Source organism: Drosophila mojavensis, unplaced genomic scaffold (genome assembly GCF_018153725.1).
Source record: "Drosophila mojavensis isolate 15081-1352.22 unplaced genomic scaffold, ASM1815372v1 contig_74, whole genome shotgun sequence".
NCBI classification, from domain to species: Eukaryota; Metazoa; Arthropoda; class Insecta; order Diptera; family Drosophilidae; genus Drosophila; species Drosophila mojavensis.
Genome location: NW_025318899.1, coordinates 9,340,606 through 9,401,553, shown reverse-complemented (window position 1 = coordinate 9,401,553; position 60,948 = coordinate 9,340,606). Strand labels below are relative to the sequence as shown.

General features: G+C 41.2%; 1 long non-coding RNA gene and 1 other non-coding gene across 9 annotated transcripts; one reads left to right on the top strand and one right to left on the bottom strand.

The window, feature by feature from the left end:
- The first annotated feature begins 404 nt into the window (after positions 1-404).
- LOC6581937 lies at positions 405-19,176 on the top strand. 6 transcript variants are annotated; one of them, XR_006357598.1, is made up of 7 exons: positions 405-658; positions 5,743-5,941; positions 6,012-6,483; positions 9,768-10,454; positions 11,174-11,256; positions 18,553-18,596; positions 18,665-19,176. It is a non-coding gene; the product is annotated as an uncharacterized LOC6581937 (transcript). The 6 variants fall into 6 exon arrangements; XR_006357599.1 differs by having other exon boundaries at positions 5,996-6,483; XR_006357596.1 differs by having other exon boundaries at positions 5,743-6,483.
- Positions 19,177-21,848: 2,672 nt separating this feature from the next.
- Positions 21,849-27,426, bottom strand: LOC122757579. 3 transcript variants are annotated; one of them, XR_006357664.1, is made up of 3 exons: positions 25,215-27,426; positions 24,367-24,993; positions 21,849-24,296 (listed from the first exon to the last, which is right to left on the bottom strand). It is a non-coding gene; the product is annotated as an uncharacterized LOC122757579 (long non-coding RNA). The 3 variants fall into 3 exon arrangements; XR_006357663.1 differs by having other exon boundaries at positions 21,849-24,742; positions 24,816-24,993; XR_006357662.1 differs by having other exon boundaries at positions 21,849-24,993; positions 25,215-25,282; positions 26,925-27,426.
- Positions 27,427-60,948: the final 33,522 nt, after the last annotated feature.

Below are 60,948 nucleotides of genomic sequence, written 5' to 3'. Positions count from 1 at the left end.
TACCTACTTTCGGATGGTGTGTGGGTTCATTCCTTTCGTTCGCGTTATATGAATGTACTAATTAAAACCCTACAACTACATGGCAAAGTTGAAAACTTAAAAATACGCCGGCTGATACGAAAATTGGCAGCTTTTCAATGGGCGGAGCAATTTCCCCTCCACGCCTGCAATTCCAATTGGGGGCCCCACACACGTCACACACTTGCAGCAGCAGCAGCAGCAACGGCAACGGCAGCTGGAAAGAGCAGTGCTGCCATCATTTTATCGCATGCATCTGTCCCGCTCGCACTCGGAGAGCAAACCAGTTTCGACAGCGAGTGGCCCGGCGCCGGCAATGCGCATGCGCCGAATGCACAACCCCTCGGCCCGACTCGGAGCGGCCGCCGGCGTCAAGCACAACTTGGAACGCAACTAGTATGCGCTCGAACACGGCATTGCGCACATCATGGGCGAGAGTGGGCGCGCGCAAATCGATGCGAATCGTGTGCGATGTGCCAGGCACGAATCAATCGTGACACGACACAACGCAACTCGGCGCGACGGAGCTGTGCGGCTAACGGTGCCACCGACTCTGGCTGGTCTGGGCTGGGCGGTGCCATCTGACGGTGGGTCAACTCCAACGACGACAACGACGACGACTGCCTCAAGTGATCCGCGGGTAAGTAAATCAAAAAGCGCCGCTGAGCCATGTGAAGGAACAGCGTTTGACTTTCAAAAAGTTTGTCCTTGACGGGGGGGCGGGCGAAAGCGCGCCACAAACTTTCAACTGCTCCGTGTGACATGGCAAACAACACAATTATAATAATTATTATAATAATAATAAGATCTAGGCTATTTGGATATGCACAGAAATTGTGTGCCTGTATTTCGTCTAAAGAGTGTGAAAAGCTTTGCTTTTTTGGCTTTAGTTCAAAAATCAATTTTAAAGCTGTAAAGCTTGAAATGTGAGTAGTCGACTAAGTGATGCCCTGCAGTTGAAGAAGAATTTTGTTGCAATTTTTTTTTTTTTTAATGACTTTTATGGTTATTTTTTTTTAAAACTATTTTAGTTGATAAGCCACTTTTAATTAAATTCAAAATTTATTAGTATTAATTAGTTACTTATTATTAAAGAAATTTAAAGTGTTGTTGGTATTTATATTATTATAAATTATATATGTATATGTATTTCCCAAACTTGGGCATTGCTTAGACTAATTATTAGCATATTTTGATAGATATTTATTGAAATTTATAGGGTATATGTTGTAGGGTATACTACTTTGCACTAAAGGCATGTGCTCAAATGTGACGAATGACTGAAATGTTTATTTGAAAATAGAATTTTACTAAGACTAATTGAACCCATTCTAAGGCAATTGTCTGAATATATAGTATGTATAGCTTGTATAAAAAATATTTTAATTGCAGTCTCAATCGAAATGAGAACTCTGATTACATCTGAGAATATGCCCAATTTGATTCTACAATATCAAAGCAACAAATATAATTACTAAGTAAAATGTATTTCGCTCAGAGTAAATTATCTTGCTAGTATTTGCTTACTAGTTCAATTAGAGACTTTATTCTGAATTATGCCCATTTAAATCCATATAAGTGCTTTAATCCGTATAAAATTCAGATGGCAGTTGACAAAAGCTTTTTAGCTGGCTTTGAGTGAGTTTTGGGTACGGGCGTGAGTGCAATGCTTTGAACTCGATGAAAGAGCGCACGCAGCTAGTGCGAGTGAGTACTTAATATCGCGTGACTCGGGCCATAAACAGAAAATACTTCACAAAACGGCTTCGTCGCTTTGGCAGGCATTAACAGCATGGTAAGAAGCGATTGCAAGGAGCGCAAAGCCGAAACAGAAAATTATCATGCTGTAAATAATATTATTCATAAATGCAGCAGGTTTTTCTTTTTGCCTTTACCTCTACCTCCCTCTCCCCCCACCCTCTCTCTCTCTCTCTCTCTCACACACACACTCTAGCCGGCCCCGTTGAGCATGCGGTCAAATGTTGCAACACCCGCCCCTCGCCGAGGCAGCTATCCATCAGCGCATCATGTTTAGGCGTTTCGTGGCGCCGATAATAAAGGAAAGATAAGAAACCAATTTTGCAATTGCCCCATAGGAATTTTTAATTAGGCCAACTTAGCCGAGTCTCGTACTAGCGCGACTCCACTCAGCGGAAATATTGTTGCATCTTGATATACTTTGTAGCTGTACCCGCTCGCCGCTCGCCGCTCCCCTCTCAGAGAACCAGTTGCCGCTAAAGCGCACACATGTCCAGCATTACCCTATTTGCATGCTATTATATATACATATAGAGGAATATCTATATTCAAGATGGTAATAAAACTTATGGCTAAATATGTGTGAAGCGCATGCCGAACGTCAATTCTCTAGCTTCACGTATATTTGCATTAAACTTAAAAGCAAAAAAAAAAAAAAAAAAAAATAATGGGTTGAAGTTTGAAAGGAGTAGATGAAATATAGGGTATTTGATATCCAGGAGTTTTGAAAGTTCAAGTAGAATACAGGGTATGCAATCGTTGTTTGTTGTTAGCTTAGATTCCAATAAATAATTTATTCTATTTAAGAATTGTTGATCTAGTTGGGGACCTCATGCAGAGTAGTTCCTATCTGAATTATTTTTAAATAGTATACAAATTATAGCTATTAAATATACACACTCACATTTAAGCGTTATTTTCATGAAGAGACATTTTGTCATTTGAAAAGAATTTTGTTTTTAATTTGTATTCTTTATACACAACATATATAGCTATATTCTCGCTAGACTCTGAACTATCGCCAGAAATGTTTGAGGTTATTCAAAGTTCAGCAAGTGTGGAATAGCGAAAACAATTCAATTCGCAATTTGCACCATTATAAAATTTAATTATTCATTTATGCATAATTTAACCGCTAAATTCTGATGGCTTACACGGACGGCTGTGGGGAAATCAGCGAAACGTAACGCTGGCCCTAGTTATAGAGCGAATTTATATATGTATGTATGCATATACATACTTCAGACTAAAGGGTGTTTAAGGAATAATTGTTTTAACATCTGAGTGGTTATAATAAAATATGAAGAGCAAAATGTGGTTTCAAGTGCATTTAAATAGTTTTATGGCCAGAGTTTTGTGCTCTGCGAGGTGTGCTCTAGCAGTTAACAAACAAATGAGCTTTGACAGTGAAATTTGAAAAGCTGACTTTGCTGTGGCTACTATTTGTTGATTTCTTGAGAAATTGCCGGATGAATTATGTATATTTTTTTAATTTAAAAAAAGGCTATTTGGAAGAATTAAAGTAACCTAGTATATGATGGACTTTTAACGGTTAAAATCTGCCTCCCTCCCGTCTCTTAATATCAAGGCCATTCCTCTTCTTCCGTTTCTAAACTTACTTAGCTTTATTATAAATTGCGTATCTATTTTTTAATGGGCTTTCGCAGTCCATCAAAGTCTCGAGTCTTGCAATAAATTTTGATGTATGATTTATTAACATTTGTTTATATTAACAGATTGTATATCTTACATCTATTTAGGCTATGCCTCGTCAGCGGTCTTATTATACATCTTAACATAAATATAATATGTGTATAAATATGATATGTATTCGCATTTTACTTTCTGCACTCATTCAATCCATCGCAGTGCATTTGAAAATGATTTTTAGTTTTTCGCTCTCTCGCAAAAACGCACTCATTGAATATTCATGTGCATATCTGAATATGTTAGTGGCAAAACATGCAACTCCGTTCCGTGATTAGCTGACATTGTGTGTGCTGTATATTTTTCGTATTTTTTTTCTTGCTCGCAGGGTAGCGTTATGTGCTGTGAAATTCTTCAATTAATTTTTGCAGCTAACTAGACTACACGCACATTTCTACGTCTACGAACTTGTTAACTCTGCAAATAATTGTGAAGAAATATATATTAATATATATATTCATACACATATCTCTTCAATCTGAGCTATTGTTAATGGTGGGCGAAATACAACATCGTATTTCCTACTGTTTCAGCGCTCTTGTTACAGTTTGCTAACATGGATATTCATAATTTCCTTCATTTGTTAACTGCACTTGGCTAATTTACATACAAAAACTCAACTGCATTCGAATGTTATTGATTAAGATTGTTATGCTAATTGAGATAGCGTGCAGAATCAAGGATATTTATATTGGTTCATGAAGTTAAAAGGGTATATTGGCTTTAGCTTTGATAAGTTTATTCAACTGTCTATCTGTCTGTTCATGGAGAGTCTTCGAATATCGAGCTTATTGAGATATTAGTAAATCTTAATTAATCATTTATTTAAGATTTAATAAAAAAATTCATTAAAAAATATTTATAACATTTTTTTTATATTAGATAGATAGATTTATGCTGAATGGTCTTTTATACAGATATAGGAAATATGATATATTTAGCTATGTTTTTTTTGAGGTAGGGTAAATCGGAAAACATGATATGCTCTACACTCTAAGAGTCCAAATAACAATTGTCATACAAATTTGTATCGTCCTTTTCATTTATATATATATATTTATTGGCAATATCTCATATAACCAATTTCCATTTATGGCTATAACTCAACTGGGCCGCTTCATTCGACACTTTCTCACCGTTGCCCTTAATAACACTCGATGACATCTAGATATATATGTTGCTGTACATCAACAATGCCACCTGCCTCAGTTGAGCTACTAGAATTACATTTTCTTCTTCAGCCACTGCTGCTGCTGCTGCTTCTGACTGTTTTATATATATATACATGTATATATATGCACCTAGGCCTGTTCAGGCTTTCGTGTTGACCGTGCCATTAAGTTGGTCAGCCACTTGGCACGTCCGTTCAGTTGGCATTTGGATTATTATAAAATACCGCAAGTATGCAGCAACATTGTTTATATTAAATTCCTTTATAATGTCTTCATTTCGTCTGCTCCCATTTGTTTGAGGGAATATAAACAATTATTTCAAGTTTAATTCTTGCACATAAATTAGCGTCAATTTATGCACTAACAAAGCGAGTGCTAAAGAGAACAAGGATATATAGAAATGTTCATATTTAGTCTTTAGTTATATAGTAGATGAACTTAGGATATGCATACTTGTCGAGTAGAGTACATACTATCATCTTCCATAGAGTATTCAAATACATAGGGACTATTTAGTGTGGTATATGCTTAATGAATAGTTTGTAATTATTTTGTAAAAGCCGCAGAACAAGACTCGAGTTTTCTGCTCAGCAGCAGGCCAAGGCGCAATTGCAATAGATTTTACAGCAACCGCTTGGCTGTAACCCTTTGTCTAGCAGCCATTTTAAGTGCCATAAAAACTCGGGGAAAAGTTGTAGGAACAATGTAGACAGCGTGTTTTCATTTTATGCGAATTAAGCTGCCACTTGAACAACTTATTTTGCCTGCCTGCACTGCCGCCTGGACTGGACCGTCGAGACCCAACGACAGTAACTCACCAACGTGTACGTGTGTGCGTGTGTGTGAGTGTGAGTCTGGGCATGTGTGTGTGTGTGTGTGTGCATGCAGACCGACTAACAACCAACAAAAAAGCTCACATGAAAAACAACCCTGTTGACAGAGCGTCACAGTGGCGAATCTTTAAATCTAATATTCTATTATTAAATATTTATAAATGAAAATTGAAATTTACACTAAGCTGAAAGTACACGCCGTAGCGTTAAATATTGCCCATTTCAATTCAATTAAGCACTTGCATGCACTGTAGTCTACTTTTAGGCTGACTCCAGGAGTCAACGCTCATTTCCTACAGGGCATCAGCAATGTCGTCGACTTCGAAAGGGATACAGTTATAGCCGTGTATAGCTGGAAGCGTTGCGGACGAAAACGGTAACATGGCAGCTGAGTGTCGTGACAGACAGAGACGGCGACAGAGGAAGAGACAGAGAGAGAGAGCGAGTGTGTGGGTATGTGTGTGAGTGTGGGTGGTGAGAGCGTTCTCCATTTTATGTACAATAAAGGAATTTGCACACACAGCGACAGACAGCGCCACAGAGAGACAACGGGACAGCGAGACAGCCGGACAGCGGGACAGCGAGACAGACAGACGTGCGCATGAAGTGAACTTGTTAATGCTGTCTATAAGCAGCATTTACATACGAGTTGACCCCACATGTACACATAAATATGTTTATGCTGTTGTGCATATGTGTGTGTGTGTGTGTTTGTGTGTGAGTAAGTACGATGTCCTGCTTGCTTTTAAGAGAATGCCCAGCCGCAAGCCTTCGAATGGACACACTTGACTAAATGTGATTACTATGTATGTGCAGCAGCAGCTATGTATATACACCAACACACACACACACACACATGCACATACTTATGCATGGCAGCATGTATCACTATGCCCACTCCCATTGGACCTACGATGAAGCACCCTGTAAATCTATTGTCTAACATTCTGAAGGCTGCAGCCGACTAACAATTTCCACTCCATTTAAAATGTTCGGTGAGTATCTTTAAATCTAAATTAAAAGTAAGCTAGCCCATAAGGGAATTAATTGAAAAGATTCTAGTTAGACTATAGACATCAGCGAAAGAATGCATGAAGTGACGCTGTTGCCCTTTGCTGCCTTAATATGGCTATAAATGATTCTTTATAGCATTTCATATACCTATCTAATAGACATTCTTGTATAAAGAGTAATCCTAAGTGAAGATTTCATTTGCTCATTTTAAATTTGATTATATTTGTAGTTGTATGCAAGAGTAAATCAATTTCATACATAATATGTATTACATATACCTTTGTATGCAACTTAAGAAAGGATGAGCACTTTAGTACCCAAACAGACAGTCAAATAATTAAAGATATACCTATATATATATATATATAGTTGGAGTTGGTAAAAAGAAATACCTCGAATATTTAATTGAATTAAAAATCGTACAATTTAAGCTAAAATACAAATACTTAATTGCATTTAAAATCCTTTTCCTCTTAGGGTATTCATAGAGTCATCAATGAAATCGTCAATTTCATAAATGATGCTGCCTGATGCACTTTCACATTGATTGACAAGCGCATCTGAAATTCATGTAAATATAGTAGATTATGTGATAGTTAAAGGGCTATATCAGAGGTTAAATATTAAAGCATCAACTGTAAACATTTGCCTATGTACACATACACCCACCACACACACACACCCACACACACAGACGCACACCTATTTATACAGCTTGTATATAAGCACATATGTAAATGTGCGGGATATGCGATTTTGGGCGTATGAGCACATGTGTATTTCCGATTGTAACGCTCCTGGGTAGACTGGCTCATTTACCATCGAAAGTCGTTGATTGTCGAGTCGAGGCGACGCAGCGTCGATATCCTCTCAGTCTTGCAGCCTCGTCGCCTCGCCGCCTCGCAGAACCGACCCTAGGCGCACAACGTGCGCACATTCGTCAGAATTTGCATTTCAATTCGAATGTCAGGATGACGGAGCGTCGAATTCGGGTGGCTGTGGATTTCCAAATGAAAATAAATCACGTTGCGTACTGCCATCCTCCTCTCTCCATCCTCTGGCATTCCGGCGTAATGGCAACTGCTGACTGCTGGCTGCTGGTTGCCTTGGCTGGTGGAACGCACCGCTCGGGCTCGAAACATAGCCACCATTAAGCCAAAAAAGCGCCTGGGGCTGTTGGGCGTGGAGCATGGGTGGCGGGGCGTTCTCTACAGCGTAGTCCCATTTTGAACTCATTTATTTTTGTTTTTTATTTTGCGAAAACGAATGTGAAAAGTTTTCTGCCATCATTTTGAGTGATGTCAATTAGATTGATTTGATCAGCGAAAATATGTGATTTATCAGACGGCAACAGCGAGTGGGCGGCCCCGAGGCAAGCCCACCCAAACCACCCGAGCCAAGCCAACCACCCTGCGCCGCCACATGCAATGTGGATGCTCAATATAGATTCGCATGAATATCTAATGTGGCACACACTCGCACGCATTTGCTTCATCACACCTTTAGCATTTATTCACGTCATCAATCAGTCATCCAATTGGGAGCTTGGATGGAACGCCCACTCCCAATCAGAGTCTGCGTACATTTATAGCCATATGCATATAAGAGCCTGTACATAACTAAATGGGGAGATATGTGAATGAGACTTTGATTAGCATGAAATAATAACGCAAAATGTATTGTAAATCCCAATTGGCAGTCCAATAGGAGAAGCGACTCAAGTGAATCAATTGGAATGTCAGCTAAGCTGGTCAGATTAGATAATACTCAAATATAGCTGCTTAAGTAGCATTCCAATAAGAATTAAAACACTTGTTAAGATAAACATATAGACATATATTATATGCAGCTAATGGCACTCATTAAATCAAATCCCTGAGTCAACTAAGATAATGGCCACTTGTGTTGGCCAACACACACACACAAACACACACACAGAGATACAAAGGAAAAGGAAAGCGTAAAGGAAAAGCGCAGTAATTTTCCCACTGTTATATGTTATTAGGTCTATTTGATTAACCACACCCCGTTGTCCGTGATGTGGGAATATAAATATTATGTCTCAAGTTAACATTTCTATATGCCTGTGTGTGTGTGTTTGTGTTTGTGGAAGCAGTTAAACGCTTCTGGCTGCCAGCCACGCCTACAAAATCAAAATTAATATACCGCTGGGGCAGCAGCACTTGCGGGTGTCATACAAAACAAATAAAATAAATCAAATCGGAGAAGCGAATGAAAGGAAATCGCAATTCGAATGAACGAACGCATGTCTGTATGTGTGTGTGGGGGGGCTGGGGGTGCTTGCTGCGAACAAAAGGGGAGCAGCACTTGGCACCCAAAATTTATGCGCACAGCCGCGCCCACGCCCACTCGCCCACGCGCCCTGAGTTCCTGCTCTCTGCTCTGCGTGTTTGTCTGAGGATATATATACATATAGATTGGGTAAGGGGTTCGGGTTGAGGGGTGCTGATTTTAGGGGTTGTTACCAGCGCCAATAACTCATTTTCAAATGGAAATAACATCAAATAAAATTCGCGCTACTGTGTCGCCCAACATTTTCCGGCCTTGACGGCCATATGTGTCTGTGCCTGTGTGTGTGCGTGTGCGTGTGTGTGAGCGCCTGTGTGTGTGCCTGTATATTTGTGCCCGCTGCTGTTGACGCTGGTCGTGGTCCCGTGGTCTGGTGGTCGTGGCGTTCGGATCGTGTGGTCGTTTGACTGATGAAATATCGTGACAGGCAGTATAAAAGCTATTAAAGCCGAGCGTAGATGGCGCTACTTGAATTTGTCAAAATGTCTTTTTACGCGCTTTCCAACGCAGGCGGCGCGCACCAACAACAATAACAAAAGGGGCCCAAGCCCAGCTCACATATGCCTAACAACACACATACACACACACACTCACACACACACGCACTGAGAGTAAACGGGTGAAACTTTGATTGATGCCAATGTGTCACGCAGGCGCGCATGTGGCTAATGGGCGGTTACGTGGCTGCCCCCACCCCACCCCAACGCACCGCACCGCACCAGAGCTAGCCCCGCGCCCTAGTCGACCCAATCGTAGCTCGAACTCATGCATTGTCACATCGAAATGCCACAAGCTTTTCAGCCTTTGACAAGCGTTTGACAAATGTTTCGGTTTTCGGTTTTTGTTTAGCTACAAGTGAGTGAGTGTGTGTGTGTGTGTGTCCGTGTGTGTGTGCATGTGTGTTTGTTTGTAAGCTAATAGGTAATCGAAACTCAATTATTTGTTTGTCTTGTAGCTCGATATGACAGCGTCTTAGATGTGTAAACAGCGCTTGGCTTAGATTTATTTATGAACTGGCTGTTGGTATGTCCGAAATGTGCGGATCGGATCACACATCAAATGGTGTCCCGCTGCTGCAGCAGACGCGTCCACAAATAAACGCGCGCGCCACAAAGCATCTCGAATACATCAAAGTAACAAGCTCCAGCTGTGCACCACAGCCAACCACAGCGAAAACCACTGACCAAGCACGCCCAGAGAGCAGCAGCAGCGGCAGCAGCAGCGAGCAGGAGCGAGGGAGACAGAGCTAGCCAGCCAGGATACCGGCGCCCACTGTCGCACAAAATATGACATTGACTTAATAAAGAAATGAAATATCGCAGGCCAAGTGGAGCCCACTCGCCGTCGCAGAAGTCGCTGCAGAGGGGGGATTTAAGCCGAAGCTGGCGCTAGTTGCCATGCTGCGATTTCGCAAATTGTGGCACTTTCAGCTGCAATGCCCCCCGCCTGAGGTGGCTCTCGCCGCACTCCGCACTCCGCCCTCCCCAATCTCCACTCCACCGTCGGGTGTGACTGCGAGCGCAGTTGTACGAGCTGACCCATTGATCTTGTCGTGGCGTTTCATTATTTACATTTTCTCTAACTACGGCAGAGCAGTTAGTGAGCAGCAAAAGAATCTTAATTGGATTAGCTTCAGGTGAAGGTGAGATATGCTTATCAAGTGAGAAGGTCTCGTATACCAGAGCTTTTCTTTGTAGTGAAGTTTTCTATATGTATGTATATATTATATTTAAATAGTTTTAATGACCGCCTGCATATTTGTTTATTTTTTATTTCAACTTTTCATGCAGCATTTCATCTAATATATAGTAATGCAAAGAATATGCATATTCCGGTTTATGTATTCTTTTCTCTTGATCGATTTTTGCATGCCTAACACTTTATTGAATATGTTCATAGTAATCTTCATTAATTTGAACAATTAACTCACCCTGTGAAACTTTACAATTTCATCAGTTGACAGAAATCTAATTGGAAACGCTGAACCAATTAGAAGAACGGAACTCATTGATGAAGTGTGGCTGAAAAGCTCGAGGTTTATTCTCCGTAAAACCTAAGCTCTCTGCATGCATTTCTTTTCATTTGACAAGTCTTTATATAGAATTGCATTTAGATATACATTATAAAGTAAATATATAAATAATTAAATTAGATTTGTATTTGATTAAAAATAATATATCCATATATGTATATATATATATATTATATGTATTCATTGACCTATTTAATCCATCAATTTAACATAAGCTTAATGTAAAGCCTATTAACAATATTAGAGTATATACAGAAATATTATTGCTCTTCTCCCCTCATTCTCCCGCACTTAATCAAACCCAATAATTTGCTCTCTTATGCTTGCAGCGCCTTCTGCATGGCCAGCCAGCCTCGTTTTAACTAGTCGCAGACTCTAACTAACAGCAGCCTCTCTCTAACAGTTAATTAACGTACGTATATTCATTTCAGCTTAAGCACTTGTATTTACATGCATATTCACGCTTTATCTCCTCGTCGCAACATAAACTCCGAGCTACAGCAATTTTCTAGACTTGAACTAAATGATATAGGCACTGCGACTAAATTAGCTACTTATTAGATCTTATGCATTAGCAATTAGAGTAATTTGTATAAGAATACAGTTTTAAGTGGCTTAAAGCGTTGCTCTATGAATTACTATTGGCAACTATAACTGCTATTCAGCTCTTTGGCTAACTACACTCGATTAAGTTAAATTGTGAATAAGTCTGCACTATTCACAATAGACAAAGGCTTTTGGTTAATGCGCAATGATTTAACTGTGTTGCAGGTCAGCTGCTTGATTTAAAGCTGAAGTCTAGATGTCAACGTGCCTAGACTCCTTGCTCCCGCCTCCTTCGCTTGCTCCCCACCGCCCACCTCCTGCTTCAGTTGACTCAGCCATTGTTCGCTGCGCAGCTATTGTCTGATGTAAATGAAGCGAATTTTCGTATGAGTACCTGGCATAGTTGCTTCTCTCTGCAAATCAATTGAACTTCAAGTCTGCCTCTCTGTGTGTGTGTGTATGTGTGTGTGTGTGTGTGTGTGTGTGTGTGTGGTTGGGTTAAGTAGAGGATTTAAATTTCTGCCTAGCTCGTACGGTATTAACTTTTCACTCTAAGCCAGCAGAGCAGGCAGCGTGCAATAAATTACGTTAAAGACGCCAAACTCAGGCAAATTTGCATTTCCCCTTTTACCCATCAGAGAGGGGGAAAGAGACGGAGAGAGAGGGGTGAGAGAGGACGATAGCGTGAGTTAGAGTGCGGCACACGCATCATCATAATTAATAAGAGACAATTTGACAATGGCCCTGTTAGCGATATCATTTTCAACTGCACAAACTGTGCAGCCAAATGAACAGCAGCAGGAGCAGGAGCAGCAGCAGTGGCAGTGGCAGGACCCGGTCCAAACCGGGTCCTGGTCCACCCTCTTTTGCCATTTTGCGCCAAATTAAATTCAACCTCAATTGAGGGGTTAATTTCTATCACCACGCAAACAAAAACAAAAACAGCGAGAGCACAAGCAACCTCGAGGGGTGGCTGCGGATGCGGCAAATGGGCGTGGGTGTGAGTGGTGTGGATGTCCGGGCAGCCGGGGCAGGCGGGGCAGGCGGGCAGCAGGGGTATCGCACCATTATCTGCATCGAGTTTCACATAGAGAAAATCATTACGCCATTCGCACCATGAGACGTATTCAATTTGAGTGTCGTTGAGCTCTTTATTACGTTAGTGTGAAAGTCGCGTGCGCCCGAAAAAACCCCGGCAACAATGCCGACCAGACCCGGGGCGGCCCGCAAGCACTGCTCCTGGGCTTGGGCATGGGTCTGGGCTTGGGTCTGGGTCTGGGTCTCGGTCTATGCCGGCTCTTGCATTCATTCACGGTGCGTAAGTCACAGCAGCAACAACAGCGAAGGGCGTTTGCCGTAGGAAGTGGAAGTAAATTGAAAGCATGCTGCCGGGCGGGCAAACCGAAAACGTTCGCAACCCTTCAACTGGCTGAGGAGAGCCTGCCCCAGTGGCAGTAGTAGGAATAGCAGCAGCAGGAGCAGCAGCAGCAGCAGCAGCAGTAGCTGTGGCATCGGTAACTCTGAAATCCATTAGCAGGCAGCGTGCGGCGATGGCCAGCGGCATGAGGCTTTTATGCGCAACGCGTACTGCTTTCGTTTTCGGTTAACCATGAGGCATGCCCCCGCTGTCTCTGTGCCATGAGTACTCAATCTCGACGAGACTCATAAACATATGCGCCTCACGTCGTTTGGCGTAAATCTAATGCCAGCCAGCCAGCCAGCCAGCCAGCCAGTCAGCCAGGCTAGCTAGACGACACCCCCCTGCGGGGGTAGACGGCCAGAGCGCCTTTGCTTCTTTGATGAGGTTAGTGACTTTACCGAATTAACTCCCACTCGCCGTTCGCCGTTCGCCGTTCACCGGAGTAGCCCGCCCACTACGCCCCATTTGGCCGGGGCGTTGCCGAACCGGAAACCAATGCATTTTGTTGGTCCAAAACAAGGGGTGCCACGCTTTAACGCCTCAAAAGATCTCTGGGGACACTTTAGAAACACAATGCGGCATTTAAATGAACACATGAAACCTTAGAGGTTCGCTCTACCGAAATACCCACTCTAAAATTTAGACACACACACACACATACTCCAACACATATGACGAGTAGCTAATTATGTTTATTTGGGCTGCGAGGCAGTTCCAAAAGGCAAACAGGAATTTTGCATAATATTAAAAATTTGTTAATTGAGCTTTTCACTTATCTAAAATTATTCGGGTGAGTGATAAGACTTGAATATGTTATAGACTGAAAGTCAACTGAAATTAAAGCATGAAAAGTGGGAAGATAGGTCAAAGTCTGTTTGGCTTTAAATGAAAAATGTGAGCAAGAAAAATCTGAAAATATTTGTAGGGATTTTGAAAATTTTTTTTAAAAAAGGCTATATACTTTTAACGGCTTGAGGAATTCTAAGCGTGAAATATATATGTAAAGGGGGTGCTTAAATTTTCCTCCTAACAATTTGCAAGCTACATTTCATATTTTAATCAAATTTTATAAAATTCCCATTTGGGTTAGAGTATTTCTCAGTCGGATACGGCTCAAACTATGTTTAATTGATTGATATGCTTGCTTAAAGAACAAAGCTGGCTTATGCCGTACTTATGTTTATCTGACATTTGAAATCCGCAATCTGAAATCCGGAATTCGAAATACGAAATAAGAAATCCGAAAACCGAAATCCGAAATCCCAGTAGTGCAGCGCGTACAATCGAAAAGTTGTTGACATATCGAATCTATGCGCCATAAATTTTATTTATTTATGTGTGGAACATGGCTTGTGCTCCCGTTTGGGTTGTGCCGCGCGAAAATCGGCCATGAATATCAATGGGGGATTGTTTCACGATGCGGCGACGCCGGCACGCGCCCAACGTCCAACCTCGATGATGCGACTAAGTGCTCCTGGCCCTCAGCTGTTCATGGCGCAAGGCCAAGTCTATATATATCAGAGTCTCTGTATGTATGTGAGTGTGTGTGTGTGTGTGTGCCTGTGTATTTGTGTGTATTGCTGCTATTGATATTGTTTTTATCAACATCAACGTGTGCAAAGCTCCGGCTCCGGCTCCGGCGTCGAGTCCGGGTCCACTTGTGCCCCTGATGAGATTTTAATTTTATTTTATTTGGGATTTTGTTTAGCTGTTGCCGACACTCGAACTCAATCTGAGTGCCTGCTGGACTGGGGGAAGTAAATCAGCACACTTTCAATATTGGCCGTATCGAACAAGGAGCAAGACGCTGCCGGACTTTGCTTTGGGGTTGTTTCAACTACTTTTCTATCGAGTCACTTTAGATTGCCCCGGGCTGATCCTGATGGACTTATGCCCGAGGCTTACACACACAGGGATTCCTCTGCGCTCACACATATGTATGTGCGTGTTTCTGGCGGCTTACACTTGTCCCGGGCGGGAGCAGACCGAGAGGAACAGAGTGAGCAAAAGCAAAAAAAAACGATGATTGCTCTTCCTGTTCCTATTCCTGTTCCTGTTGAGTGCTGATTGCTTCGGCATATGAGATAAATGAGAGCATCTGTGCGCCGGCCGAGCTGAAGTGCCCGGCATCTTTTCGTATTAAATTCATGAAAGTTAAGTGCTTTGTAATTGATGTTATAAAATATTTATGACAGCCCCAGCTACAGCTACAGTCACAGTCTCAGCCTCTGTCTCTGTCTCTATCTCAGGTATCTCCGTGTTACCTGCGGGTCATGAGAATGCCAACAGACGGACTGATGGCCAAAAAATTAACTTTGTCTCTAATTGACATTAATTATTTAAAAGGATTTCATGCGCTCCATTTGAAGTAAAGTGTTTGCCCAGCCACAACGAACTCGAATTGTCGCCAGCATAATTGACAGAGTTAGGAAAAGTTGTGAGCCTGTTGGGCCATTAAATAAAATTCTAAGCACTGACACCTCTGCCAGGTGTTAGCCAATCAAGTCAGCCACGTATTCTCAGTGATAAATCACAGACTCGATATGCCAAGGGGTAGCATGTGGTCAGAGATAAAAGACAGAGACAATAGTCGTACTCGAACTCGATAATGATGCTGTAGTTCACTCATTGTCTGCCAATATGCTCGAGACTCGATTGGCCTTGGCCTTGGCAGCAGGCAGGTCTTTGATGATACTCTATGGATGATGAATTATATTTGACATCTATGTGCTGTCGCTCACACTTGAACCTTTGCCCAACCAACTATGACCGGGCGCACACATTTGGCTAGAGTCGTACTTGGATATGTTTATTTTACTGTCAAAACATTAAAGCAAACTCGGTGTAGCACCGGCCACCACCGGAGGGTTGTTTGCCAACGAAAAAGGGGGCGACAGCGGCTCACTTTGATAGGTTTCCACTTACGTGAGGGTGGAAGCGTTGGCGTCACGTGGCGCTCGTCTGCCACGTACCACGTACCACGTCCAGACGCAGCCTCTTTGGTTTGTGTGGGCAAACATATTTGCATATGTTGGCGGCATATTTTAACAAATCCTGCTGGATTTCCTGCTCAACAGACACTAGATACACACACTTCCAGCTACACACACAGAGAGAGAGAGAGAGAGAGATAGAGGGACAGAGAGTCACATGCCTTTTTGACAACTCATAACAATCACTCATCATAAACAATGCGTCTATCCGACGTCCCGTTCGTCCGCCCATCAAGCCAGCAGCTCGACACACTGAAGGGACACTGGCAAAGCTCGAGCACCGATGCATGTCTAGAGAGACACATGGACAGCGATAGCTAGAGATGGTCTGTAATAATGATTGGGAAAACCTCAAGTAGCCAAAGTGTTTAGTATAATTGGTGGCTCTTACAGATTGGCAGCCTTTTGGCCAGTGCGAATCCCTCGCTTAATGATTTAATCTACTGCAAATTAGTTATCGGCGTTGCCTTTGGCCATTCATTTGTCCGCTGTGCGCATTCTTTGGTTGCCTGCCTGGGCATCTTGAGGTCAATTAAAACAATCCGCAAAATAATTGCCAAGAAATTTATTCGCTTCATTAACTTGTTAAAGGACGTGGGACATGAAAGTTAAGCGCAAAGTCAGCCGCATGAAGTCAGCTAGAAAATTAAGTGAAATAATTAAATCTCAATCGGAATCTATTAGATTGGCATTCGGGATGCACAACCCTTGTCAGTGTGAGGGCCACAGATAAGTTGTGTGCAGGGGGAGGGACTTGGAAGACAAATAAATTTCGAAGGCCATCAGCTAATCTCATAGCGACGTCTCAGCAAGGGGTTAACGACGCTGCCATTTGCGCTGGGGTTGAAAATTTTAACATTTCGCCAGTGTTTGGCAAATGCAACAATCGCTAGGAAGGCGGCAGTGGGTGTGGTTGTGGGTGCGGGTGTGGTTGTGATTGTGGAGCATACACACCCTTCTTCACCACATACAGTCTGGCATGGTCATTTATCACCCACGCAGCATCTTTCATAATCAGGCCAACAGCAGTAGGCAAAATGCAAATGACTCAGCCTGCAGACTGCAGCCAGCAGCCAGCAGCCAAAAGGCAGCAGCAGGCTGCAGCCAGGGCACAAAGGACCAGCCGCGGCTTTTAATTTACAACATCCTACGGGCCAACAACAACACAAGCTCAATTTGAATATAGCGCCCAGCCCACAGACAAAGACAGCGAGAGACACTAAGTGAGAGAGTGGGAGAGGGAGAGAGGTAGATGGGCGGACAGCCCCGGCTGGGCTCTTTACTTATAGTGCCACAGTGCCAGACAAAAGGTCGGCACGGCACGGCACGGCACGGATCGGCTTGGCTCGGCTCGGCACATACACGTCCACGTCCACATTCCGACCGACTTAATTAATTTATGCACTCATGGTTGGTCCCACTGAAATGCATCGGAGTCGGGGCCGGGCTGTTTTATTCGGACTTTAGCTGGACATCATTTCTTTGCTCTTCTTGAAAACCCGCCTAATTTCAAAATTAATGAGCGGAATCTTGATGGGCCGATGGAAGCGATAAGCCTCATGATTTTGACTGTCACACACACACATGCAAAGAGAGAGAGACCAACACACACACACACACAGTCAGGCAGACCGTCTGTTGGCTAAGTGCGGCGTTCTCGTACCGCTGAGCTCTTTGAGCATGGCCAGAGCCGAAGTAAATCACGTGTTTATTGGCACTTCACTTACGACACCGTCACCAAAGCAACCAAAAAACAAAAACAAAACAAAAATGGCACCGCTCTGTTGAGGCTGTAGAGGCTGCAGAGGCTGTAGAGGACAGTCGATCGGGATCGGGGCATGAAAACGGGGAAACGTCATTAATTAGCCGGTTTTTTGAAGTGTGGGGAACGGATGGCAGTCGACGTGTTTATTTGGTTCTCCACTCCGTCCCGTCCAACTGCCATCGCATATGTATTCGGGGGAGCTTCATTTACGAGCTCTTTTTAGTGTGTGCCTCTACTTCTGCCCCTACCTCTGCCTCTGCCTCTGCTTTTGGCTTTGTTGCCGCGCCAGCCACAGCCGCGTCCCACATATAGTTGACAGCAGTATAAATATCAGTGACAAGCGAACAAACATACAACAGCGTGTTCATTTACTCTCTTAAGTACTGTCAAAATATATTTACAAATTGTCGGACAGGACAATTTGTCTGAATGAAATGTATACTCTATACAGGAAAAAAATAAATTTTATATATATTTATCAAATTAATTTTAATAACTCGAATTTTAATTATAATTTATGCCAGCTCAAGCTTCACAGCTGATTGGCTTTCCCAACACAGTCTGTCTAATATTTCGTGCCACCAGTGTAGCGAAGCTATTCTCGTTCATTTATTTCGGTTTGACCGGAAACTTCTTATCTGCTGGCTAATCTTATTGATGTCTCTCAGATCTGTTGAGACCCAAATGACGATGTGGGTTTCAATGCTGACCTCAAGACAAACGTAAATTTGTATATCGCATCCATTTGATTCATTCATTGGCATTCCATTTGGGCCCAGAACCTCGGCTTCGTAAAAGCCAGCCAGCAGACAAACAGTCTGCCTCTACAGCCTGTTGCACACTTGGCTCTGTTTTCCCTTATTTCTTTTATTCATGCCAATATTAAATATACAAATTTAATGTAAGTTGAGCTGTGTTAACTGCAGATCGTTGAATGTTTATGCTCTAACAATAATTGAATGATTTTTTTTATTGTTTTTTTAGTGGCTTTAACTATCTTTGATGCGGATTCGGAGGCTGCTTAACTGGTTTGCTATTATACGCTGATTATTATATTCTTGTTGCATAATTTGCTAACATTTTTTATGATTTTCAGATTTGGGTTCTGGCTGCGACATGGATGAAAACTATCGAAATCTGGCTCTAACCGTATATGTTCATATCTGAAAATGGAGCTAACGCAATAATAGTTTTAATTATATACTCAAATCTGCTGCATAAAAATGTAATAAAGGCTTCTTAAATATTGTATACTCATAAAAGAAATTGTTGATATAAAGAGTGCTTATTCTATGCAAATATTTTTAGTAGAAGCTAAAGAACAGCCAATTGGCTTTTAAGCACTTCTACTTAAGCCTAGCATAAGATCACATCATGAAATAAATAAGTCGGTGTATTTTCAGTTTATTTAATACAAAATCAAGCAAAAATAAAATTGAAGAGGCAAATTTTTGATTACAAGAAGCTAAATTATGTAGATTAAATTACTTTGTATAAATTTTACCCCCGACCTAAGTATGTGTCCCAAAATAGTATAATACAAATAAATAAAATCTAGAAAATAGGTATTGGCAATTATGTTGCACAAATGTTGCCTAATTCACTTAATGATTATTGGATACTCATGATTGATAAAACATGTTGCATGGCACGCATAAACAATGTATGGAAAATTAAAAAAAAAAGGAACTTTTAAATAATGTGTATATATATTTAATTATATATGTATAGTATAATGAAATTGATATAGGTGTAAAGTTTTATTCGATTGTCATGAGTACTTGATTGTGAAAACATCAATTCAATACAAGTTATTTCCTTCTTTCTTAAAGCAAACTACAATTGCTACAAAGATTCAAATTTGCATTTAACAGCAGATTTTTAAGTAATTAAGTGCTCAATAGCACATATAGAACTCAATTATATTTCGATGCTTTATTAATATTTCAGCTGAGCTAAGAATTAGTTTCTATTGGGTCTATACATTTTTAAATACTATATAAAGCTGCTAATTATAATTTACAAATCACATATCAAGCTCTTGATTGAACATCAAAGATTATTATAATATTTGAGCTGCCATATTTATCAGCTTAAGTAATATTATTAAAAATCGATTTCAAGCTTAAATTAAATATATATATATTTATTATTGCGTATTCAAGAGGATCACTGAATGTTAATATTTGAACTGCCTAAAAGTATGCAATCATTTTTCCAATCAACAAAACGTAGCATACTTTTGTATATGTCCAATTGGCTTCCATTAAGATCGAAATCCATTTGGAACAATTGTAGAAAAGTGCTGAAGGTAGAGTTGTTTATAAAACGATTTATGTAAATATATAAATTAGGTAAATTAAAAACTACAAAAAAACAAAGCAAATTTGCTATAGAAACCGGTCATTCCCTTGTCTAATGGATCGCAGATAAAATAAAAAATAAATTAGTTGTATAATATATATATATTTTTAAATATTTGGTATATAGAATCGATTGAAATGCTTAAATAAGATCTGAAATTATTTAAAAAAAAAAAAAGAAGCAAAATAATTCTAAAAAAAAAAGAAAATTTAATGCAGATACCAATTAAAATCCCTGATAGAACCTACAAAAATTTGTGTTAAATGTATAATATAGAAAAAATATTTGGAATGCATGACTGTATCTATCTCAAAGCACTTAGATAGAGACATAGAATGCTAACCAAAAAGATATTCTCATACAAACTAGAGCTAGAACAGGAGAGTGACAATGCCACCCCAAATGGCTGAAGCGTTAATTGTCGGAGGGAATTAATAAACTATTGTTATCTGTTTACGGCCTGGATGTGGGTAATATCGGTCACATCCTCATCTGCCAGACAAAATAGATCTCTATACGCAGCCAAACAGATATATACATTGTGGCAGTTGGCAAATCGAGCAACATAAATCATGCCAAACAGTTTTGCTTGCTGGGCATAGAAAGTCAAACAAAATACGATCACTTAAATGTATTCAGGCATTTATTTATGTCAAAACATGGTACATTAAGCCGCTGGCAACCCTCCGGCAGAGCAGGATCAGGTATAGCCGAAGGGTCAGTCGTATAACTCAATTAAAGACGACTCTGCCCTCACGCACACCGTCGCAGCGGGGTGTCGGCGCATTAGCCACTTCTTCTACAACCTCGTCTGCGTCCGCGTCTGCGTCTGCGTCTTCGTCTTCGTCTTGGTTCTCTGATTTGAGCAGTTGCTCAATGGACAGTCTAGATTGTCTCAAACAATACTGTTGCTGCTGCGAGGATCACAACGGGGTCGTTGTGGTTTAGGATGCTGGCGACGCAGTCGAGACGCCACAAATATCAAATGAAACTCGAACTGGCCATTCTGAATGAATGCCTCCTAACAGCCAGCTCTCTCATTGTTGGCCCCGTCGCTAGCTGCTGGGGTACAGCTGCTGCGGCTGCTGCGGCTGCTGCGGCTGCTGCTGCCGCTGTGTGGCCCGCCTGCGCAATTGATGGCAAATGCTGGCCACGACCGACCTCCAAGGGCAAGCGCAGAAAACATGATTTTTGTGTAACGAGAACATTGTTCTCGCAATCTCTCTACCCTGGCCACACTGCAATTGGCGTCGTTGGCGATCGCCGCAGCTCCTGGGCAGCCTAGCAGCCGGGCACTCGGGCAGCGGGCACTTTTAGCAACTACACGATTGTTACAGCCGGATCGTGCAAGAATACAGCGACGGTCTGACAGGTGGCGCCGGCGCCAATTTAAATATGAGAACAACGAATGATTATCCAGCGATCAGGCCTAAAAAGAAGTACGACAAGACAATACTCAAAAGATCATCTCAAACTTCAAAAGTTGAATGAACAATGAAATCTTTGCACTAATAATGTGAAATAGATAGATCGATATATGTACATAGATAAAAAAAAGACTTCAAAGTATTTTTATGTTGTTAATTCACAAAAAAATATTAAAATTAAAAAAATACGTTATGGTCACTCGATATTTCCATAATTTTCTTTTTTATTAACAGTATATGGAAGAGTATGATAATTTTCTTTTATGAGTATATTTTTTGTTCTTCTATTTTATTTACTATTCGTTTGTGTTTTGTTTCTTGAGACTTCCATATATAAAAATATTCTTATAAATGTGGCTTGATTCATAATTGAATTGAGCATAGCAGTTCGATTTCCAATTCAACTAATACAATATTGTATTGCTATATATTCCGTATAAAATATATTCTACGCACTATATTCAGTTTAAAATATATATATACAATTATATACACAATTTAATCCCTTTGCATTGAGCTAAAAACAAATGTAATTTCTTAATCTATTTTATTCGCTCTAACGAATCGATAAATTCGCATAGATAAGCGAACATAGGCATAAACGTGGCTATATTAAGCAGCTTCGTTGCGGATCATGCATATATATACATACAAATATACATATAAATATCTCCTTGTGAATACAGCGATATAAATATGTAAGCTGGAACACGTGATGTTATTTATGTGCCCCAAGCGCTGAGTCCACGTTGCAACCCCTCATAGAAATCAATGCCAAAAGGCAAAAATGTTTCACGAAATTCAATTAAGGGTAGAGAAATGTTAAGATTAAGCCTTCCAGAAATATCGAAACGTGGCCTCCCTTGTGCCACTGACTTGAAGAGCTTAAATACAAACACTTGAGCCTTGAAATGAAATATGTATGTTTGTATGGGCATAAAAATGTTGCTGATAATTATCAAGTAATTACGATAGCTTGAGTACACTTTATTGAAATAATTGAGCCTCAAATGAAAGATATATATGGAATCGAGACTGATTCCCTGAGCTATATGTTACAAGAATCAATAGAGAAAAAAAACTCTTAATTTAAAAGTCCTGTGCTGTTATTTACTGACAAGTTCTATTCTATTCTAAACAATTTAGGACTTTAGGCATCTTATTATATTACAATTATTTCATAAGCTTTTTTTGAAATATTTCTAAGCCTCGATTGATTTATTAATGAGCACTGAATATTATTAAAAATACATTTATTACAGTGGTTCAATGCAAGTTTTAGAATGCTACAGACTAGGACACTCATGGTTGTTTATATTATGTACATAGCTCAAGTTGATAGCAATAAAATTTTATATTAGAAAATGGGCTAAATATGAATATACACAAATAGAGTATTCCCATCCATACAGTACTTCACATTATTTAGTTACATAATTAAAAATGGAAAACTACTTAACAGTTTTTTATATATGTTAAATGTTGATGTACAAGTGAACAACCAGAATACCCTGTATTTATTATAACATAAATTTGGGTATTTTGGACTTTCTCTGATTTTGACCACGAATAGCTGCATCATGAATAATCGGTGAACATTTTTACCATAGAACTGTTATTCTATAGCCATATAAATGCTCCTTAAGCATATATAATCATTATATATATTTATAAGAATATTCTTAAAGATCCACATACAAACACAGTAGACTTAACTTAGTAGCTCAAGGATATCGTTCAGTTCCCATACATCATGTGCAATCATGAATGAAGGACTCCTTTGGCTGATACAGGGTATCTCTTAGTTCTCAGGCACCGTTACATGTGCTGTGCCACTTTTTATCTATTTTATGAGCAGCAGTGAGGGCATTAAAAATTCAAGTTGAGCTCGACTGTGTCCCGAAATTTGACTGCCTGATGAATGAAGAAGGTCGCTCGCTCTCACTCCCGAAAAATGTCCCCTCGAAGGAAGGGCAATTCGATCTAGGCGACGCTGGCGCCAGGCGCTGGTCCAGCCGCAGCCTTATCAATGATGCAGCGAGTCCTTTTCTAGTTTTATCTGCGTCTCACTATGTCACTGACGCGACGACACTTGTGAATGGACAACGGGCAGGACAATAGCGCCGCTGTGGGTCACTCACTCTCCGCGCTCTCGGCCTGGCTGGCACCAGTTGCCAACTGGGCAGATCTCATTTTAATTGCACGGCCTGATCGATCACACGCAGTGTGCCAGGTCGATCTGTGTGTGTGTGTGTGTGTGTGAGTATCTGTTACAACAGAGCAATGAACATAATGTTGTACAAGTATCTTTAAGATGCATGCGATATATGCATTGAACTCAACTACCTGTCCCTGCTGGCCTGCCTACCTGTCCGCCGTCTGTCTGAGCCTAGTTAATCTGTCCCGCTTTCGATAACGTTTTAGTGCTCAATTTTTAACTCTACGCCCCTTTTGTGGTTTTGCTCTTTACAACTGTTTATGCCTTTTATGATACGTCTCGACCAGGCCAAGGAACAAGAATCAGACCTCGACTTCGACTTCAACCTGGCCAACGACTTTGTCCTGCCGACAATCAGCACACGAGTGCCCCGATCCAGCGTTGTCCACTTGTCAATCGGAAAGTCGTTCGGATTGTAATTTAATATGCTAGCCGTGTATTCATATTGGCTCGGTTCGTTGTTTCTCTTATTTAATCTGGGCAGCTGGATGGCGGCTATTGGCGTTCGGCTCCTTCACACTTTTGGTGCCCCTTGACCATGTTGGCCATGTCCATGTCCAGATAGATGCTTACATAGGCCCATTAGGGCCGCTGCGGTCGCTGGCTTTCCGCTTTAGGCAGTCGGCAGTCGGCATTCGGTGTTCGGTGTTTGGTTTTTGGTTTCCTGCAAATGTGCCTCGCTCATTTAAATATTTTATCATTGATGCGCCGAGTAGACACTAAAGAGAATTTTATATCTTTTCAGTTCGCTACGTTTTTATCACTCGAATGAACAAAAACATTTGTTACCAATCAGAGTTCTTAATTTTACGGCCTGTCTTTCGGCTCACAAAAGTGCCGCTGCGACAAAAGTGGACCCAACTTCCCAATCCACCTCCAGTCCAGCCTCACTCTCATTCTCACTCTCTCTCTCCCTCTCTCTTTCTCACTCGCACTGGATCTTTTGTCGGCTTTGTCGCAGAAATTAGTCGTGTATTCCTTTAAAGCTTGTATGTATTCAATGGCAGTATCTTAATTGGCTTTGATGCTGCGATGGCCTTTCATAAATTTCAATCCATTCACATGCGACTCTTTGCATCTGTGTGCGACTGTATGTGTGTGTGTGTGTCTGGGTGTGTGTGCGTTGTTTACATTAGCTGGTAAAAGCATTAATGAGTATTCCTCTCTGAAAATAAATGACGTGAAGTGTATGAAAATGAATTGTTGAAATGAAATGTTAATATGTACATATACATCACTTTATGATCGCGATGACAGCCAGCGATAGCCAGCGCACAGACATCATTTATAATGGCCAACATCCAATTTGCCTTAAGTATGAATGGCCTTATGAATCACTAATCAAACATTTGGATTTCTTTCTGATTAGCTAACTAGCAATAAAACACGATGAAGAAGCGCTAAGCAGAAGCCGAACTGCTTAATGACAGCTCAATATTGTGTGATTGATTGCAAGAAGCGACATCCGGTGGAATAAAGTTTATAAATGGATATATATATGTATATATAAATGGATATATATATGGATATATATATGTATATATATATATGGATATATATATGTATATATAATGGATATATATATGGATATATATATGTATATATATGTATATATAAATGGGTATTTAAATATTCACCTAAGTTGCTTTAGATATATATCTCTCACATATTCCCTCATGTACTTGTCCAATAATACGTGTATGATCTGCAAATTGCATTGATTAGTATAACCATTCTATGCGATTCTCATAAATTCATATAAAACTCTACATAATTCCAAGGATTGCTCTCTCTCACTCTCTCTCTCCCTCTCTCTCTCTCTCTCTCTCTGCCAGTTGACTACATAATTATAAAATCAATTTATATCAAGCCATAAAAAATGCTTTCTATGCGATTCTCATATCTACAAGTGAGCTATAAAGATCGTGCACATATGTGGGTAGGATTTCCGTGGATATAGTTCACGTCATAGCCCGACATCATATCATATCATATCCACATCATATCATATTTTTATCATCAGAGCTTAAGCAACATTCAGGTACTCGAACTTACTTGAGTAACTTCTAACTACCCCCGAGTATTCAATTGACATACAGGAAGATAACTCAGTCAAGACAATGGACTTTGCAAATAAATGACAAATTATGGACGATAAATTCTCAAGAGTTAAACTGGACAGACGTCAGACGTTCAGACGTTCAGATCAGGCCAAATGTTATAAGCGAGAAACTGGAGCAGTTGCTTCTTTTAAAAATTATGTTAAACTAGCGGAAGGAGCGAAGCACAAATTTATGCACTCGTCCACGCAGGGTGCAAAGGCATAATTTATGAGTGCGTTCCACAGTTTCGATCTATCTCGCTCTCTCTCTCTCTCTCACTCTCTCGATATATATGTATATATAAGTGCTGGCGGATATACAAGCGAATGGACATGGTCGTAATGCTAAATGACTAATAGGAGGGGGAAACTGAGGCTGAAGATGAGGGCAGCCAGAGGAGAGGGCGAGAGTGAGAGGGAGAGGGAAATAGCGTGTACCGCAATAATGAAACAAGGCATATTGGAAAAATTTCACGGCCATTTGGCCGCTGGCTAAACCGAGTCGAAGTCACTCCATGTCACCGGCCACTGGTCAGGGTCTAATTTATAGAGCGATTCGGTGGGTGTTTTGTTTATTTATTCACGAGTCTCTACTGTGAGATTCAATTTATGCAGGCTGCGCGGTTGACACGAGGGGGCGACGCGAGAGGGCGAGAGGGCGAGACACGGTCAGGTAAATTGAAAAATGGACATTTGTTGTTACAGATCCATTGACTCATTTACCAGAGCAAGAGCAACAACATTTGTTGTGTCCCAGCTCTTAAAACAGGAATAGGAACAAACACAGAAACAGAAACAGGAACAGGAACGGGAGTTGGGGTGGGGGGGGCAAGGGCACGACTTTGGCTTTTCAGCTTAGATAAGCCGGCTGCTGCTGCTTCTGCTGCTGTTGCTGCTATCGTATCTCTACTGTAGCAGACACAGGGCACAGTTGGGCTCGAGGGTTGTTTGGCTGCTGGTTTGACATGCAGATGTGACGAGCGCGGATTTGTTTCGTGTAGTGAATGTTTTTTTTTCTCTCTCTCGCTTTGACAAGGACAACTTGATTTTTTTCTATTTTGGATTTTTGAGCGATGCGGCTTTTTGGGGCGTAATGGAAATCCTTTTTAAGCTTGAGCGACGACAACAACAAAAACGAGGAGAAAAAGTGTTCGCGAGTGCATTTGACACTTTGTACTTGATGGATTATGCTTAATTATTGATTAAATGGGCTTGTACTTGTCAGCCCAAATGCAAAATCCATTACCTATTTTGAATATGCCCGGCCAGAAATTAGATTTACATTTTTTGCGATCAGCCAGAGAAGAGGAAGAATTTATAATTTGACACACGCTGGGCGCGCACTTTTGATGGATGCAGAGGCTGAGGCGGAGGCCAAATACAAAGTCCAAAAGGCTGAGAATTTACGTCAATGTCAATCGCTGCTATCGATGCGAAGCGCCGCTCTCCCTCTCCCTCTCTCTTTCCCTCTACCCGCTTTGAGACATGCATATCAATAGGTGCATGCGTGTGTGTGTGTGTGTGTGTACAGAATCTGGTGCCTGGTCACGCAGAAGAAGAAGAAGACGACGACGAAGTCGAAGATGTGGACGATGTAGAAGAGGAAGACTGAGAGCCGGCGTTGTCGATTGAAGCGATAACGCGAAGCCTTTCAGTAGATGCCGCGTCGTTATTTTTCGGTTGTCGCTTCATCTGCTCTGATTAATTCTCTGTGATGAATGCCGCAGCCACTTGCTACGCTGCCTCCGGACTGGACTGGGCCAAGCCAAGAGAAGAGCCATTGCCAGAGCCATTGCGAGAAGCAGCGAAGCTTTGATTTATCGACATTCCGATGAATGTGCCGCCATTTTAGAGGCGAGGCTCACGTAGGTAGGTGCAGGCTATGGCTGCAGCATGCGTAGCTTTTCCGAGTTGGAAAAGCTTTCGTCCACTGCTGAGCTTTCACAGAGTGCAGGCCAACGATAGCTGGGCGAATAGTTCCCAAGCGAAAGCTGAACTCGAACTCGACGTCGACGTCGAGTGTGAAGGTTGCACACTGTGTGGTACATTTTCCACACAGTTTTCCCGCTTTTAAAATCCAGTCGGGCATTGGCGAGAAAAACCTAGTCACAAATTTCCCACTATTTCCCCACTATTTCGTGCTCAGCTCTCGTGCAGCCACAAGCACCGCCCGTTAAAAAATGGCTGCGCATTTATCTGCAGACCTCTCGCCGTTGGAGTGAAGCGTGCCGCTATACGAATGTAACCCTCGTGCGCTCTCGCTGTCTCGCTCACACACTTCCCCTCAACAGCAGCCACGCCAGCCGCGTTTATCGCGCCACTCTTTTTTCCTTTACTTTCCTTCCTTTTCTTTTCGATTTTCCTTTTCTCGTGCCACAATAATAAGCAATACAAAACTTTAATCGACGCTTTACAATTCTAATGTGCCCGTGCATAATCCCAGCCCCCCAAAAGTGTATTTAAATCAATGTACAACAAAGAAGTACAAACAAATCTCATTGTTGAGTCGCGCACAAATTAGACGAAATGCGTGAAAAACTCACTGAATATGCAATATATGCTATATGTATGTCTACCTAGATGGCAATCGGAATAACTAAGAGATAGGTTTGTATAAAGAAAGACTTTCTATATACAATTATTTAATGGGATTGCGGAAAAATATCTATTTTGTGAATGCAATGAATAGTTTGGTATATATAGCAAAAAACTTATATTTGATTCCTTTTTTGGGTATACGCTGAAGGATATAAGAAAAGACATAATAGAAAAGGTATTTTAGTAGCAAGATATTTATATACAAGAAATTATGTATATGAATCGAATGGGGTAGGTGTGCATAAAATAAATTCTTGGCAATATACATATAGAAAAAACAAGGGAATGCATAGATGTTGTTATATAAAATTAAGATTAAACATATAGATAGGTTTATAAAGTGTGATGAAGCATATCTATCAGTATGTTTATGAAGATACAAAGTAGATAATGCATTCCGTGTGAACAGAAAAAACTTGTTTTATTGCATTCATGCAAGATTGTATTTATACAACTGTCTAGATATTCTAGATACTTTACATGCTCCATTCTAGATACTAGATTGCCTACGCTAGTATACAAAGTAGTATATCATTATATGAAGTATTCGAATATTCATAAAGTAGTTAGTGAAGAATAGAAAAAACGTAGAAAACTCTTTAAAGCCATATTATACATAACAAACATATATGACTAAATAAAAGTCAGATATTTTAACTCTGCTCCCTTATTTTAGCAAACCATATCTATATTTAAGAGTGCTATAATAAATTGTTTCAATTCGACATAAAATCATATCAATCTTTATATAGCTGCGACTATTATTTATTCTAACAGCATATGTATGTATGTATGTTGCTTCACAAAAAAATAAAATTGATAATAAATGCTTCCTTTTATATTGTATTTTTATGATTTGATGTACGTTTGCGGAATTTTTAAGATGTGGATATTTATGGGGTTTCTTTTGTATTTTAGCATCGATAAAAACTTTGAAAAAAAGCAATAAAATATATTAGAATATAAAATTAGAATAACTGTTATCTATACTATATGGGAAGATATAGTTCGGCTAAGCTGCATTTTTTATAAGTAGCTTTCTATGCTCATATTCCATCCTCCATGCTTATCATATTTTTTTTTTTTTTTCGGTTTTAATAATTTAATAATTTTGCCAGAAATTTTTTCAAATTTTGAAATTTTTTTCTTGAATAACTCATAAACTCATATTTGTTGATTGACAGACGCAATTATCTGATTTGTCACGGCGCTCCGAGTTCCTTTGTAGCCTGGTGACAGATGCCAATGAAGGCAAGGCGTTTTCACGAAAACCTAATCTTTAGATAACAAAGAGCGCATTAGCTAATCAACCCTGGAAAATGTTCCAACTGCTTAATCAATAAATGTTGACTTTATTGAGAGTTTTTTTTTAAGAATTATATGACAAATATTTTGATATGACATTATTATCTATCTTATTTTTAGGAACATTTTAATACAAAATATTTACATATCCATATTCATCTCATCATACATTTTCATCACATTTATTATCTCATCTGCAGTACTACCAGGAATAAAGTCTACAAAATAACTTTTAGCTTCATCAGTCCTTCAATACTTGAACAGCTATCCAATAGCTTTTACTCACACCATATCTCTATATTTAGACAGATATTTAGTCTATTTAGTATACAAATAATTATTCGGACCACAATCCACAACATAATAACCGAAACTGAAGCCGACACATAACCCGTAACCGAAACCTGAAAACGTGTCGCCAAATTTCATGTTTGTGTTGCAGAAAACAATGTCAGATCTCAACTATTTGGAAAAGCTCCGCCCAACCGCTGCGCTAGCTTAACTATGTGCCGAAAGGGAAGGCAAGGCAAGGCAAGTCATATAGTGTCCGGTACGGTCAACACCCAGAAGTAAACCCAAAAATACCATTTTTAGAGGCGACGTAACTAAAGTTTTAAATTTCGGACATTTGTTCGTCACGGCCTGGTTAAGCGAGTCGTTGCGGCAGGGGTTGAAGCTAAATGCCTCGACCTGAACACGGACATGGCCAAAGGTGTGTGTGAGTGTGAGTGTGTGTGTGTGAATGTGTGTAGAGCCTGAGGGATTGAATGTGTATGCAGGCCTAAGACAACTGCGGCAGGAGCAGCAGCAGCAGCAGCAATAGCAGCATTAGCAGCGAGGACATCAGCCAACATCAGGACGAGAACGAGGACGAGAACGAGGCCGAGTATGAGGACAAGTCATGTGAGTCCTTGTATTTAGTGGCATGCGAGCGGGCGGGCGGGCGGACGGCAAGGGCGAGTCCTTGTAGTTAGCTGAATGTAGTTTGTTTGACATCTATTTAAAAGTTTAATCGGATGAGTGTAGTCTGCGTGGTTAGGCTGACCAAAACACTGTGTTTTACATTGTCATTGAGTTCGGCATCAGCGCCGCAACGAAGCATCGAAGCACCGAAGCACCACAGCAGCACAGGTGCGACCAGGTGACCAACCAGCCGGGTCATCTGTCAACGGATAGCGTGTTTAAATCTTTCCGTCTGCCCACCACCCAACCACCCAAACAGCGCCCGAAAAACCACCCAAAAGCAGCTAAAGCTGGGTCAGCCTGTCGCCAGCCAGCACTTGAGCCAATCAGATCGGCGTTCATCTATATCTATTGAATCGCATTATTAAGTCGAATGGACGGACTAATGTAAATACGAAATCAATATGCTTATAGACTAGTTTCGTATCGATATCGGGACTTAAGTGGAGCAGAGGCCGGGGCTTATCTGCCGCGCCAGCTGCTAAGTAATTGTCGGCAAATGTTTGTGTTTGTGTTCGCTATCTGAAGGCGGAAACTTGAATGCATGAGTTCGACACTTTGTCCGAGTATTCGACAAGAACAAGAATGCTTATTCAAATGTTATCAATGACAACAATAGCCGCACTCCTCTCACCGAACACACGCCCATCTCTATATCTGTAGACTCGTGCAAGTGCGAAACTTTTAATTAAATGCCTAATAGATGTTTGTCACTCTTGTGGGCTTCGCTTCGATTCGGCTCGCTTTGATTGCGTCTCGTGATCTTTCGTGTCATGTCTATATGGTCAGCAATTAATTTTCACCTGCCAGCCAGCCAGCCAGATAGTTTGTATCAGTGGGCAGCAGTGCCACTGGCAGTAGTAGTTCACAATTGTTCGCATTTGGTAACTGGCGATGGCCGACTGCAACTTTGTGCACTTTGAACCACCGCCGCAACGTTTGATTTGCCGACCAAAGATTAGCTGTGGCGCCTGTCCCCACCTACCCATATATCTAATATATACATATCTACACATATACAGTATATATATTTATATGTTTAGTAATGTCCAGATATATTTAATTTCCTTCTGCCCCATCGATATGTGCCTCTAATTTAATTAATTAAATTCAAAAGGCAACGCACAGACAACATCTACCAATTAGAGCTCTAGAATATCCAGAGAAATATATTTAAGCATATCTAGCTTAGTGTTTGCTAGTTTCTATTTGAAAATTGATTCATGCTATGCAAAGTTTTCTAATAGAATTCAATTAATTAATATGATTGATTGGCTCGATATGGATATTGAGATAAAAACATTATTGAATATAAAAAGTAGAGTTTGCTTTTTCATGTCAACAGGAAATGCCAAAGTCAAGTCATCAAAAATTTTAAGCTGATTTATTTAACTAAAAATAAAACCAATTCAGTGACTAAATAAAGTTGTTGCTTAACTGCTTAGCCAGGTGTAAGGTATACTAATATATCTTACACTAATAGTATTTATAATACAGATTATAATGATGATGATAGATGATGTTAATGCCATTGAATTGATAATGATAAACAAGCAATGACAACAATGATGATGATGATAATAATAATGTTAATGTCAATGTTTATGCTAATGACAATGATAATAACTATGAGGATCATCATATTGATAAAACTAACGATATCAACAGCTAAATATGGATGGGTAATTATAATGCTAATGCAATGCTAATGCTAATATATTGCTAATACTATTTGCGAATGCTAATGCTAATGCTGTAATAATACTAATGCTTAAGAGAAAGTAGATAAAACTCCAATAATAATGAGCATAATATATATAAGTTAGTAGCAATGGATAATGATGATCAAAATAGTAATTATAATAATAATAATGTCAACAATAATGATTACTATCAATGAGTAAAATAAAAACAAATTTTAAAAATTATTTTTGTTTTACTATATTGAACATTTTTTCATTTTCCCCCCAAGGAAATTGTAATTCACAGTCTGCACTTGCACATATATAAATGTCTATAAGACTACGCGTAGAAAGGGGGCAATGCATAAATACATCACACATAATATACCTTCTCTACTCTCGCTTATATCATAATTGCTGACTCTTGGATACGTGTAATGTGTACTATGTGCATATTCTTGGGGCTGGCCATTGTAAGGTTCGCTCGGTGTTTAGCACCTTTGCGTGGCTTTGGCGAGCAAAGCGCCGCAGCTGAACGCAGCAAGTTTGCTGTAAATAAGTATTTTGTACTTGTGTACACAGACGCACACACGCACACTCTGGCATGCTTACATATATGTATGCAGATAAAGTACATGAACTTGCACACACATACACACACATACATACGTCTGCATTCGTTTAGTGCTCGATTGCTGGCTGGCTTTGGTCAATTAACTGTGCTGACACTGACTATCCGTCTCACTCCCTCTCCCTCCGGCTCGGCCCAAGCATCTGCCAGTGTGGAGCAAAGAGAGAAAGAGCGGGAGCGGGCGTATGTATATGTGTGTGTATGTATATTAAAATCGCAAAGCTGCGATTTCATTCAGTAAAACTTGAGGCCTGCAGTTTTTGGGCTTTTGCATAATTCTGAATTGAATGGCAAGTGCAACTATTGAGTTGGCCAGCATAGTTCAGCTAGTGTAAGCTAATTAGCGTAGAGTAAAGGAGATCGCCAGCTATTTAAATGCCGGCGCAGTTTGTTTACAAATCAAATGCAAATACATTGAGCGTCGCAATTAAGAGAAAATTATGTGATTTGCACGAGCTGGGCGGTCGGACCCCACAGCTAGCTAGAGTGAAGTGGAGAGGCCTCCGCCTGGCCGCCTGGCTGCCGGCCGGCTCCCCTTTGGAGCGCTGCCCCTGACTGAAATATGATCGGCGATCGCATTTACAAACACAAATGTAATCGCGGCCCATTCGCGTTCTGCAGCGCTTGCAGTTCTTGCGAGCTGCGTTTTTTTTTTTCTTCTCTTTCCATTTCATTTCTTGTTGTTGCTGCTTTGGTGGTCTCAATAGCCCATCCGGTCGAAAAGCAGCGGACGGACAGCGCGTCGGACGGACGGACGGATGGACGGACAAAACTGTTGTCGACGCCCCAGTCACAACTGCTGCCTACATTCAGATTCCGGTGTGGTGTAAGAATGTCGCGATGGCTTTGCACCCCCTCCCCACACCACCCAGCACCCCTCCTGGCGGCCGCCTCTGGCTTTTGCTTACGCGAATCGCGAATCGCGAATTGCGAATTGCGGATTGCGAATGCGAGTTTTGCATGAATAAAAATTATGATTTTGCTTACAACGGATCATGCTTAATTGGCAAAAATGTGATTCATGGCGTTTTGCACTTTCGCTGCGAGCGAGTTGTTGCAGCAATTGCGCTTTTTTCTCGCCCCTCCTCTTCTCTTCTCTTATTTTCTTTACTTGCTGTTGTTGTTGTTGTTGCTGTTTCTTTTACTTTACTTTTGTGAACAATCGCCTAATGGACTTTTGTAACCGATTCCGCAGTTCCGCCGTATCGCGTGTGCTGCCAAAGCTCTTTTTTTTCATGTTAGGCTATATCAACATATTGATATGGCACACATGCACTTACACACACACACAGGCGAATACACACGTGCACACGTTAATTAGTAGATATGTAAACCAATTTCCAGAAGATTTTCACGCCATTAACAGCTAAAATAGGCTCGCGCTATATTGGCCACATCAACAACGTTGTTGTTGTTGTTGTTGTCGTTGTCATTGTTGTCAAGCTCATAAATACGTCATGTTTAATTATTGAAATTTTAATTGAGAATAATGAACGAACGCATTACGCAGCTGTAGTCGCTGACAATTATTGCAGTTAGCATCAATTGGCCGATATTCGATTAAGCCCAGTCGATGGATTGTTTTTAAGTGCTTTGCCGCAAATGATTTGTATATCGTTTTCATTTTCATTATCATTGTCATCCTTATTGCTGTTATTCTCACAATTAGCTTAGTTTTATGTCCAGCTTAGAGAGACAAGAGACAAACAGAAAACAAATAAACAAACAAACACACACACTTACACACACACACACACACACACATGTGAAGAAACATGTTTGATCCATTAGTAACATAAACAATTTTACGGCTATTTTATGTCTTTTATTTACCATACAAAATATAAACATAACTCTATGTTTATTCAGATATTTCTACCTGATGATATCTCAAAATATCAGTTTAAATATTACAAACTATCAATTCAGTTTCAACTGCGATCTCCGCTTCGTCCACCCTAGAGGGAATACCCTTTATGACCTGTTTTATATGCATATCTATTTCAAATATTCGCTTAGCACTATCAATGCAGCTAATCGCTCAAATATTTTGAATAAAAACAAAAAAACGGGCCAAAAGTTTCTATTCCAATTGGAGGTCTGTAAATATGTATGAGTTTTAAATGGGTCTACGGACCGAGGCGAGGCGAGGCGAGGCTGGCATTGTGGAAAAGTTTTCGCGTCTGGATTCTTAATTCAACAGAACACGCAAAGTTAATAAATTTCAAAGTGAATATGTTTTCACCAACATGCACTTAGTCCACAGCGAACGGCAGCTCGGACGTTGCCAAAGAAATGGCCAGAAGCAGCTGAGGGGGAGCAGGCGAGGGCGGAGTTGGAGAAGGAGTGAATGGAAATGTTGCTTGCGGCGTGGCTACATTGTTTGCAACTACAAGTAATTAATTTTACCACTACAAGGTTTTAATGACTTCTAAAAACTTTTTAGCACTGCTGGATAATCCGGCCTGCTACGCTCTAAGCTGAGGGGGGCAGCCAGAGGGGGCGCATGGGCGTGGGCGTGCCGACAAAAGCCTACTACGACTATTGTTGCTACAAGCTTGTAAAAATAAATGCAGACCTCAGGCTGTAGCTGGTGCCAGTCTCTGACTTTGTCTGGCCGAGCAGCTTCAGCTGAAGGACGGGGCCAGCCACAAGGCCAAGATACAGCAACGGCAACGGCAACGGCAACATCTAGAGAGATTGAGTCATGCAGTTGGTCGACAACGTGCGGTTTTGGTTTGTTCATATAATTTGAATTTTAGGGTGTAATTAAGGCCATAAATGTATTTGCCATTTAATGGACTTTGGCCAGTGAGACGCGCACACAGACGCAGCCTCCGCAAAGGCCACCCAGGCAGAGGTCGTTGCTTGACTTGACTTGACTCTCTCTCCCTCTCTCTCTATCTCTTTCTCTCTCTGTGTGTGTGTTTGTTGATTTCCATATTACAACATTTCAACTACAAAGTGTTAAAAACTGACGAATGTGAGGGAATGCCAAGTGAAATCGAGAAACCAGCAAGAGCAAGAGCAAGAGCCCAGCAGTGCCCGGGGGCGCCGCGAATGCATTTTAATTTGCATTTATTGGCCGGCATAAATCCCAATGGTATATGTGTGCCATAGCCATAAGCTATAAGCGATAAGCAATGGCTAAGCAGAGCCCAGAACAGTGTGCAGCGAGCACTACACTACACTACACTATGCTACACAAATCGGGCCACATTCGCACTCATTGTGGGGTTTTTGGAGCTGTTTTTCTTTTCATTTATTTTTGGTTTTTTGTTTTCGTGTGGCCAATGTGACGACAGTTTGCTGTCGCCGTTGCGGGTAGCACAAAACAAATAAAAAAAAAAAAAAACAGAAAAAAGAGAAACACTCTGAATTATAAACATTTTAAATTGAAATAACGTGTCGCAATTTTTTTTTTTTTTGCTTGCCACCAAAAAAACAGAAGAAGAATCGAACTGAGGAGCGAGCAGCGAGCAGCGAAGAGAAACTTCAAAAACGTCGTTAACGCTTACCTACCGCGCATTCTGCAATCGAATGCGATTGATCTCACACTATATATATATATATATACGAGTGTAGAGTGGGCTGTCGGGGGCGAGGGGGCAGCTAACCCCAAAGAACCAGGCAGCAGCAGAATGACAATAGCAAGAGCAGCCAGAGCCAGAGCTGGAGCTATAGCTGGAGCCGGAGCTGGAGCCAGAGGACAGGACAGAGTTTCGGGACTGAGCGGACGGCCAAACAGTCGCAGGAAGTGAGCTGAGGCGACTGTCCTCGCGTGTGTCTGGCGGTGGCGGTGGCGGTGGCGGTGGCGGTGGTGGTGGTGCGATGGCATAGGTGACATAGGTGGCAATGACAATCGCGACCGGATGCTTCAAATCAGATATTGTTTTACTTTTGCGCCTTCATTCAGCATTTTGGATTGTCGATTGTCAGCGTGTCTGTGTCGCTGTTTTTGCTTTTTGTGTGCTTTTGTCTCGAGTAGCAACACCACCAGCAGCAGCAGCAGCAGCAGCACCACCACCACCAACAACAACAGCAACAGCAGGCAGCTCGCTTGCAATTTGAGGCAAGTTGCGGATTAAATAAATGTGTCGCGACTGCGACTGCGACTGCGACTGCGACTGCATTAAAGCTGTTTCGTGTTGCCTCTCTTGTGGCAGTGATGCTGCTCCGAGTGCTGCTGATGGGGCCACGACTGGCTCTGGCCTGAATGAAGTCTGAGTCGTAGATCTAATCGAATTTAACACCATCAACGTGGCCTGCGCTTGGAATATGTTTATGTTCAGTCGTTGACAAATTCAGTTCTCAGTTGGGTGCGCAGCGCTTAATTAAAATACATTGGTTCCACTCCACCAGGAGCTTACAACGGGGTCCGAGCTGGTCAATACCAAATCTATTAGTTGATAAAGTCCGTGCGGCAATAAGCCCGAGCAACGGCCCTAAGCCAATGGGACACGCCGGCAGATGGCCCGGTTATTGTCTCAATTGAAGCAATGGCCATTGCCAACCCAGCAACGGTTCAATCCCGTCCCGGCTCAGTACAGGCCAAAAGCAATGCCAACTTCCGCTTGTCAAGTCAGTCGTCGATGCGTCGTGGAATGTCCCGCCTGGGCTTTGGCTTTCATTCATGAGAGAGCTCCAAATCCCACCGGGAAAATAAGTAAGAAAGAAATGCGGTGTGTGCGATCCAAACCTTTTTTTTTTTTTTTTTTTGTATTCTACGTTTTTTTTTTCGTGTTGCCTGTTAACAACGCTGCCGGTGCTGCAGCAGACGCCGAAGTGTCAACAAGCCAAATTGACAGCCATTGGCAATGGCAAAACAGAAACGATTTTGGAGATTTGTCATTGATAAGTCGGCCACAGTGCCAAAACTGAAGAGGCCCAAGTCGAGGCCCAGCCCAGTCGAAGGGAGGCCAAGTGCAGGCAAGTTTTCGTAGAATTCTGTCGTTCCGTCCCGGCGCGGCTCAAAAGGGATGGAACGGGGTTGGCTGCGGCCAAGGAAACAGGCAAAGAGCTGCTCTCGACAGGATTGCTGGGCTGTGCTGCGGCTGTGTGTGGCTTTTCTACTCAACATTTGACTCTTGGCGTGCGGAGCAAATTAATTCACACCTTGCCAATCCATTGTTGGAACAACAACAGCAACAACAACAACAACAACGGAGCTCTACATACATATGCAAATTGTTTCTTACGAATTAAGTGAGGCTGCCCCGTTCCAGCGCCCAGCACTCTGCATCCATTGATGGCACTTTTTGGCAAGCTGGTACAAATAACTTCTCGTGTTCCACGACCAACAAGCCACATCCGAGACTGTCATGAAGAGGGCGAGCGAGAGAGGGAGAGGGAGCGGGAGACAGAGACGCAGACGTAGACGGCCAAGCATGAGTCCAAAACCAAATTTTGTAGGCAGCTCAGCGACTGCGTATCATAAATTAGAAACAAAATATGCTCATGTCTTCGTGAGTAGACAAAAAGTGGCACACGGATTGGTTTGGACGAAAAGAGAGTCTCATAGGAACATTACAATAATATTATGTCAGTAATTCGGCCCGGCTCGCACTGATGTACAAGCACACGTACAGCTCCCACTCCACCGCCTCCCCCTCCTCCTGCTCCGTTGACTCCCACTCCTCTACAGCCATTTAGCAACCGGTTCGCATGAACAGACTCAAGAAACTATCGATTCGGTTGGGTATGCAAAGTGTCGGACGACGCGACGGCTGCTTTGTAGACTTTTTTGTGGCCGTGCTCCCGGTCCAACATTGTGTGGGGTCAAAAAAATAATTAATTTAAAATTCCCGCGGCGCACACCGAAACGACACATTGAAAGCTCTTAAAGGCCCAAATTACGACGATTGTACCAGAAACAAATGAAAGAGGCACACAATAACGATATTTCTGACACATTTGCTGTTTGTAATGCGATTGTCAACGGCAACTCCGACGACAGCCGAATTCGGCACTTCGATCGGTCTATGGAATACGAGTATGCCAGGCATGAGCCCCTTGAAAGACCTACACATGTATTCACATCGCAGACATAAATTAAATAATATATACACGCAAAAATACATACACCTATCCACATAGACATGACCGAACAGAAGCTCTTTAGTCATTGTCTGAGACATGCGTAGCCATAAATATAAATCGAGTTGGACTCTTTGTTAGATTTCATTATGTTTATCCACTGGCATATTATACATGAGCACAGCTGCATAGACTAGAGAATTAATGATGGCTCGATTCGTGGCTCGAATCAATGCTTCTATGCTTCTCTTTTATAACCGGGCCAACGGACTTAGTATAAGGGAAGTTCAAGATTTAGATCTGTAGAGACTATTTCTGTTACTACTCCTATATTTATTTTATATTTATGTTATAGAACTGTTATACTTCTTTTTATTTCTGTTATGCGACTGTTATACTTCTGTTATACACCTGTTATACTTCTTTTGTTTCTGTTATACGACTGTTATACGTCTGTTATACAACTGTTATACTTCTTTTATATTTCTGTTATACGACTGTTATACTTCTGTTATACAATACAACTGTTATACCTCTTTTATATTTATGTTATACAACCTATTAGTCATCCGCTATACGCATATTCTGTACTATATATTAGCTTACTACTATTCTATTACTAATATCCTGCTATCATACAACTATACTAATAGTACAGAACTTTTAATCAACTAATTTACCAATTTTAGATTTCTACTATCATATTATTATAATAATGTAATATTACTGTTATACTACTATGCCACTATTATACTGCAGCTGTGCTACTCTTCTACTACTATAATGACCACTGTTATACCAGTTTTATAGTACTATTATACAACAACACCTTTAAATGCACCTATATAAACCATTGAAGATAGCCATATTGTAATTTTATTTTATATACAAAAAGTTCGCAAAGTCTATTTCCTAAATTGCCCTCGGTTTATGTCCAGAAATAAAAGATAACTGTGACAAGTCTCTTAGGGCATTTTGAATATATAAATGTGTATACATAGATCCAACACTTTGGACGAACGAGCGGTACGTTTTGATGTGGCCAGTTAAGTACGGGCATTTACGCTGTCCGGTCTCCAAATGCGGACCACTGCGAATGGAAATGAACCTTAAGTACTTTCCCCAAATGCTCTGCTGGGCATCCTTCCTTAGTCGTATGCCTAACAATGTGATAGCCCCAACTGACGACGTGTATTCAATTAAGTCGGGAGTCGCGAGTCGAGAGTCGGGAGTCGCACGTTGCAAGTCCAAGTCCGAGTCGAAGTCGCAGTCGAAATGGCAACAGTGTTAGCTCGTTTGATAAACGCAACTCGTAAATCATCGGCGAGGGCTGAGAGATCCCCCTTGAAGTACCGCTTTGGCTGATGTTGGCCACGTTTTCGTAGGCAGGTGCGGAAAATTACTTTTTATATGCTCCCTTTTAGTGGTTTATTATGACAAAAACAAACGCGAGGCCAAATTTGAGCGCACATGCGAACGGGCGAACGTACAGCGGGACGGACGGCACATGCGCGACGTCCAAGCCAAGAAGTGTTCGCTTCTCGCTCTCTCTCTCTCTCTCGCTCACAGTGTTTGGGGTTGGGCCGATAAAGACACAGACAGAAAGCGCTATAAGCGCTATAAACATCATAAAACAGCTATAAAGAAGCCAAAACGAAAAGAAAGAGAGAAGAAAACAAACAACCGCTAGCTGCACAACATAAATCATCAAATTGTTAGGAAGATCCATTATAGCCCATTACCAACGCCAGCTAACAGCCAACAGCCAACAGGCAGCAGGCAACAGCCTACACCTGAGCTATCGTCATTATCATCAGCATTGTCATCATCATTCGCCATCAGCATTATTAAAATGCCGTTTTGCTTAATTTTATTTTATTGTTTTTAAGAAAAATTCAACCACAAATACCAAAGGTGCTCAGCCAAACAGTCTCAACTACGAAACACCATTCCACTAATCGGGTGGTCGCTCGGACATACAGAAGACGAAGAAGAGGCAGGAGGAGGAGGGGCAGCAGAAGCAGCAGCAGCAACAGCAGCAGCAGTAGCTGGGCCCAAAGCGACATCAAATACTCTAACAAGACGCTAACGAACACAATGAGTAGCAAGCGAATTCAAATTTATGAATGTGAATGAGACACGCCAAAGATACGAGATACCAAGTTCGACTTCCACTTTGACTGCGAGGCAGAGTTGACTGCGTCGCCTGAGTCGACAGAGTCGCCTGAGCCCGTCCACTCCACTCCAGAGCCGTAGCTGACCGGGTGTGCACGTCCGTTTGTCGAGCGGCTCGCTTAGCGTTTCCTTGGAAGTGGAAATGAGTAATATTTTTTTGTTTTGTGTGTAAGTTATTCAATTTTGTTTTTAAATTAGATTTGGAGGCGTTGATAATGGAGGTGGATGATAAAGCTAATGCGTGTCATGCCGGGCTACTGTTCAGCGGGCAAGCACACACAGTTTATGAACAATGAAAATATTAATAAGCCTATTAATGATCTGGTCGAAACACGGAAATACATACCGCCGCATAAGGCGGTGCTGCATGCACATATATGTCTGCATATTATACCAAAAATAATTTAATGAATGAACATTTTTGTTCTTCACATATTCGTATGCCTTCTGCCTTCTTCTACAATATATGTGCATACACATATATATATGTATGTATATAGCCGTAAATATCGCTTATAAAGTCAGCTGAGTTGCATTTTCGGTCGGTTGATTCATTTTCAGCATAGCTGGCAAAAATTTTGAATTGTGAATTGTGAATTGAAAGCCAAACCGATATTAATTCATATCATTTCTGACCTCTTTACGTAGAGTCGAAGTCCTCTTCTTCTTACCTGGGCATAAGTGATCGAGGCTTGTATGACTATTTTATTACTCACGTCCATCCGAATTTCCTAGAGCACAGGGCGCAGCTGCCGATGCGCCAAAAATAGAAAATCGACCTGGGCGCGGCTGGCGGGCTCTTTCTTCTTTGATAATGATTTGGGTACCCAATGAAACCCCAAAGAGCGCTTATCTAGATCACATCTACTAACGGCCGCGCAGCCGCCGTCAAAGTGTCTGCCGGAACGGCTTCTGTCCCGCCAGCGTGACGGACTGCCGCACTCTCGCACTGCCGGAGGTCTTCTCAGTCGACTCGCTCTCGCTCTCGCTTTCCCTTTCTCTCTCTTCTCATGGTAGATTGGGGAGCGTGCAAGTGCTGGTGCGTAGATGTTCAAAGATTGTTAAATGATACTCAAACAGCAATTTGGAATTTATTTGATGCGATATTAATCGCCCCGGACAAGGGTTACGCATTGTTGTAAAAACACACCTTGCCTTCGCTTATTCACTTAGCTCGAGCTCGAAATGAAATTCTTGCTCGCTCATTCGATCTCGCGGTCTCTTTCTGTCGGTCTGTATACATATAAATATATATATCTCTCTCTATATGTAAATATATTTTCATATATGTAAATATACTTTCTGTGTATCTAATTTGTATCTCATTATTATCGTTATCATTATTATTTTTATTTGATTATTTCTTTTTAATCTTTCTGGAAATCCTTCCTCTTCCTTCATTCCTTCTGGTCCCTTGCCTAGATCCGAAAGACAATTGACTTTACTTGTACTTATTTTAATCCTATAAAAATTAGTTAACCTTAGCTCTACTTCTAGACTATATTTTAGGTACATTGTGAACACTCTGTTTGCATATATTATAGATTCCCTTTGATTCGTGCTATAGAAACACTAAAACTTGCTAAATAGCTGTGTTACTACGCCGTGCTTTTGCATATGCATTACTATTTAGCTATAGATTCGCTGACGAGTTTTAGGCAAAGCAAACTACAGTCGACCCCTTTGGCCCATTGACGACCCGCTTGACTCGTAATCGGAACTTTTAATGCGTCCAAATGTTTAACAAATTGTGAGCGATGTGACAAGGCAGAACTGAAAGGCTTAATGAGCTGCGTTAGTGCTTCACATTTCCACCTATAACTATTCAGTCAAACTATATACATATAGATATATATATACATATAGATATATTTATAAATGGACACATGTTCGGTTAGCGTTGTCTGCGGACAGTTTTGCATACATTTTGCGGCGCCCAATTGGCAATTCAGATGGATGCAGTTAACTATGTATATATGTATTGTCTATATAGTGTGCTAATGTGTGTTGTGTGTGTGCGCATACATATGCATATTTGGGGAACACATGTCAACATTCCATGAACACATGTACCAAGTTTTACACATACACGCAGCGAGCAGCTACATGCATGGATACATGTATATATCCACATGCAGATTTCAGTGGCTGGGCATAGAGGGTGAAAGAGAGCGAGAGAGTCTCTTTATGTGTGTGCGTGTGTGTGTGTAGTGGGTGGTCTCTCAATTAATTAATTGCCTTTGCCAATCTATGGGTGTGTGTGCGTGTGTGTGTGTGTGTTTCTGGCATTTGGGCAAACTGCAATTAAAACACTTACTAGCAAATGTGTCTGCATTGTGCGTGTGAGTGCGCGTGTGTGCGTGTGTGTGTGTGTGTGTGTGTGTGCGTGTTGAAATAATGGTGTGCGAACACAAACACTGCGCCAGCGGCAAAGAGGTCGCCACTCTACACAAATAGTTTGTGACCTTTTGGTTGTTTTACAAACAAGCCCCCAAACAGTTTGGCTGCCCGTTTCGCGCCTCAATGTCACACGCCTATGTTGCTGTTGTTGCTGCTGCTGTTGCTGTTGTTGTTGCTGTTGCTGTCATTATTGCTGCTGCTGCTGCCTCTGCTGCTGCAGAACAAGAATGAAAACCAAAAAGACGCCGGTGTTTGGAATTGCAAATTGCCAACGGCCGGGGCCGTCGCGTCGCGTCGCATCGTTGAGTCCAGGCCCATTTTAATTGTTTACATTTTATTTAGCTTTCAGCGCTTATAATTATTAATTTCACTGACAACCTCTCCGCTCTTCCCCTCCCCCTCCTACACGCTTTCTTTGTCGTCTCTTTCAGCTGTGGAGCCCCAGTTGTGGGTGTTGTGTTATTGGCTTTTGCGAATGCAGCAGAAATGTATGCAGCAACAGCAACACCAACAACAACAACAGGCAGCAACAACAACAGCTCAGCCAGCACCGGCACAGTGGGAGTTGCAAGCGCAGCCATTTGCAGCAGTGCAGCCACAGCTGAAAGCTAAAGCAATAAACAAGCTGGTTTATGAAAATAAAGCCGAGCATTTTATACACTTTAATATGCATACACAGACTGATTGCAGGCAGTGTTTTTTCCACTTGTTCGTTTGCTCCAATCCGATTTACGTCTGCAGCGAATGCACTTTATTTGTGTAGCTCGATTGAGATATGATAGAGATTGTATATAGAGTGAGAGAGATTTTATAAAGCGCAAGATCTGACGACTGGATTCCAACTCATGAACCAGATATGGAAACTAGCTCTTGCTCGCTTCATTTAAAGGAATCAACTTGCAATGGATCAAAGTTAGCTTTAAGACTCCATATGAGAAATCACAGTTCGTATCAATTTCTGGTTTACTTTTTTGGATTTGTAGTAGATCCAACTAGATCATTTAAATATACCACTAAGTCCCCTGAGGATTCATAAAACATTTATCTCCTTGAAGGTGACTCTACACGGTTTAATATACCCAATGTAAACCAAATAAATATTAGATTCTGGCTTTTCAATAAATTTTTGTTACTGTTCATATACATGTATAATCCAAAGACTACCTCGACATAGGCTTGATTTACTACAGAATTAGTCCTACATTCGCACAAGGATAGCCTTATATTAAGCTATTCTATTTTCGTACTTTCTTTTACCCACACTTTATTCAACATTTCTACGGTATCTTAGGCCTAGCACACCCTACATATACCGCATATATATCCCAATCAAGTCTGTGCATGAGTGCTGGAAGACTACACAGTTGGAGGCAACGTCGTCAGTTTCGTTCTTTATTCATTGCGGGCAGCGCTGCACGCGACTTCTGGATCAGACTCAACTCAGGGCCGAAGTCTAGATAGAGCTGGAAGAGTCTGACTCAAAGAGTCGTAGATTGTCGACACGAAACGGACTATCACTAACCACTTTTGAGGCTGTCCACCGTTAGGGAGTACACGACTATATCTGCTGTTTTCTACTTAGATATAGCTAGACAACAAACGAGTCAAATGTGTGTGTGAGAATCGCAGAGGAAGGCTTTAGTGCTCAAGTGCTCAAGTGGAACCGGAGCTTACATCGTGTTCGAGCAGCAACTTAGGTGATAATTGCGCCTCCACTATCAGCTTTTGGCGTGAGAGACCGAATAGGACACGACTGCTTAATGTACTTATTAAAATTTCAGATGCTTAGGCAAACGTATTACCCATTGATACTTGTGTTTATGTTAATGTTGGATTAAAATAGTTATCGTGTCTACCCACACACAATGGAAGTGTTTTAAGTTGTTATTGCGTGTAATTATTTTGGATTTTAAATAATTTTAATGATCTACAAAGTTTAGTTGTAGTTGAGATTATTTAGATATAATAGATATATAATATATGTATATGACCAAATACAACTCTAAATCACGCTCAAAATTCACTTTGGCCTATGCATTTTTTATTATTATTATAAATGGAGTTGTAGTGCCATACAATGTCTATATGGTCTCTCGGACGGATCGAAGAGAATATACTTTGTTGTCTCTGCTGACTTTGACTGTGACACACTGCGTTCACTGTTCGCTGTTGGCTGTTGGCTGTTGGCTGTACGTGATTACAGCGTGTTTGCTCAGATTTGGGCGGAAAACATGTGTAGCTCGACTGCTAATGTTAATGTCGATTGTAGAGCCGGGTGTGTTGCTGCCGTCCTGCATGCGAATTAGAAATTAATTCGCCCTTGAATGAATATTAAGTACAAGCGCTGAATGTCAGCTTGCGTTTGCCGCGTGTGCAACTGCATTTGAGTTTCAGCAAGTGGCGGTGTTCATGATTTATAGAGCTCAAAGAATTCCCCGAGCACTCAATAGGGACATTCCATTGATATTCCTTGTACCCTAGAGAAAGAGAAGGAGAAAGACAGAGGACAGAGAGAGCGAGAGGAACCGTAACGCTTTGCTGTCAAGCGCGTTATACTTTCAGTGCGTTCCCACGGCATTTTACATAAGAAGTGGGTTGCAGTTAGAGAGCGAGCGAGCGAGCGAGCGAGAGAGAGAGAGAGAGAGAGAGAGAGAGAGCTAGGTGCTGGCACCTGGGCAATGGACTAAGAGCACCTAATTTAACCGGGAAACGCAACTCAACCATTTGGCAATTAACAGTTTTATTTCTATGAGCCACAAACAATGTTACCGCTGCTACCATCCGCAGTGCCAGTAGAAGTGGCAGTAGCAGTGCCAGTGGCAGCTACTCAGGCTCTTACTGCTGCTGCTGCTGCTGCTGCTGCGGCGAATGTGGCTGTGGCAGTAGCAGACTGGCGCGCGTTACGCCTCCATTACACCTTGTTGCAGTTGTTACGCAGTAATTTTATGTCTTTTCTCGGAACAAAGTCATACAAAACGGCGCGGAACTGCCTTCCATCCAAAAGAGACTCTTGACTTTGACGTTGTCGAGGCGATAATTGCGTGTTTAACTTGATAAGAGGTCTGATCTTTGCCTCCAGCCATTCGCTTGAGCGACATACTAAAGAAAATTCATCTTGCCAACTGCAGTTAGTAATTTCTCAACTTTTTCATATAAAATATACATTCATTCGAGATCCTTATCCACTTGGACGTGGACTTGATGTTTAAGCAAAAATTTTAATCTGCTTGGGCAATTTTATGACCTCATTATAACATTTCTTCAATGCTATATAATACGAAATGCTAGAAATACTTGGGTAAGAGCTGAGCTAAAACTAAGTACTACTGGAAATTGTAATATATGTAGAGAATTAGAAATAGTAGATAAAATGTTAGGAAGAGCAGCAAGAGTAGCTATTTTGTGGGAGTGAGGAATAGTAGTAGAAGTAGTAGTCTATGAATTTTAATAGTAGTAGGAGTAATAGTAATAGTAGTAGCTATAATAGAAGTTGTGCCAGCCATTGTACTAATAGTCTGCTGTATAGTAGTAGTAAAGATGAAATAGTAGTAGAATAGTAGTGGAAATAGTAGTAGTAAGTCAAAATGTAGGAAAACAAATAGTCAAATTTAAAATGATCAGCACTCTTAAGAGCTAAAACAAGTAAACTAAAAAAGTAGTATATGTAGTATTGACAAGAAGAGCATGTAAGAGTAGCAGAAGAAGATTAAATTAGGAGTAGCATAAGTAAAGTGCCACTTAAAAAATAACTCATTGTTTAAGTAATCATGCCCCTACTAGTAGTAGAAATAGTAGCACCTCTACTCCATTCCTACCTTCCCTCTTCCGCTTTAGGGCTTTACACAGCCGATGACAAATCAGTGACAATTTCTTTGGCGTGGCACAAAGAAAAGCAACAACGGTTACTCGCCTTGTAGATATGTCCACCCAATCGGAGCGTCCATCCGGGCAGAACTGAAATAGTAGTACGACACATTCCTGGGTGCACAGTTCAACAATTGATCTTTGGTCAGCAGGCGTTTAGTACAATAGTTTGATTGTTTGTGCCACTAAATTTGCATAGCCCATTGTGCGCGCTAAGTCGTACGCATTCCGAAAGGAGGCGACGCGGCGAACGGCGAGCGGCGGAGGCGGACGAGGGCGGCTGGGCGCCGTGTTTGTCGGCGTCGGTCGTGCGTCATGGAATCGCGGCTCGCGGCTTGCATACATATGCCGCACCTGCGACTCCATGCCAAATCCAGAAGTCCAACCAAAGAAGGCGTTTTTTTAATTGCGTCGACATGCCCGAACTACCAATGAGACTTGTCGTCAGTTGAGCGACTGCCCGATCCGCGGATAGCGATAGCTAAGCCATCGTCGACGACGACGACGACGTCGACGACGTAGTGGCCCCTCTCCAGCCCACCTGCTCAAAGTGGCAGTCGCATGTGCGATAATCCACTTACAGTGCAAATACATACACGAGGCACTGTGGGCATGCATCTGAGCAGCTCTCGAAACAGGCGTCGCAACACAGTTTCGTCTAAATATTTGTCCTGTTTCTGTTCGCCAAACTGACAATTGCAAGAGTGCAACAAAAAAGCCAAGAGAATGAGAAGAAGAAGCAGAGGGAGAAGAAGTGGGTCCACTGCAGTGGGTCCATTGTCCGGTCCAGTTGATGCTCGACCATTTATGGCTGGCAATAGTAGTTATAGCCATAGCAGAATGTGGCCTAAACAACCAATCAACGCATTAACTTTGGCCATAATATCATATAGACTCGTAGTATATGTCTAACGACAGGCATAAGTGTGTGCCTCTGTGTGTATGTGTGTGTGTGTGTGTGTGTGTGTGTCGCTTTTAGCTGGCATTTCAAATATTTGAACAGCCGCCAGGGACAACGAATCGATACGATCCGTTGAATCGTTTTTAAGATTCCATTATGACATCCGACACTGTTTACCTATTTGCTCACATTTAACGGATTACTGCGCTTCGGCGCGGAAAGCAGCCAAAGATCGCACTACGCACAGAGTCGGCAAATATATATATATGTATATGTATATATGTATATGTATATATATAGTTGAACAGCAGCGAAAATGTCTGCCAAGCATCCCATGGCGATCTCTCCCTCTCTCCCTCTCGCTCACTCTCTCTGTTTGTATGCTCATCCCATCTGTGTTTAGCAAATAGAAATCAATGGCCGCTTTAGTCTATAGGCTGAAATCAATGGAAATGTGATAATCATTCCGATTTCAATTCCCATTCCGCTGTTCCGAGTCATTGGCTGGCAAATACGCATTCAACAACTCGTGTTGTTGTTGTTGCTGTTGCTGTTGAAACAGTCAGCGATGTTTTGCCTTGGCTGCCTTTTATCATTTGTCTTATTTACCCACTCATTGCCGTTGGCTCTGACTCCGGGTGTTGTCTTTCGCCTGGGCCGCCAGACGTGCATCTACGATTTGCATGGACTGTGCGCTCTCGCCTGTATTTGCCTTGTTAATACGAGTACTGTCGCTCGCGCGGCACATTAGTTGGCGACACAAGAGTCGCCTATTCTCCCCCCTCTCTCTCTCTTTCTCTTTCTCTCTCTCTCTCTCTCTCTCTCTCTTGCTCTTCCTCTGGACATTTTTAGCTGTTGCAAAACAGATGCCGCTTGGTTTATTTAGTGCGCGTGCGCATGCGCCTCGCTCATCAGCCGTCGCTGCCGTCGCTGCAGTCGCTGCAAACGCCGGCGACAGGGTACTAGACGGGCGGCTTGGTTAAAGGAATGCCTGAAATGTTTAGGCCAAGTTGGGATTACTGGCGTCCAAACAGTTCGGTGTAGTTCAAAGCGTTGCCAACATTTGATGGTAATTGCCGCTAAACGATTTTCAATGTTAACTTGTAAAAACGTTAACATTTTTAATTTGTGTTATATACTCACGGACAGTTGTTTATATCTGGCCGGGCTGGCCGGGCCAAGCAACCAACCGAACGATCGACCGACACAGCCACTGTCGTTGGCAGTAGCCTTTTGCATACCCATTTCGTGCTTTATCAAGAACATTGACCAACGCAAACGCAGACACGCCATTAATATACCTACCTGCCCAACTATCTGATTGAAAAGTGCAGTAAAATCTTGTTTTTTATCTGATTATCTTACTCAGATATTCACACTCATCAATTCGATGCGAGTCTGTTTCTTAAGTCCTTCCGTTTCATGATCGAGTTGAGCTTGGAATAAAAAAAGAAATATATACATATGTATATATAGGCAAGAATTCTTGAAGGTTCCCTGAACACTTTGTATATGTATGTAAATATTTTATAACGAAAGATAAGGCATCATATATCATTCAACTCCATCTGCATGATTTTTGATCTATCTGAGTGCAGATCGGCTAGCTATAACAAGAAATTCAATGCCACATCAAAGAAGATCTGCTGCTGTTCATAGTCCATTCATATCTATCTCTCTCTCTCTCCCTCTCTCTCTCTATATGTGTGTGTATTGGGAGTGATGACTGTGCCAGTCTAGGCATGATCATAATGATCATAACGACATAGAGTGCATAAAGTGGAATTCTCGAATCAAAATCAGCTCATTACGGAGGCTAATGTAAGCACAACAAAGCCATTCTGCAAGATTTATTCAACAGCTTTAAGTGCCTGAAGCAGCCGGAGGAGCAGGAGGTAGGAGTAGGAGTAGGATGATGCAGCGCTAATGACATTATGCACGATCGCTTCAAGGGAGTCGAATTCAGATTTTTGTTAACGAATCAATGCAGTGAAAAGAAGTATTAATAAGAAGCCTAGTAACATTTTTTTCTTTCATTTATTTTGTGTCGGTCGATACGTATACGAGCCGAATATGAGACCGAGGTCGAATCTGAAGCGGTGTGAAAAGGCTTTCATTTCAAACGCAAACAATCGCTGAGAGTAGGAATTGAAATTAATTTCATGTATCATCATTAATCAAAACACTCGCATGGTGCATATACATATGTAAGTGGATGTACGTATGTGTGTGCGTGTGTGTGTGTATACATTCATCTGTAAGTAGAAAGATGTTGACTGCATTGGAGTAAGTAGTCATGGTCTGGTTTGGCCTCTTCACACACACACACACAGACACACACACAGACGCACACACACGCTTCTGTATATATAACGATATTCATTCTGCAATCGGGGCCCGCGTCTGACAATTTCAATAGCCAGCGGGGGCGTCGGGGACAGCGGCCCGGGCAGGGACATTCCCCGAGCTCAACTAATCAGCATGCAAAGAAAACAACATTAAGAGTCAACAACAACGACTGGCACTCAACACAATTATGAGAACTGACGCTGCAAGAGTTTCATGTTTAATGACAAGTCACTTTCTGCGCCCCAGTTCAGGCAACGTCATTCAGCAGACGTTGGCCAGAAGAGAGCTGCGCCCCCCCCTCCTGGTTGCCCCTGTGTGCCACCACGCCCGTCCTCCACTTGGCCCTATTGCGCCCCTGGCTCTAACGATGTTTTCTTTGAAAAGTTAGAAGCCGTTTCCAGTAGTTCAATTACAACTTCACCTCACTTCAAGCGTTTTGTCTCGACGGCTTTAACCTCACGCCCTCTCGACGATGATAGCCACGGCCGAGAGAGCTTCATGCGATGAAATCAAGATGAATCTGTATTTAAAGAATACAAATCTTCCATCTATTCAAAATTAAGTGTACTCATAAACTAGATTGATCATGCTGTGTCAAGCCAGACAAACTTTGATTCTAGAAGTGATCGAAAATTTCTATATGAATGTCTTTAATGTCAATTGATGGCTGTAACTTGTAGTAGCTTTAATCAAATTTTCATATGGCCAATTTACATTCAGTTTAAAAACTTTTTACATCTGATCTGGATTCACTTCCCGCATTCAAATACTTCCAATATTAAAATTCAGTTATATTTCGATTGGCATTGTAATGCTAGCTCTCTCTTAATTTATTCAGTTTTTCCTGTAGAATAGTTTATTAAAAGACTAAAGCCTGAAAGCATAATGAATTCAATAGACTGCCAACAGCACTTGATCTAAATACCCATTAGTTTTGTGTTCGGCTAGGCAGTAAACAGAATTGAATTCAAAATCAGTGGTTGAGCTAGGCACAGTGGGGTGGGCAGCTTGATTTTCGGATTTCGGATTTCAGATGTCGGGTTTGCGGATGGAGCGGGCTACACAAAACACATTAACAAATCGTGTCTCAAATTAGAGCTCCAACAACAGCAGCTCCGACACAGAGTTCGACACCGACAACAGATACAAATGTTGTCGCTTTTCAGTGGACGTATGTGTGTGCGTGTGTGTGTGTGTGTGTGGGTTGACAATTTTGGGGAACGGTTTTGGCCGTTAACAAAACATGGCATTTAATAATACGTCTACAATACCCATACATAAGTGTTATCGCTGACTAAAAAGCTTTTTGTTGCTACTCGCTCGCTTGTTGTGGTTGTTGTTGCTATTACTGTTGTTGTCGTTGTTGTTGTGGGTCGATGTGTGCCTCTGGTCGTTATATATCGTATGCATCCGTATCGGAGTCGGCTCTTTGTTGCGACTCGTAGCCGTATCTGCTGCTGCTGCTGTTGTTGCTGCTGGTGCTGCTGCTGTTGTTGTTGTTGTTGTTGCTGCTGTTGTTGATTGGCCAGCGAAAGGTTGATACAAATGAGGTCGAACGCTTTTCGAGTCGGGTTTTATCAGCGTTATTAATATTGTAGATCCAATACAAAACACATGCACACACGTGATGCCATTAAATGCCATGTTAAATGTGTTTAGTACCAATTCCGATTTATGTCCGTCCGATAAATATATTCAAATTATATAATCGCCAGCACAAACTTGCGGTGCCTCACAAAGAAACAACAAACAGAAACCAACAAAAACACTTCTGAATGTCATTCCATTATACATATAATGAAACAATTTTATACGCTTTGTTTGTTAACCACGCTAATTGACAGTTAAACTATGCGGATAAAATGGATTATGGGCAGCAGAACTCTGGGAATAGTAGGAGAACTTATATAGATGACAGCTATAGAATAGTACATTTTATGAAATGAGCTTAACATATATACAAACCATAATATTTCCTTATAAAATCCAATTTACAATCTTCTTTTAATTTTACTCAAACATCATATCAGTTCTATGTGATACATGGAAATATTCGCAGCTTTTTCCAACTCTACGCTGAAATATGTTTCCCATATTCGCCCCAATAGCTTTTGTCTGCATGCACCCAGCTCCATTGTCCAACTGTGTCCGTGGCCGTGGCTAAAAACGTTTGATTAAGCAGTTTCATAAACAATTTCCGCTTTTGGCCAGCTCGAATACTGGCAAATAAATAAAAATAAGAGTAGAACAATCTGCTTTTTCCGTCAATAAATTGTTTGGCAGTTACAAGCGAGCGTCCGACGGCTCCAGCCACCCCAAACGAGTATGTCATATGTATGTCCTTTGCCAAGGATAGCACTCGCCGTCCGGCTGGGACTCTGCATTCGCCAACTGGCATAACTACACGGCATAAAGCGAAAATCAACTGAATTCCAGCACCGCATCCTGTCATTTATTTATCTCTCGCACTCTCTGTGTGTGTGTGTGTGTGTGTGTGTGTGTGGCGCATTCCCCTCCTCTCCAGGCAAGGACCTCGTCCTCTTCCTCTTCCTCATCGGAGCTGTATTAGTCGCGTCATCGCTGCTCACAATGAGGATTCAATAGCTCTCCGGCTACCTCCCAGCTGGATGTATAGATATGCGTTTGTGCACACACACACACACACACGAACACACACATATGTGGCCGTTATGTCAATAGAGACAACAATGCGGTTCAGATGCGACAGTCGTCATCCTGTCAAAACAAAGTGTGATTATTGATAATTTATGATGTCACGGATTTTTCCACACGCCAAATTATTTTTCTTTTACGCAGCCAATGCAATATTTTTTCACGATCTTCCTTTTCCATTGAATGCTTACAATTTGAAATAGATTTCACCATACTTATAAAGAAATATAGAGAGGGATAGTTATATATGTATATACAAAATATATATTTAATATATATAAATGTAATATGAAATATAGAATATGAAATGTGAAATTTGGAATATGATTCACAGAATAAGTTACAAGAAATATTACAAAGGGAAGTGAGATATATGAGAAATCGAAATAGGATAGTGATGATAAGGAATATAGAAAATGTAATAAAATGTATTCTAAAGTAAAAGTTGGGCTGGTAGTAAAATAAAAATTCCAAATTAGAATAAAGTAAGCTGTCTGTAGAGCTACCTTAAGTATCCTTTATCCATTTATCATAACTATCCCGATTTGCTCACATACAAATGAACAGCTTCGGAGTTACGTGAGCATAGACCGTGCCTAGATCATTCTCTGGCTAACCAGAGGATCAGCTTGGTCCGAAATCGTGTTGCCTTGGTAATGGCATTAGCAGTAACTTTTCACTCGGGCCTCAGGGTTGCGCATGCGTTTTGAATGTCGAGGAAAGGCTCGTCACGTCCTAAGCAAATATTGTCGAAGCGACAGTCGCTGGCAAATGTATGTGGACGAGTGTTTGTTTTAGGGCTGTTTAGCCAGGGATTTAGTGGTTGGCACTGCGGTTATTGTGTGAAAATCTGTTTTTACGTTTAGTGCTAAACAGTAATGAGCGGAGTAGGCATTATATAAATAACCAAAACAATGGCTTAAATATGCCGTGCCATAAATTCAACAATGACCGGAAGTAATGAGCGGGAAATTGACATGCGTGCCACATGGGCATATATGTATATATGTACACATATTTATGCATGTGCATCAGAGATTTGTCAACATGGCCAGTGCCTAACAATCGATGTAAATAGTTATGTATATGTATGTATATAGCACATATATGTATATGGGGGCCGATGATCGTGGCCCCTATGGCCGAGCACTGTTTGATCAGCTTCAATCTAGAAGGGGAACAAGTTGGGCGCCATTATTTGCTGCGAAGCGAGTTGAGTCACTTAATCCATTTAACTCGTGCCAGGCCAGGCGTCAGTTATGACGGGTTTCCACTGTGGCACACACACACACACACACACACACACGCACGAACAGCAGTTGGGGCACGCGACGGGACACGCAGCCCGTCTCGAAGGCTTATTAGGTTAATTACGAGTTTTTGATTGGTAAATTAAGAGCCGACTCGCAATGCGGCACGCGGCACGCGGCAAGTCGTCTGCCTGCCGGCCATTACGAAATCAGTTCTCAACACAGACAAAGACACACGCATACACGCAGACACTGCCTCAATTCAAATGCGTAAATAATTAATTTAGAGCCAATTCATGAGCCGCTGTTGCTGCTGTCTGCAACTGCCACAAAGACTGCTACTCGTATCTGCTCGCTGCTATCTATGCTACTGCCACAGATAAACCACCCGCCGCGCCTCATAATTTATCAGCGCTCAACCAGACGAACCGTCCGCTCTCACAGTGGGTAGCCAACGAACGCCAAGTCCAATCCAAGCCGCGACCAGGCCTCGAATCCACGCTCGCCTCTAAATTCGATTTAAGTAGAAACTTTACAGACGCCGTTGGCCATACGAAGCATTGTCTGGGCGCGCTGTGAGAGAGAGGCTTAGGTCCAGGGGCCAGACTATATATTATATGCTTAGGCTTTATGCTCTAGGCTATGCTACTTCATTCGGAAGTATGCGGTAGTTGGATAATGATGATATGATATGTGAATAGATATAGACATTTGTATGATAATCAAAATTTAGATAGAGCTATTTGTTTTATATGTTATACATAGACTACAGTACATAGCCTTTATAAGCAGGTAATACGATTGTCTTATATATAGAATAAATAATATTTTAGAAATCAGTATATAGATGAATGTAGTATGAATATATATAATTTTATAAATTAAGATGAAAGATTTCGTATTATAAAATATATATAATATTTATTATTTTATGAAAAGTTATCATCGGATACTCAATCAATCTCGAATACCTCATTAATAATAGCTCCGAAATTATTATGCGGTATTTAAAAACTAAATCAAATATTTGGCCTCCATCTTTTTAGATATTTATAATTATTATATTATAATTGAATTTATTATTTTTTTAGATATGATATGAAAAGAATTTGTTAAATATTTCAAATCTCAATATTTTAACGTAAACTCTTGGAAAAAGCTTTAAGCTAAAGTCCATACGTTAAGTATCACATGTTAAGATCATATTTACCTACCTCATTCAATCACACGTAACAAATTTGATAAGCTTATAAATTTATTTGGCCAACATCCCATGAGTTAAGCAACATTCTAAAATGGGATTACCAAAGAGCAGTTCATATGATATTCTAAGTAACTTCTTGTTGTGGAGAGCTTGGCTAATGCTTATTGAATCGATAAATATATGTCATATTGTATAAACATTTATATGTATATATATTTATTTTGTTGTGCGAAATCAATCTGTAGTCCTAATGGAAGGTAATGAACACACACACACCCAGATAAGAGCAGCAAAGTACAGATAGATATTGTTGTACTATATAACATGGCATATTATATCAGCGTAGATAATGCGTGCACAATTACCGAACGATACGAGCTATGGGATTGTAATTGACATTTGGGCATAGATCTGATAACTGATAAAACTGCGTTGTTTTCTGGTTTTATTCATTTATTTAGTTTGGCGACGATCGTAAATGGAACACAAAGTGCAGACATTGGCGATACGATTGTAATTAATTAGAACAAATACTTATTATGTAATCGCGATTTAAACTGGGGGTACACAGAAATCGATAGATCGATAAGCCCGTGCATTGCGTAACTGTACACGGGTCTATAGATAACATCGCCCTGGCTTTTGTTCCTGTTTCTGTTTTTTTTGGTGTAATAACAAAAGTTTCGTTTTGTTTTAATGGATAAACTCGTAAATTGTGTTCTAGCCACGCATGCTAATGCCATGCCCATGTTAAGGGGAGTGATAAATGTATTTATGCATAAACAATACTTTTACTGACAGCTCCGAAAGGGGGGCGTGACATAAAGAGCTTTTTTTATTGCCCGCCTCGAAGACGCTGCGCTGTAATTTGAGTGTCTATGCGGCACTTATCTTGAATCGCACTTGCCCGTATTGAAAGCTCGCCAACTTGCAATTACACTATGGCAAAAGACGGAGTCACGCACACACACACACCAGCACACACACCAGCACACCAGCACACCCGCACACACTGAGAGAGTAAAAGAGAGTCGGGCACGCAATGATGAAATAAATCAAACAATATAATTGCTTCTGTTTCAACACCAACTACATAACATGGACTTGGGAGCTCAAACCGCCGACTACTCGTACTAGCTCGCACCTGTTCAAAAGGAGCGCCCCCAACTTACCAACTCTCCAACTCCCCACACCCGTCCCTGCTCAGACTCTCGCTGTGGCTGTGGGTACGGCTTCTACTTTTCTGCCAACTCAAATTTACGGCACGCAACTTGCGCCGAGCTGTGGGGCGTGAACTTGTTGTTGTCTGTCGGCCGTCTGTCGGCGTCTGTCGGCGAAGACAGGCCAACTGTCCTTTTAGGCCGCAGACACAAATCGAAGAGCACCTGCGGCAAATGGCAAACGGCAAAGCGGAGCAACGGCAACCGACGCAGTATGCAGCTAACAGCATTTCGATGTTAGTCAGTTCCTCTCGCCAGTTATGAACCACTCTCGCCGCAGCATCGATGCCTGCTGCAAGGAGGCCGAAGAATTAAGTTCTAATCAGCACTCGTTAAGATGAAGCGAATGTAGATGCTCAACTATGTGTAAACAAGATGGAGCAGTGGAGGTTAGCTATAGACCGAAGCTGAAATACACTTTACATACTCTATAATGGATATGAAGTATGCCAAGTATCGATACTTGATAGATGGCACAAGCGCATATCATATATAAACAGCACACTATTAACATCAGATGATTATATTAAGTAGATTCATAGATAGCACCATCCCAGAAATGTATTCATATAGGAAAACATCATATATCATATCTTACTTCAAGCTTTGTCCAGAAAAACTTTAGCAGAACTTTCTAGAATGTTTCTATGAACAGACTTAATTTTTACTTAATCCTTTATCTACAAGGGTATACAATTTTCGGTTTCCTAAAGAGATCCATTTTCATTGTATACCAGTCTCAGCCTCAGTCCCCCTATCAGCTATAGTAGATCAACAATATCTTTAAACTGACTGAATCTTATCTAGACTCCGCTTTTCAATGCTCTCGTCCATTAACGGCTACATAATGTTGTCTGTTCCAGTTCAGCTTATGTCTCTTCCCAACTATTGTACAATACGATTCCCACCCCACTGTCACTGTCACAGTGGGCCTACCTAACAAGCTGTGTCAAAATATGGCGCAATGCTGCGCATTATAGAGGTCGGCCAGGAATTATTGTCGGCCATTATTTTATTGGCATTTTCCAAATTGTCATTGTCAGAGAAGTTTATGTACTGTACTATCTCCCTCTCTCTCTCTCTCCCTTTGCAGCGCGCTGGAATATTTGTTTTGCTGCGGCTCTGATGAGCGGCACCCGTTCGATCATTTGCGAGCTGCAACACTTATTTACAGACAAGCACCGCGGGTCGTAGTGGTGAGGGGTGGAGGGGAGGGAATGGCGAGAGAGGAGTATGGGTAAATGTAAGGGTAAGGGTGAAGCGTGCATCAAATTAGAGCCGAGTGCAGGGTCCATGGCTGCGCCAGAGGCGGGGTGGGTAGCTCTGCAGTTACTTTTATTCTGTTTCATTTGGGGTGGCTACGCCCAGCTCAATTTGTATATAATTTAATGCAATATTCCACGAAATATGTTTATGTAATACATAAAAACGAACACACAACTGATACATATTATTATAGCGGAGTAACTGTTCAGTTGCAAAGCTCTGCGCAGAGGGTTCACTGTATAGGAAATTGAAATGAAATGAAATCTTAGAGAGGAAACGTCATATTTATTTATATTGATGAAATAATTTATTTTTATAATTGAAGAAATTAGCTGAATGAAAATCAATTTCCAAATTTCTTGAAATGTTTAAAATCATACTAATAATGTCTCTTTTGATATTTTTAAATATTTTTATTTAGATTTCCTAAACTAAAAGATAATTTTCGTTAAACATTACCAGATTCCAGTTCGAATTTATTTGAAATTTCAGATGATATGATATTATTGTTTATAATATAATATAATAAATAATAATATTATTTAGATTAACCTTTTTGTTAACATTTTGCTATTGAAGCTCTTAAATATCTTAGGGAAGTAATATTAAATAAACTATTAAATAAACCTCTCTTTGTATAATCCCCATCATAATCTCCATTTCCCTTAAGATTCCAACTGCCTCTGATAACTTGTAATATCTCTTATAATATTTACTTATAGATGCTCTTCAGTATTCACCTCAAGCTTCGCACCATTAACGCCCTCGACTCCCACTCTCAGTTGATTAAGAATATATCATAACATTGGCTTAAATGGCTCTGGCCATGTGCAGCTCGTTAAATGGTGCCAAACGACATCCGTGCGATATTTACCCATATATAGGGCTAATTATGCTTACTTATAGAGGCCAAGTACTGTCGTGTGTGTCTTTAGAGCACCTGGGGCCATGTGAACGGAGACGAGCGAACAACAACATTGACGCCTATCCGCATCCTGTATGCTACACCCATACACACACACACACACACACACACACAGACACAGTCACCCATCGGCTGAACTGAAAATTGAATCTGTTATCGTTGTTCATTCACAGCCGCTCACATTGGCAGGCTGCTTGTTGACGGGAAATGCGATTGGGATTGCCTTTGACACGTCCTCGGCTGCTGCAGGATACGTGCAACTGTCTGCGTGTGCATGAGTGTGTGTGTGTGTGTGTGTGTTGGCTTTGTTCATATAAGTTAACAGCGCTGTTCAATTTTTCCGCACTAATTAGATTAAAGGAGGCTGGCACAGATGAAGCGAATGGATTGATGACTCCACGGAAAATCCGACCAAACTTCAGTGAATGGAATGCGCAAAAAACAAAACAAAAAACAGAAATCAGGAGAAAACAAAGCCCCGCCGAGAGTTGTCCCGAATTCCGGCAAAGGCACACGGATAGGTAAAGGGAAAGGGAAAGGTGGCAGGCAGACGGCAGACGGCGATAAAAAGGCCAAAAAAAACAACTGCGAAATACTTTAATCCTATTAGGCATATAATTCAACAATAACAGCGACACATGTTGCCAGTGCAGCCGACAGGAAGGATAAAGACCAGTCCGATTGTCCTTTTCGCGCTGCTCAAATAAAAAGCAAAAGCAAAAAGTAAACCATAAACAACGGCAAACAAAGCAGGACTTGCGATGCCAAAGGTGCCGAGTGGAGTAAAAGCTAACGCGTGACACGTCCCAATTAGACGCAACTTTTAATTATATTCATCAAGTTTCTTGCTGGGCATCGATAGGCTGACAGAGAGCAAAAGAGAAAGAGTGAAAGACAGAGAGAGAGAGAGAGAAAGAGAGAGATAGCGTCACATTTCAATTTACTTGTCAATTGCATCTGGCGCAAAAGGCTTGTGAGTTGGGTATTCAGCAAACATAAAAATATATGTTATCAAAAAATATATAGAGCTGTATTCAAAGATGCTACGATAAAGATATCAAAGCGAGGAGAGAAGAGAAAGAAAGAAGAGATACATGAACAGATAGAAATAACCTAGTTAGGCTTAAAATAAAGATAGAGGAGACTAAAAAGAGAGCGAATAAGATAGCCAAAAACAGGAAGAAATTGAGTGAAAAAAAGAAAAATAGAGAAAGAGAAATATATATAGAGTTAGCAGGGAGAGAAAGAGAAGGATGAAGACAGAAGCAGTAAGAAAGGCAAAAAAGCAGACAAAAAACTGAAGAGAGAAAAGAAAGGAAGAAAAGAGAGAATAGCATTTGAGAGAACTCAAAAGAAGAGAGAAAAAATATGAAAACTATAAAAGAGAAAAATTGATATAATATATAAAAACTTTGTCAAAATCCAATATATGCCATTAAGACTCTGAAAGAGAAAGAAAGAAGAAGAGAGAAAGCGATAATTGACTCATTTTACGGCTTTCAAAATTTGATGACAAGAGTTCAATTACATATGACAAATGACTTGAGATGCGTATAATATGTATATTAAGACAATAATATACCTTTTTCTAGATATATTATGATATCTTTATCAAGAGCAAACAGAATGTTCTCAGGCATAGACAGGGAGGGCGTTAATTTGCTCATTTCATGCTGTTCGCCGTTTTCGGATATTATCCGGCATTTCAATACCCGGCCATTCTCTGGCAAATCGAGCTGTTTGGCTGATGGCCGGCTGACCATTGACAGATCTATTGTTGGGCATTGTTTGGGCTCATCCGCCTCATGATTGCGATGTCTCTTTTGCA